The 63458-nt window shown below is 39.9% G+C and overlaps 2 protein-coding genes and 1 long non-coding RNA gene across 3 annotated transcripts; all 3 read right to left on the minus strand.

Moving 5' to 3' along the window:
* Positions 1–264: 264 nt before the first annotated feature.
* On the minus strand, positions 265–4033 carry LOC117431785 (nucleoside diphosphate kinase, mitochondrial-like). The gene is made up of 4 exons (XM_034053093.3): positions 4016–4033; positions 3549–3599; positions 2064–2192; positions 265–1528 (listed from the first exon to the last, which is right to left on the minus strand). The coding sequence occupies exons 1-4, from the start codon at positions 4031–4033 to the stop codon at positions 1310–1312; spliced, it is 417 nt and encodes a 138-aa protein (XP_033908984.3). The 3' UTR covers positions 265–1309.
* Positions 4034–7620: 3587 nt separating this feature from the next.
* On the minus strand, positions 7621–50659 carry LOC117431637 (exportin-6-like). The gene is made up of 24 exons (XM_034052815.3): positions 50152–50659; positions 38760–38850; positions 34133–34245; positions 31821–32018; positions 29901–30060; positions 29591–29668; positions 27538–27991; positions 25943–26069; positions 25702–25811; positions 23599–23707; positions 21687–21779; positions 20990–21059; positions 20489–20648; positions 19885–19977; positions 19392–19536; positions 18973–19119; positions 18525–18714; positions 14832–14987; positions 14410–14524; positions 13781–13952; positions 13227–13388; positions 12563–12661; positions 12100–12330; positions 7621–8452 (listed from the first exon to the last, which is right to left on the minus strand). Exons 1-24 carry the CDS (start codon positions 50152–50154, stop codon positions 8351–8353), a joined length of 3378 nt encoding a protein of 1125 aa, XP_033908706.1. The 5' UTR covers positions 50155–50659; the 3' UTR covers positions 7621–8350.
* Positions 39605–50104, minus strand: LOC117431638 (uncharacterized). The gene is made up of 3 exons (XR_004548708.2): positions 42518–50104; positions 41812–41915; positions 39605–41419 (listed from the first exon to the last, which is right to left on the minus strand). It is a non-coding gene; the product is annotated as an uncharacterized LOC117431638 (long non-coding RNA).
* Positions 50660–63458: the final 12799 nt, after the last annotated feature.

Raw genomic sequence — 63458 nt, forward strand, 5'->3', positions numbered from 1 at the left:
AAGAGCAAGACAAACTGGTGTGAACTGGGATTCTGTCTGCCCCAGTAAGACATTTGGCACAAACTACATTTGCACACACCTACTGGTGATTTCTAAAACCACCTTAGTGTCAGGAGTGTTTTCAGGAGATCCTCATAGTTAAAAAAGGACATCAGTTAGTAATGCTGGAAAATAGTGATCTACAATATTACCCAATGAAGGAATTTATAAATGGTTGCTGGACAAAGCATTATACACATTGGTTCCAAGCATCAACTGGAATGCTGGTCCAAACTATTTGCTGCAGATGGACAATGTTCAATCTGACCTACATTATTAAAATTACATTTCAAATCAATCAAAAAAAAAGTCAGCCTAGGTCTATCAAAACTGCAGATGTTCATTAGTCATTGTAAAGCTGTTTCTGCATCAATAAAGAGGAAATGACTAATCAAAGACTGGGTTTGAGATCATTTTTTCTTTGCTACAAATCAAGGAGATTTTAAATGATGGACATGCTATTAGTTTACATTTCGTACTGGGTATTGTATGCTGAAAAGGAAATCTGTCAGGACAACTCTGTTAAACGAGTGAAAATAATAAAAGCACAATGATAAACCAGGCGACTGCAAGCATGAAATGCAATTAGGATCAGCGATGAGCAATTAACGTAATTTGTCACGTCTGTTAGAAAAAAAATTATGCAATCATGCAAAACACTGGACTACTAGCCAGCACTCAAATTGTCTTAATGTTCACATGTAGGAAAAAATAAATAAACCACAGGTCTACTCCACCTGTCTGCACTTAAGAGTGTCTGCACTTTTGTGTTGAGAATTTCCCTCCTGAAAGAACACAAACTGGTACACAAAAGCCTGTGTGAATGAACTGTAATGTGCCTCTAACGATGTGGTGGCACAGCAGGTAAAATTACTGTAAACTTTCCCACTTTCAAAATGTGATTATAAATCGGAAAGTCGTGTGGGGCTTTTTTGTTGTTAACAAAGAAAAAAAAAGATTGCAGTCATAATGTTGTGCGCTTCTCAATATATAGGTCTGAAATGAGCAGTGTTAAAAAGGAACAGCAGTAAAGCGGGGTTTTCATTTGAAAACATGGTATCGAGTACTTGAGTTAAAGAAATCTCTGTTTGCAATCTTTCACTTCATTTCACCTGGAGAGTGACATTTTCCTCACCCTTCCAGGTCTTCTTTTCTTGTCATTAACTGACCAGCTGCTACAGTGACAGACCTTGTAAGTAGGCAAACAAACTGAGAACTATCTTTAGCCTGTTAGAATCGAGATACATGTGTGCTATAACGTGTGCTTCTTTCAAAACTGCACCTTTGAGACGTATATAGTGAATGGACAGGAACAACAAGCAGCTACAGTCACTTGAAGTCCCAACATTGAAGCTGTGGCCCCGAGTCGTGACAGAGCAGTGCTCACCATGGCGATCGCGGGCCCCGAGCTCATACAGCGGAGCAGGTTGGGGTAGAAGGGTTTCTTGTGCAGGTTGTGGTAGTGCTGGGACAATATGTCCTTCCGAGCCTGGGAAGAGAGGCAGACAGTCAGCACGACAGGGCCATTATTATTATTATTATTATTATTATTATTTATTTCTTAGCAGACGCCCTTATCCAGGGCGACTTACAATTGACCATGTACCCAGTCACACCCCGGAGAGCTCTGAGAACAAAGGAAGCTATGCCAGCCTCCTCTTCAGTAGACCTGGCTCAAAAGAGCCAAATTCACAATGTTTCGGTATGTTTAAACAGTGAAGATATGTAAAGGCTTTTGATGCCATGGTAACTACACTCGCTTATTTCTATTATGTACATACATTTTTTGTTTAAGTTTTGGGGTGCATGTGGGGGACAGCTAGGATCTAACATTTAACAATTAACAGTGAATGTAATGCGTCCTTTTTGTTATATGGGCTATAAATACCCATCCAGCCATAATCTTGTGCCGTACAATTATTATTATTAATGCAGCACCCACTACCAGCCACAGGAGGGAGACAGCACACTCTCAGACAACCGTATTTCAGTGTCAGCCGGATTTCGAATGTCTCCTTCATCACCTGCAGTAGCTTCATGCCGACCAACTTGAAGCCTCTCTGGTCAAAGCGCTGGTCGATCTGACCGACGAGTCTCCACTGGACACCGTCCAGCTTGACCGCAATCAGGGTGCGTTCGGACACCTGAAATCGCTGTGAAGAGAAGCAGAATAGGGGTCACAACACACAGCTAGGGCTTTCAAAGTGTATTATACATTACAGAGGCGTTTGTTTGTGCAAATAGCCCTTTTGAAAAATTGGACAACCGAAAGTTTCTTAAATTCTTCAGACTGAGTGTAGCAATTGGTGGAGCGATTCCTTCATCAGCCCTGCTGAGACGGGAATACTTAGCTAAAGTTGCCAAGTATCACAAGCAGGACATTATGGAATTGGTAAAAGAGTCTGGTTGCTTGTCAGTGGTCACTTATGCATTGTATTTGTTTTGCAAGTTCTAAATGGTGAACATGCATCTAACGTAGAACTGAAAGCTGTCCTTGCAGATACACTACCAAGAGGCTGTTAATTACAACACTGTTTCACAAGAAACAATAGGCACTTTATGCTTTAATTAGGCATCTTAAACAACTTCTAAAAAGTCTAATGCATTTGTAGCTATGTGTTCCTTTTCTCTTGCAATCACTAATTTGCCTATTCTGACAATTTTCCTGAATGGTCAGTTCTAGTGGTTTGATTTCATATGCACGACAAATCAAAACAGAAGCAATGGGGCGTTCTAAAACTTGCGCATGGCAAGTGGAACAGATTAGAATTGCAAAAGCACTGTCACAGATTTATGTTTTCATTCTATTAGAAATACTTTTACAATAAAACATACGAACAATAAACCCTGTAATGAGGGAGAGAGAAGTGTCTAGAATCTCCTGGCTAGCCCATCTTTGAGGATCATTGCAGGAATGGATCTGGAATTGGTTACCCCCTTAATTGACTCTCGTTACAGCTTTAACCCGCTTCGGCTAAATTTTGTTTTCCTAAAAAAAAAAACCTGCATGCGTGCACTAGAGGTTTTATTAGTTTTTGTTTATTTATTGCCAACATACGATTTTCTATTGTTTCTGCACAGCTGATTACAAACCACAATCTCTGGTGTTTAGTTGTTAATGTACAAGTGTATTATACTTGTCAAACCAGCTGATCACTGGTGTTTTGTTCCTTTGCAAAGATGGTCTTTAATGAAAAAGTAAAACTTTCTACTGGGTCCATCGAAATAGGCGAGGTGTGCATGTTCACAGGAAAGCGAGGCGTGCATGTTTCACAGGAAATGATGTATAGGATATTGTGTGTGCATGCTAGCGCTTAACTAAATAAGTTCACTTGTGCAAATTTTGCTGGCAAATGTACAGTGTATTTATCGGTTACAGTACACTTAACTCACACTGAAAAATCGATAATTCTGCCAATTTTTTGTCGTTAAGCTTTAACAGATCATTTTAAGAAAAGAAAATACAGAAATTATGAATTTATGAAATAGGTGAAAATATTACTGCGTACCATATTTTGGTTCAGGCGGTGAACGTTGGGTGTAGTAGTCACTAGGGGCCGCTAGAGGGCACGAAACAAACGGTGTTGAATAGTAACAGTTTAATAGTGACTCACCACAACAGTACACAAACCTGTTCATGTAATGCTGTTACGCGCAGTTACCATTAAAAGGACCCTAGCGGTACCCCATTTAGCAGGACCCAATTAAGTGCTACCCGCATAGGAACTGGCCGTAAAGAGGGTTATAAAAGGAACATGTTAATCCACTTGACTTCAGTAGAATCCATTTCTAAATGTGAGCTTCATCTTTAAACAATATCATCTTGTATTGTTATCTCATAAAAAAAACAAAACACAAGTAAATATTTCATTGTGTCTGTCATTTGTGGCACAATTCTCAGCTTATAGGCTCTTGTCCTTTACACAGAAAGTTATGCTGTCCCGTGCAGCTTTGTTTTATATACAGTAAAGGTTACTTTCTTGCCACTTGACATTTAGTTATATATCCTTGCATTGTTTTTCTTAAAATTTTTATTTGGGTGCTCATCTGGCATGCAGTTATATGACAAATACAAATTAACCTTAAAAAGATGCTTAAAAATACATGAATGTTCACTCACAGGCTTGCTAGAGAGTAGACTGTAGCATTGTAGCCATTCAGTTCCCCAACACACTCCACCAAAACCAGAACAATCAGGCCTGCAGGGCTTTGAAAGGGGAATTTGTGATGTGGCAACAAGTTAATACCCGACACTGACACTCTCCAGTTTCTGTGTTGAGGTGCTTTGACTGAGTTCAAAAGCTGTTCTGCACTTCTACTTGCTAGCCATAGACATGCAGGTATGTAATGTAGGCTAGAGCAGTGTCTTAAGAACCTGCACTGGAGTGCACAGCACTGTACTGCCTGCAAAGAGAAGGAAAACACATTTCCAAAAGGGCAGTGAACTTAATGACGCTTGCTTTTAAAGACTATAGCTGCCTTATTGGAAATATACCTAGAAGACAGAATCATCTACATTAAGGCACAGGTACGGAGATGTGGGTGGAATACAGAGTGATAATCACAACTTCAAATAAAGGTATATAGAGTAAATGTCTTAATCGCCATGCAGAGGATTCAACATCCACCGTGTAATATATAAAACAATGGATACTGAAACTTAACCGAGTCATTTTTAGAGCACTTTAGAATCTAAGTGGGGGAGCCTGGAGGTAGGGGTGCAGCATTACTGTAGCCTGTGATTGGCTGCTGCAGAAAGTATGCGTCTTGCTGTGTATAGCTAATTCCTGTGCAGACAGGAAAATGTTTATTTAGATAAAATGGCCAGCCCATTCCAAAGTTAACAAACTGATAGGTAGGAGTATCAATTTTGTTGTTTAATATTCTTTCTGTTAAAACCCAAAACTTGTTTAAAACTAACAAATAACAAGCAGTAAAGTAAATGAAGGTGCAGGACTCTCAATGTCTGTATTAACAGTAAACAAGACAATGAGGTTACAGTCCTTATTCCTGAATCTTTCTGTAACACACACTCAAAATACTTTACACACATGCTGTGTGGATATACCGCAAGCCAAATTACTTTGTTTTAGTTGGTTCTCATGTCTGTAAAAATACATTGCCACAACTGAGCTGTTTGGCCGAGACCCCTGATCCAAACGTGAGACAGCTGCTTTGTGATGGAAACTTGAAACTCAGGGTTAGTTTTGTGACCCTAAAGTCCATGCAAGTTGTTTTGCAGTATTAGTGGTCTTCCCTTTTAATTTAAATGATGTTATTGCACCCGAGTAACAGATGAAGGACCACTATCAATTGCACGTAGCAAAGCATTCATTTTCAAAGATACTAAATGTATTTGATGGGCATTAATCTTCACTCCCGCTTCACTTTTTGTGTTGCAGGTAATATGACCCTTTCTGCTTACCCCACATAAATTCATATGGACATCACCGAACGAGTGTATTTATCACATGGAGTCCCATTATCTGTAACACAGAAAGGAAGCGAGTCTGTAGTGTTCAAACTGAAACAATTGGTTTTACTTAAGTAAAAAAAAAAAACACACACACAATTTTTACACCACCTGCCAGCTTAATCAGATGTGTGTGAATTCCATATGGAGGAGCTGAAGACAGAAATGGCTGACACAGACCTTGGAGCTACATTTAAGGGGGTTGTGCTTGGCTCCTCAGTGTTGTAATCTTCCACAGAATTCAATACCATGGGCTTGTAGAAGGGTTATTTTTGGGCAAAGTTTTCCCTGCATGATTGACTGACTGAGGTAGGAGGCATATGAGGACGGCCATACTAGACTAATGGATTTCAAATTAGAACACATTATTAATGACTATGAAACTGGTGCTGCCCACTGCTGGCTCTTCTGCCGTCTACAGTGCAATTTTTAACCCTTTACCTGCCATGTTCATCCTGCTTTACTGCTGCAAACACATACCAAATAAAAGCAACACGCAAACAAGAATTGAGAAAAACAAACAAGCAAACAAAAAATCTTTCAACAGTAGCCTGCGGCTGTTTTTTTTTTTTTTTTTTAAAATCAGTGTACAATCTCTCGGGTTCCTGACCTCTCCACCACCTCACAATGCAATCCCAAGCATCATAATACACTCAGAAAAGTGCAGTGTTCTCACAAATGTCACTTTGGTTTTCCAAAGCATAGCCCATTTATGCAGAAACAATCCTACCAGTCAGATGAGTCTCCTCGTCATTAACGTCCTGTGTTAAAGGCAATGGGACCCCAGTGTTTTCAAAGTCATTTCAGCATATAGTGTAATGCATCTGCAACTGGGATTCATTTGAAATCACTTTGAATTCAATACAATATGTTTCTACTGCCACCAGAGCAGCATCAACAGGTAACTCTGGCAGTAAGAGTTCAAGATTTGTACTGTGAGAACGTGCTCCAGTTGCTTGAACAGAGGATGTTACCTACTAGTGGATTGCAGAAAAGAAAGTATTTAAGCAAAACCAGGGGCTGTGAATAAAATCATACCATCAGGAAAATATTGGGAGGTACTGTAGGTCATCTGTAAATGGCAGTTATATGAAACTTGATACAGAAGTTAGCTTTGACCATTGTGTAGCTTATGGTTGCAGACTGTATTGAAGAACGCAGATGTAACCAGCACGAGCTGTAGTTCTCACAGGCATGCCACAGCAAAGAGTGTGCAAGAACATACCCTCAACTTGATTAGAGGTAGTCAACGAACACTTAAACATTATATCCAAAGAAAAATAAGAAAAAACCATGAAAGATATTAACACATTTCTTCTGTCTACATAGATTCTGTTGTGGCTTAAATGTTTAAAATTTTTTGTCATTAACATCAAGTGCGAGACCTACACTCTCTGCAAAATGTGTATAGTGTAGTTGCTCCTAACAGCTTTTAAATGGGGACGTGGCTTATAATGTTAAGGAGAGGCATGAAAAGTATTGTTATTTACATCTTTAAGCAGGCTAAACCTAAATACTTCCTGAATGTCGTTTTCCCAACAAACAGCCCAATGCCACCAGTAATTTAAATCTGCTGATCAGTAGCAGTTGATTTCACATCACTGAAACTACTGCTACTCTTTAAAAGAAGATGTTCTTAATCTGTATGCTACTTTGTCTTCCTCCCCCATTTATGCTTGTCAATACCAGTCAGGGACATTGCTAAGGACTGCAGGTGATCAAAACAATTCACATGTGCAGGGCACAATTAAAAACAGTTTTCTGACCAAGTTTTGCAAACTGCAAGGAAATCAAGGTTACGCATGCTTTTGTGGGTGAAGCTGGTTTGAGGTTTGTCGTGAATATCTTTTGAATATTATTCCTACAAGATAACACCTGGAGGGGTGCTGCTGTACACCATTCATATTTCTAAATAATCTAAAGTACCAAGTTAACCATTTAGATGGAGTGGTTTTGTGATGCAGACCAGAACCCACGGGAGGCTATGGTACAGACCACCAAACTCTTCACTAAAGCTGAATTCAAACCCAGGCTAAAAAAAAACAATCCAAAATGTTCCAAGCACCTTAGATATTTCCTTGCTTTCATGAGAAGCATTTCCTAATCAGTTTTTTTTTCACATTTACACAAAGTCATTTTAATAGATGAACTGTACAAAACATACCAGGTTAAAAGAGAAACATTCAAATTAAAATGGCCAAAACAAATAGAAAATACACAATAATACAAGCCTTGGTATTAAAAAAACAAAACAAAACAAAAAAAACACATGAACTACTGACTATACAAAACAAGTTTGTAGAACGTAAGCACTTTATTCAGTAAGCATGGTTCTTCACTATCAGCATGGAATGGTAGGAGCTCAAATTCAGTTTTGAGACTCTTGGGGGTTCATTCTCCCCTTCAGAGATTAAGAACTGAAGGCAATGTCTAAAACAAAACAAGGAAAGTGCTGAAACAAAAGGCTGCCTCCCTTGGCACAGTGGAATGATACTTAAGGGACCCGTCTCTGAAATACTACAGCCTTCTTTTTTTTTGGCCTCATTGTGATTGTTGGCATCGACATTCGTAAATGAGAATTAAAACAAAACTAAAAGATAAATCCACTGAAATCTGCAGATGTAAAAAAGGTGCAAAAGGCCCATGTCCTCCTTCCCCACAGCTCCCTTCTTGCAACACAAGGCTCAGCTCCAGTGGTCTGGCAGCCTGACACTAGAAGTCAGGGTCCAGGAGACGAGAAATGGGGGTAGAGTTGCATTTGGGAGCCTGTGGGAGCCCTGGGTGAGCAACAAAGGAATATTCAGCTGGCAATATCGATGGTGAAATCCACTGTGACAGCTATAGCTTCACGGTCCCAGCAGGCAAACTCCCATTACACAGTCTGTAGTACCGTAGGTCGTTGACCAGTCGGTGCACACACTGTGTGAAGGAGGGCAGGTCCTGAGAACAACAGGGAGGAGGAGAAAGTTTAGTCAGGGGTCAGGGACAGCAACATAAGGGAGCAAAAGAAACTGCAAAAACAATTGACATTTAATAGAACAATGCAAGTGTTCCATTACAATGTAAATGTTACATTAATTGTGTAAAACTACTTCTGGAAACCTAGTCAAGCCTTCTGTAAACTAGGTTGGGTTTGTTGCAGGATTCACAGCCTTTGGAGGTATAAAGTAAATGTTCATTAAATCGTGTCCATAAATCAGGTCAGAGAGAGTCAGGAAAAAACAAAGCTAAACCAGGATTCGGTCTGGGACTAATTTCTAAGCATGTCCCCCTCGACTGTTAGCTTGACATTTGCTATTTGTCACTTCCAAGTCAGATCATTTCTTCCTATTCACTTCTGAGAAAGACAATCTCTTCTTGTTCTTGTGTTGCCTTGCTGGCTGCATCATGACACTCTACTGTCCATGAATTCTGGTCTTCTGGATCAGATGCCACCACCAGCGTGCCACAGCTCAACCCATCTTGTGCCTCCTATTCGAGTGGTTTCATGCCAAGCACTCGGAAGCTGTTCATCAAGTTTGCCTGTTCAGGGGCTGTTTTTATGTCATCTGCAATGGCTAGTTCAAATTGGTGGGCCATGCAGTGGATCCCTAGGATGTCGGCTTTGTCCCCATGGAGCCTGGTAACAAACGCCACTCTTTCCACCCGTCATCACAGCTGCACCATCAGTACCACAAGCAACAAGCTTTTCCTTCCATGCATCCTGTGAGGCACAAATGCCAGCAGTCTTAACAGGGTCTGTAACAATCTGCCTCAAGTGAAGACACAGCTTCCGAGACGTGTTTGGAGGAGGCAGACGCCAAACACATCTCACAAACTGCCCAGCCCTTTGACAGAATCTTACATATCTCAATTACAGCACTATCTATAGAACCACCTGACATCACCAACAGGAACTTTGCACCTTTAATCTGATCTTGCAGCTGCCTTCTTTCTACCTCTGCAATACAGTGCATAAATACTCTTGCTTGTCATTCCTGTAAGTACTTCCTAGATTTAGCCCATCAACCCCATAGAGAATCAAATTCATTCCAAAATAATTAACCACTTCAAAAAGACACGACATTTTATATTGTCACACTGACTGAAGATCTGCTAGCCATTAACTGTTTTTTTCAAGCTTTAAAACAAGTGTCAGTTCAAGATAAATTTGATTCCAGTCATAGTAAATTCCAACTTTCACCAAAAACTCATCATAAACACCAAATAAGAGTTTACTTTATCCAATGTGGTTGCATTATGGTTTACTAGCAATAATTTGAATCCCCTTTTCAGACTTTGTATCACAAAATAACAGAACGCGTTGGACTGGGGCACTTTGTAATAAAATGTGTTTAAAATAGCAGTTGCTGTGTTAAAATTAAAACTTCACCAGTTAGAATAAAATGACAATAGGATGTAAATACCGAATCACTCTTTCCAACACACAATACAATTCCATATTTCTTTTTTGTAGAAGGGACACTATTTTATTACATATTTTTCAGTGGGGCAAACTCAATGTTGATAGGCATAGTATAAGTGTGTTTAATGTATGAAATTATGAAATAAACTCTTTACACAACAGCATTGTTCATAACACAAATGCTAGAAATTCAATTGTTACTCACACATCCAGACAAAATCTGAGAAAGGCCTCCCATTCTTTCCAATTTCATGGACAGTCCTAAATATTATTTGCAGCTTTTTAAAATGTTCCACTTTGAATGAAGCTAAAGCCTTCTCTGCTTGTATAGAGGCTATGTGCTGCACTCGCTGCAGAAATCCTCATGCAATGTTGATGCACTTTGATGCTCCATCTTCCAGTTACTTGTTACTACACCAAATTGATTTTTTTTGTTTGTTTCTCTTGTGCATACAACCAGCATTCTGAGCAGTACATGTTGTGGTTGGTATGGCTCGTTTTCGACAATTCCCGAGTTTGCCGCCATTATCAATTCTCCACTTTTTGCTGAACCCTTTCATTTTTTTCTTCCGTTTTTTGAAAATCTGTCTTCATCCATCTGTTTTCTAAGGGGGCTTTTTGGTACCTTCGAAATGCCTTCACATGATGTGTACAGACAGTATTTACCACAGATCGCTTGATTGCAAAGTGCACAGTATTTGTATAGAAGGTTAATGCTAAAGCGCGCAAAACCATTTAACCCAAGCAAAAAAAAAACAAAACAAAAAAAAAAAAAACCTGGATCCGCCACTGTGGCATTTAAGTATGTGAAACGAAACCGTCACAGACCAAATTAACCTGTATTTGGCGGGTGCTAATTTCAAACCCTGCATCAAGACATCTGTGACTTACAACAAGAAAGCATAATGCCTCAAGGTTGACATTTGTATTTCCAGTTTGCCAATTACAGTTCCTGTTCATAAAATAAAATATTGGGGCTGATATTAGCTAGACAATAGCTCTACAAGTCACAAATCAGACAGCTTGGGTTATTCCATTTTATTTAGAAATAATAAAAGCAACCTAATAAACGTCTTAAAATCGGAAATACTAAAGGAAACGAGCATTTTGACTTTGTTAAACAGTCTTGGATGAATGTGTTCAACCACACATTGAAAAATACTTCTACCTCAGACTATTAGTCACTGAATTCACTTTTTCTATATTTCTAAATACAGTAAAACCTGTACAATCCGGTGTTGCTTGGGACAAATATTTGAACGCTTTAAAAAGTTACTGTACATACAGTACAAAAAACACTACAATGCCTCAACAAAATCTTTACTTGCAGAATCCCATGCAGGATTCAGACGCTTTCTGAGGGCATTCAGGTTTTCTCTGTTGCTTTTAAATTGGCACCTTTTCGTAATGTCTGAAGCCGTTTGCCTTGCGTTTTGAATTTTTCACTTGGCTCTGTGTTGGTTTTGGTAAACATTTAGCTTTTTTTGATAACTGCAAATAGTCTTTCAAGAGATAGCTTGGTGTGTGGACATTTATCAGCTTTTATTAGACACTTATTTTCACAATTCAGATTGGTGCCAGCGGGACATGAATATATATGCAACATCTTGCTTTTGATATATATTAGGGCTGTCAATGGCAGTTAACTTCTGCGAGTCAATCACATTGCTGTGTCTTGAGCCTGTCGGCACACTGTACTTCAACCCCGGCTGCAGCAACATTAGATTGAGTGTCTGACTGCAGTTATTGTTTAAATAGAAAGTTAGTCAATGAACCGTGTAATGGAGCAAAGCACTAAAAATGAATGGCAGGTTAATTAGATGAGGTAATTGTATCAATTTAAATATGCAATTAAAACCGAGATTAACCAAGATTTATTTATTAAATTAAGGAGATTAACTGCGATCATGCCAGATTCCAGAAGACAGGTTCTGGATTGTAGAGGTTATCACACCATTCATGCCAAACTATAAAGAATGCTGGTTTGTTGAGGGGCTGGATTACTGTATACTGAATAGCCCAAGCTGTTGTATTTGTAACTTTTGGTTTTAAAATTTGTGGATTTACTGTAAGGCTAACAGAATACATTTTGTAGTATTTTTAAATGCATTCTACACGGTTTGGCAGGCACAATGAAGACCTTTGCCCAGGAGCCTAGCTCCAGGCCGCAGTGGACTCATACCCGGTCCATCTTGAAGTTTCGTCCCAGCACGGTGCGCTGGTTGGAGTCCACCCCCTGGCAGCTGTTGAGGAACTCTGGCAGGAAGGCAGAGTAGAAGCCATCAAAGTCCACAGAGGCCATGTTGTAGACAGCCAGGGCGATGTCGTCCTGCAGAAGGTCGTGGCTCTTGTGCACCAGCACCTGCAGCAGCACGTTAAGGAAGTGGAACAGCATGGTGGTGCGGAACAGCTTCTACAAAAGAGAGACAGGCAGACAGAGAGAAAGAAAGAGACAGAGACAGAGAGACCAGGTTCACAAGTAATAGATAATAAAGTTTAAAGAACTTGTGTAAATTGTCTATTTAAACAATCATTCATTTTCAATTAAAAAAAAAAGAAAGAATCAAAGTTAGTGGTGTATAATGTATAAATATACTAGAAACAAATGTACAATTCAATACCTAAACACCTAGTAAAGCACTCACCTTGTGATAGAGCTTCTGTTTACTATTGAGAGACTCCAGGTAGGCGAGATTCTGTTTGAATATGTGAATGTCTGGCTGCAGGAAAGACTGTCCGAAAGCCTGGGGGAGGGAATACAGGACATGGGTTACAATAGGAAAAAGCAGAACTCAATACTTTATGGCATAAGGTTAATCTAGATATAACACTTACATATTAGATGTCACAAATTATTAGCAGGGATTCTGGTTTTGAGCCGAGAATCGAATCTAATATTCGTACAATTGGCTGCCACTGATAGAGGGGTTCAGTAGCGAATGCCACAAAAATGGTTTTCATAAAATTGTGCAAATCAAACAATATTACTATAGAACTCCTGTAATGCAGTCCCTGCAGCAGATGACTCTTCAGCTATATGCACACTCCATATACATGAGATGCTCCAAGGACCATTAAAAAAATAGAGGAATAATATTTATTAAGATACCTTAATACGTATAATCCGTTTTACCAGACGGTCCTTGAAAAAGGACTAAAACAAAACCTATGAAAAAACAGTAAGTCCGAAAGCAAATTTTCCTGTCATTAATATGAGATGGCACTCCAGAGAAATTAAATGGTCCTCAATAGGAGATGGCCATCTACCTCGGGTCTGTTTCTATGTAGAGTAGATCCCATGCTGCTCACCTGCATGATGGCAATGAACTGGGCTTCATTCTCCATAGGCTCCTCTGAGACACCCCGCTGTACACTGGCCAGCACAGATGACTTGAAGAAGTACCTCCAGTTGTGATGAAGGACCTGGTTCAGCAGCTCAAACAGCTCAGCCTTCACATCTGGAGAGGGACGCTGCAGACACACACACAGCCACCTTCACACCAAGTCTGAACCCAAGCCCATGGTGACCCAGGAGAACTGCTTCAGCCTGTAGCTTCTTAAATGTCTAACAATGCTACACTGTCCCTTAACTCCAACCACTAGGCAACACTGCCAGCCTCCCAGTGCTTAAGCCCCATCCACTAGGCAACACTGCCACTCTCTCAATCCCTCAGCTATAATGACTAGATCACACATTTCCATGCCAGTCCAAGTCCTAACAAGTAGGCCACAATGCTTACCTCCCAGCCACTGTGATCACTCCGCTTTTTCTAGTATGCCACACCGCCTGCCTCCCAATCCCTCACCTCTAACCACTATGCAAAACAGCTCCAACTCAGTCCTTGTGATTGAGCCTGCCTTACCTCAGCCACGATGGGGTAGACCTGCTCCATGCACAGTGAGATGATGCTGGGGAGGAAGGGTTTGAAGGCCTGGCCAGGTTCCTGCACCACCACCTGCAGGATCTTCAGGAACTTCTCCACAACACGGCACCCAGCACTGCCCTCGTGAAGGATACTCTCCGCCAGCTGTTCTCTGCAGGCAAGAGGGTGTCAGACAATCTGCCCGACACACATACAGATAGACAAAACAGGAGCCACTCTGCCTGACTCACACAGACAGGAGCCACACTGCCTGACTCACACAAACAGACAGGAGCAACTGTGCCTGACTCACACATACAGATAGACGGGTGCCACTCTGCTCAGGGAACCTACAGTCTTAGAGGACACTGAACCACAATGGCAGATCAGTAACTCAGCCCTCAAAGCATTGGGTTAGGCAAACAATTGTGTGTTTGTATCAGACAGCCTCACCATTTCATCCTCAAATTCTCACTACCCATCTTCATAATTAGAATGTGTGATTATACTACAGTACTCGCAAATAGGTACTTTTTAAAAATCTTCAGGTCAGGTGTTTACATCACAGATACAAACACATCTTACTCAGCACAGCTCCAGATTGAGTGTTTAGCTTTATAGAAAGGTACCTGGTAAACATGTTTAAGAAGGTCTGGATGATCTGTTCTGTGAATGGAACTCCCATTTGAACCCTCAAGCCTTGGAGCAGAGTAAGAAAGAAACTCAGCATCTCATCTGTCACATCTGGAAGAGACAGCAAGACAGAATATACATCAAAAACCTACAAAAAGGCCCAGTTTGATAATTATTATTTTATTAGATTTCAGATATGGTATTTCAAAAGAATATACGTCACTAGGAATTAATTGTCCTAACAAACTGAGCATGCACGGTTTCTTGCTTAGAACCATTACATTTATGGGCTTTAAATAAAAGGAGCAGTCTCAAAACATTGAGACTGCACTACATTTCATTACAGAAAAAGCTCTGCATTTCCCACCTTCCCCAGACCGAAATCCTGCCTATGCCCCCAATTGCAGGTGTGCTGTACCTGGCTGGTGAATGAAGACTGGGAACAGTGCCAGAGAGACCTGCACGGACTCCTGCAGAGACTGGTAGCAGATCTGCCGTGACTTTGTCGACTCCCCAGAGATGCTGTCAACGACATCCTTCAGAACTCGCAGGGTCTGGTGGACAATGGCTTTCACTGCAAAATCCACAACAGACATTAGGGAAAAGCAATGGCAACCATCATACTTATTACTGTCTCTGTATTATCTTATCACCATCAGTTGATGCTCTACAAATTTTAAACTGAAGACAGGAAGCACTGTTGGAACAAAGATTGTTGCATACTTATCCTCCCAAAAAGGAGGCTGTGTGGTCCGGTGGTTAAAGAAAAGGGCTTGTAACCAGGACGTCCCCGGTTCAAATCCCGGCTCACTCACTGTGTGACCTTGAGCAAGTCACGTAACCTCCTTATGCTCTGTCTTTCGGGTGAGATGTTGTTGTAAGTGACTCTGCAGTTGATGCATAGTTCACACACCCTAGTCTCTAAGTCTCTAAAAGATGTCTGCTAAATAAACAAATAGCAAAAATGTGACTGCCACATTACAGGTAGGTGAAAACATTTATCACAACGATTAACATCTGCAGCTGGCAAAACAGAACCACACTGCAAATTTAGGTTACCACTCCAAGATACAGCCATCAGCATATCAATGCAACAGGTACCGGTAACGAGTAGGGAGGTCCAGTTTAGTTTACGGCTACTAAATGTTTGACGGCTGTATTCGTAGCACCCGATTAGCAGTAGTCTTGGACTAGGTTACCGAAGGTAACATTAGGTTGTCCAAGATTACTGCTAATCAGGGTCTGTATAACCAGCCGTAAATGTTTAAATTAAATTTGTCCCTAAAAGCATTGTGTTTTTGCTTCATTTTACTTGTGCAGTTTATTTTGGTACATCACTGCTGTATTAGTATTTCAAAGGGCGCTCTGGATGTAAATGATCTTTATCGCCTGTCGGATGTGTTGCACTTGTCCTTAATCTTTTGAATTGAGGTTCACTGTATGAAACCGATGTGTCCCAGCACTTTATAGAATATCAACGGTTTATTCTGAATCGGTAAAGTTAAACTGTGATTCAGCAGCGTACTGTTCAAACAGATTGTTTCTGTAATTGTCAAACCCCAGAGTGCTGTGTTCATGTCTATAAAACAGTCCCTGCATGGTTTGCTTTCTAGATGTCATTAGCATATAAAAAGGTGTAGGACAGGAAAAGCACTTATGAAAACGCTGCTTACTCCCACGCCATGAAAACTGAACATGAGAAGTGGCGTGTTTACAGCAAAACAAGCAACCAGGACATCAAGATATACACTATGAATTATTTACTTGTAATTTATTATAAAGGCTATTCTTTTGAAGATGCACGGTTCTTTAAAATGTCTGGTCTCTGTGTTTAGGTTGCAGATAGCAGTCCACATAGCAGGCATGATAGTTTCTAAACAGGTCAAGTGCAACAGTCAATAAAGTGCAACAGGGATGGAGTGTAAAGACCAGGGTATTTTCAGAGTAATTACCTTGAAGAAATTTGAAGTGGTTGTATATTAAAATTAGAAGGAATAAAACATGTCATTACTCAATACAAAACAATGTGGTCCCCAAGTTTCACTTGTTTACACAAAATAACAATGACTTAATATAGAACCTGTCATGATCAAACTAACCCAAACTAATTTATTCTTGCCTTTCTTTGATATGAAACAATGTTTTTTCAGTTTTCTTAGTTTCCTTAGAAATGTGTTCTCTGCAATGAACTGTGGGATTGTAGTAGTGGGCAAAGTGTTACCTCTGGTTAAACACGACAAAGAAATACATATCCCGAGTTAGGTTTAACGAAAGGTCTAGATTACGTGACTAATCAGTTGCATTTGTTAGTTTTACAACATTTTCATCGTCAATTTATGGCCCTGGTAAGGCAGTAGCTTCTTAAATATCTAACAATGCTTGAACAGGAAAGAGGTCTTTGCTGAAAACATTTTCAAATTAACATTAAAAAAGTAGGTTTTTAACCTTTACAAAAATGGACAGCAATTTGTTTTTTAAATACCGAATGCTTTTCACTTGTGTGGTTATACATCCATAGTAGTTCAATAAAATAAATTCAAGCAAAGTTTGATCAAATTGAGACCTACAGTTGTGAAGATCTAGGGGTTTTAAGTGGAAACTAATCCAAGTACAATGAATAGTATAAAAAACTAGCAATACATCAAAGCAATAACTTCACTTTTCCTGTCTGCAACACCTGTTTGTTGCTAGTATTATACCGATTTTAGAAAATTTGCCTATGCATTTGCACTTTATATAAAAAAAAAAGAAAAGAAAACTGGACTTTTAGCTTTCATTAGCATAACCAGTCACAAGACATAAATTCTGCATCCATTTTTTGGAAAAAACATGCATCCCAATTAGATAGGTGGTTTTGAAGATACGAAATTAGTCTTGGGACAAATATCCGAAATAAATTATTATTATTATTATATATATATTTTTTTTAAAACAAGTATTCGAAGGCAAAAATAAAATGGACGCCGGAATTTACATAACCGATAGGAAACGGAAATCCGCATTGCAGCGTTTTTGCGCCCATTCACCACGTTACCAGGAGTCTCGCGACAGCTTCTGTATTGTACTGTGTTATTATTTGTACTGTAACACTTGAAATGTATTTGCTTACGATTGTAAGTCGCCCTGGATAAGGGCGTCTGCCAAGAAATAAATAATAATAATAATAATTTCTATATAAAAAAAAAATAGATCAACAAAATGGTGTTGAATGTAAAAAAATGCAAAAAGCAACTCCGTTATTGCAGTGGTACTACCAGGTTTGCAGGAACATGTGAAACAGTTGCATGCTATACGTTACAAAAGTAACCAGATAAAGCCCAGAAGACCACCACTGACTTTGCAAAAAAACAAAACACTGCTAACACAATCCTGCAAGGACGAAACAAGCAAGGTAGTCCACTTCCTTGTCCAGGGAATGCATCCACTCAGTATTGTTGAAGACAAGCTTTTAAATCAAGCTGCTGCATTACTTTGAACCAGAGTACAAGATGCCATCGCAAAACAATTACTGAAAGGATAAAAGGCAGCACACCGCTAGAAAAAAAGAGTTTTATTATTATTTATTTGTTTAATTCTACTAAGGCACCTGTTCCACATTTTTTTGCAAACCAAGTAAATATTTATTGAAATAAAATTAGAGCCTTACTTGTTCAGTTAGCTTCAGCAGCTACAAAAAGCCTCAGTAATGTTCATAAATTAATCATATTTTAAAATGCGTTGTCTACTTTATGTACTATTTTTCTACTTTAAAAAATGTGTTGCATATAATGACTTTTATTACCTTTTGCAAATGAATATCCAAATTAATCTGAATCTTTAACAAATATCTGAACATGAAAATTCCATGTTCGTCCCAGCACAAAAAATGTTTACATTATTTTTTTATCAAGTGCGGTTATACAACATCTTGTAACAGTTGAACATCCAAAGTTTAAAATAATGGGCTTGACAACAATAACCCATAACTTGATAAGAGCACCATGACCAAGGTTATTGCCACGAACAAGCACGAAGTAATTGGATAATCAGCTCTCTAGAAAGAATACAAAATATGAAAAGCGTGACACAGGCATGGTTTGAGTGATGAATGCGATGGTAGGTGAAGACTTACTGTCCTCGAGGCCCACTCTGCGTGGCTGCAGGCTGGCGCTGCCCCGCAGCAGGCGGTAGTGGCGGGTCAGGGCAGACAGGAGGTTGGCATGGTTGGTGGATCGCGTGTGCCACTGCTGTTCATTCTCAGGGAGGTTGGGCCAGGGCAACAGCAGCATGTTGGAGAGAGCCCTGCACACCAACACCTGGGCCTGGCAATACACAAGACACCACACTTAACAGGCTTGAAACATTTAAAGCCATTTAAACTAAAATCAGGATTCCTGGTTTAGTCCCATTATTTCAAACGTAGTGTGCATTCTACTTCACTGGATACCAAACAAGTGGTTTGAATTTCAACAGTAAGTGTTGCCGTAGCTTAGGACGAGCCAGACGAGGACAAATTCAGAGGAGGGAAGTCCATGTCCTCTGTACAGACGTTACAAGATCTTCAGATGTAGGCTTCTTACCTCTGGGGGGAGCCGTCGAGCAGAGCTGTCTGTAATGAGGTTGAACAAGTTTTGCACTGCGGGCACCGTCACCAGGAACACTGGCCGAACCGTTGTGGAAATGGACACCAGCAAATGGCACGCTGACAGCAACAGCTTCTCCGGCACCTGAAAACAGCACGAGGCACAATCACTTGTGAGTGTTGCATCAAAATGATTAACAACAAAATAAGACGTCTGCAAGAATGAGTTTAACCACTAGTATAACAAGCTTCAGAAACAGAAATCAGAATTGTAACTGCAAGTTTATTTCTTAAATTTTGTATGTCAAAGTATTGTCATATAATGGACTAAAAACAGGAGATGGTGCCCTGTGCCAGGCCCAGTAAGCAACTTAGAATGTTTTAGGTTAAAATAAAGATTTACAAAAGTAGCTGCACCTTAGAACTGATAAGGGATGTGGTGGCGTCCATGGCAGAGGTGATGAGAGACACGAATCGCTCCTGGTTCTGTCGCTGCACCTCACTGTAGAACTGGGCCAGCCAGTGAGAGTAGGCTTGCAGGGCTGCCAGGGACTGGGCATGGCTGTAACAGAGGGGCAGTCACTCTTCACTTCCTTACAAACCAGTGCAGCATCCCAAACACATTTCCAAAAATGACAAGGTTATGTTAATCTGCATGGAGGGCTGAACAATAAGTATTTTTCTCCGGTTTAATAAAAAATAGCCTGTAGTTATTGACAAGTGACAAGACCAAAATACAGACAGCTGTATGATATTTAAAATAAGTTACAGCATGTTTTATTTTTACGGCTTAAAATCAATCTATTGGTTAGCCATTGCCAGACTGTGCTTTGTATATGCACCACAGCCAAATCAAGTTCTGCTCTTAACACAGAAGGTAGATATGACAGCAGCTCAGTTGGGTACTCACACATCAATGAGGTCTGGCTTGAGCACAGATGGCACAGCAGTTTCTAAATCGTAGAGACTGATCTGAGAGCCGTAGCACGTCACCTCCACCAGCCTAGTGGAGAAAAAAACAAGATATAAAATAAATGGTAAGGATTAACACAGTACACAAGCTTAATCATTGTAGTGCAAACAATGCATGTTACAGGTGACAAATTCAGACATCAAGAGAAAGAAAAACAGCATATACTGCATCACTCGCTCATTTACCAAACAAAGTTATCCGTTCTTTTAAAAGCCTCCCCTTCCAAATAATAATTGTGTATTACCGTTAACTTTAGAAAATGTTGACCTCTAGAAAGAACAACCTGCCTGAATGTGAAATACTTTCTATCTGGTGGTTACTAGTGAATTACATGCTCTGACTGACTGGCTGAGAGAGTAATACCAGGCGCAGAACTCATTAAGACTAGTCTTCTTTGTAAGGGAACTAGGTGGCTTAGAATCCAGGGGAAATAAAACAAAAACATGACATACAAGGCTATAATTCTCCAAGTTCCTGTATAGAAATTATAGAATTATTATGCACAGTTGGGTGTAGCTAATTAAAGAGAAATACAGATCACCTTTCCACCACAGTGAGTGCGTCGTTGAAGCGGGCAGCAAACACGTCTCCAAAGAAGTACTCCGCCAGCCTCCCCACAGCCTGCAGCAGGGAGCTCAGGTCCCGCAGAGAGCAGTGCAAACGGCGGCAGTCATTCTCTGCAGTGATGTTCAGCCTCCGTGCTGTAGGGAGAGACAAACAAATTTTACTGCTGGGCCCCGACACTATTTATATGGGGATTGGCAATCAATCACTATTGAGGTTGAACACGCTCTTTTTTGACAACAAAGTGCTATCCTACAGCACCTTTTACATATGGGTTAGGTCATAGCAACAAGGTGGTAAAATGATCAATACTGTATCAATTCCTAGTCATTGCAATACTATATGATACAGATCCATTAAGAATAATGGGATGTCCCCATATGTAGACCTGTATTTTTTTTAGATTAAATTCCCTTATACAGAATCATCATGTTGGCTGTTATTGGGGATTATAAATTCTCTGAGATTCGTGCCGCACCTGTGCTGGATGTGACAATGAACTGCTGCAGCCCCAGGTACACATCCAGGTTTTCTTGCAGCACAGGGAACTGAAAGAAAAAAATAGGACAGGGATGAGAACCAGGACACTCAATGTTCTGTAGATCTCCGACTTTAACAAAGAACTGACAGATAGATCAAACTTTTAAAAGTATCTCAACCCCAGGCTGGTTTGCATGTGAACATTCTGCGTCTTCTGTAGAAGTGACAAAACACTGAAGGCATTAGGCATAATGTTTGCCTACTCAATTTGCTGCTTCTTTATTACATGCAGACAAGACCAATAGTACAGTTAGGCAATAGGAGTCTTGTTTTCCAGCAAGGCATACTTCAGGAAAATCCACTATAAAAGACTGGCAATATCTCCAGAGGCAGGCTCTCCCCTTGTAGGCCTAGTATAATACATTATTTTTAGTAAGTTTATTTTGCTAGTAATCCACCCTTAGAAAGACTTACAGGAGAATTAGAAAAAAAAAAAGGACAGCAGTCACTTATTAAATTTTACACCCACAAACAATTTCCATGTGATGCACAAACACCTATCAAGTTCACTGATGTGTACATTTCTTTGCAAATTTTAGTCATTATTTACTTATTTACTTTTCCCTTAAATGATGGCAACACCATTTAAAAGGAATCACTACATCCTTGTTTGAATGAAGAAACACATAGTTTACCAGTGTGGAGAAGGCGTGCGAGGGAAGCAGCTCCATGATCTTGGCCACGACCTCTAGGCTCTGCCTCAGGTAGCGCTGCCACTCCGTCTGTTGCTGTGGAGATGAAGAGAAATGAAGAGGAGCCGCGAGAACAACCTGCACAGCCGTGCCGATTCATACTACAAATGCAAATCCTCATCTTCATTGTGTATGCTTGGATTACTCAAATTATTGGACTGGTACTGTACAAGCTGAATGAGTCATTTCAGAACTACTAACCAGACATATCAGCACTTGTTTTGAGTTTCTCTCCAATAGCTTCCTCATACTCAGAAGCTTGACAGCAGATGTTGGCAAGCTCACCATGCACTTATCAGGATGACGTCTTTACCAGGTAAGCCACTGAGAATGGTTTAGGGTTTCTCTTCAAGGCAACTCAAGTCTGTTTGAACAGCTACCAGGTTGCAAAAATCTGAAGTCAATCAAGTGCCTTGAAAGTCATGTACAGTGACCCTTAACCACTTCCCATGTATGCTGGGGGGGAAAACACACAGTGCAGAGGTATTTGGCAGGTAGCAGGAGGAAGATCACAGAGGATGCAGAACACTGCATTATACATCAAGCTTTTAAGTGAACAGTGTGGCCAAAAGCGACCCCTTCAGCTAATATTTAAATCAGCACTGCTATTCTGGTTGATCTGTTCTAGCAACTCAGCGTCTTGCTGCAAGACTACACAGGACCTGTATAAGGAAGTGGTTGGGCAACTGGCTTTTAAAAAACTGTTAAGTGATCAGCACAGTCACTTACACCACTGTGGGGTTTTCAAAAAAACAAACACACATCTTTACAATTTCCTGTCTATGGGAACTAAGCAGAAGGGTGAGCTGCAGTGTTCAAAGAGTATCTGCACCACGTTCTGCCCAGTGTCACTTCAGCATCGAGAATCCCGAAACATCCTTCCTTCTATACACTGATACTACCTACAGTGTGACTTTCACTTTCTTATCTCATTCTTACACAGCAGATGGAGGCTACGTGTCAGTGGTTAGTGTTTGTCAAAAGAAAAGCCCTGTTCACACTTGCATTTTTATACCGGTATTGTTGCGGAACAGTATTGAAAAGTCTGTTCACACTGCAGTTGGTACCAGCATCAAACCGGTATAACCGTATCGATACGAAACCCAGTGAAGAGCATGTTTCGTACCAGTACAGTTGCGATATGACTTGGAATAGATGAAGTGTGGACAGGTGGATTGGAATGAAAACAGAATGGATGAGTCTGAGGCATGCATAGCACACTTACACCAAAGATATCACCAAGATTCTGAACTCTGCCTTTACTTCCTTCATGCTTGTTTTATTAAATTATTGTTTTTGTATATTTACATGTAAGTTACACTAGTAAATGACTGAAGTGAAATTTGAATAAATGGTTAAACTAAAACACAAAAACGGATGGCTAATACCAATAAATCCAGTTTTAAAACTGCACCTGTCTGTATTGTGTGAAACTCTCATCTCTGTTTTTTGCTCACCATGCACATATCAGGATGCTGTCTTTACCAGGTAAGCCACTCTGAATGGTTTAGGGTTTCTCTTCATTCACTGCGGAAGGCAACTCAAGTCTGTTTGAACATCTACCAGGTTTCAAAAATCTAACGTCAATCAAGTGCCATGAAAGTCATGTACAGCGAACCTTAACCTCTTCCCATGTATGCTGGGGGGGAAAAACACACACTGCAGAAGTATTTGGCAGGTAGCAGGAGGAAGATCATAGGAGAAGAGAATAGTTTGACCACGCAATGCTGACCAACACATGAATGGCTTGTATCCTCAATACGACTTGCCAAATCTACATGAATATCCATCAAGATTCATTACTAAACTATGCATAGTGTCTCTGTACACATTGGATTGGGGATCTCTTGCTTACATCATCATCCAGTGTTTCGTCGTCTAGCTCCTCCAGCTGGGCCTGGTTGTAGCGGAACTGGATCCGGTTCAGCACCTCTCTGAGCAAGAGCACTAGTGCGTCCTTGTACCTGGGGGACAGACACGGCACAATAAAGGCTCTCCCTCTAGAATGGCTGGCAGACCAGGCTCTCCAATATCGCTTCACAAGTATCCTCAACAGCAAGAATGCTCACAAAGGGATGGCTACAGTGAACACAAATGGTTACCTAGATAAGAGAAACTATTCATGTTACAAACATTGTCCACTGTGGCAGCGTTACTGTAAGGTACCCCTGGGTGGGTTTTTTTTTTTTTTTTTTTAATTTTTTTAAATTTATTTATTTATTTTTTTAAATAGGTAGTAGTTGGGGCAAATACGTTATTTGCAATCAGTTCCTCGTTATTTAAGGACAATGTACAGAACGAATAAAATATCCTGTTAAAACAAATTACTAGGAATGTTTGACCCAGATAAGAGGATGCAGAACACTGCATTATACATTAAGCTTTTAAATGAACAGTGTGGCCAAAAGCAACCCCTTCAGCTAATATTTAAATCAGCACTGCTATTCTGGTTGATCCTGTTCTAGCAACTCAGCGTCTTGCTGCAAGACTACAGGGGACCTGTATAAGGAAGTGGTTGGGCAATTGGCTTTTAAAAAACTGTTAAGTGATCAGCACAGTCACTTACACCACTGTGGGGTTTTCAAAAAAACAAACACACATCTTTACAATTTCCTGTGTCTATGGGAACCAAGCAGAAGGGTGAGCTGCAGTGTTCAAAGAGTATCTGCACCACGTTCTGCCCAGTGTCACTTCAGCATCGAGAATCCCGAAACATCCTTCTATACACTGATGCTACCTACAGTGCAACTTTCACTTTCTTATCTCATTCTTAAACAGCAGATGGAGGCTACGTGTCAGTGGTTAGCGTTTTGTCAAAAGAAAAGCCCTGTTCACACTTGCATTTTTATACCGGTATTGTTGCAGAACAGTATTGAAAAGTCTGTTCACACTGGAGTTGGTACCGGCATCAAACCAGTATAACCGCATCGATACGAAACCCAGTGAAGAGCACGTTTCGTACCAGTACAGTTGCGATATGACTTGGAACAGATGAAGTGTGGACAGGTGGATTGGAATGAAAACAGAATGGATGAGTCTGAGGCATGCATAGCACACTTACACCAAAGATAATCACCAAGATTCTGAACTCCGCCTTTACATCCGTCATGCTTGTTTTATTAAATTATTGTTTTTGTATATTTACAGACAAGTTACACTAGTAAATGATAGAAGTGAAATTTGAATAAATAGTTAAACTAAAACATATAAAAAATGATGGCTAATACCAATAAATCCAATTTATTGAAAATAAATTTTATAATTGCACCTGCCTGTACAGTGTGAAACACTCATCTTTTATGCATGCACCATCTCTGGTACTGTGTTCAGAAAAGTGCATTTTTTGTATAGATTACGGTACATCATCATTACCACAGGGTATGTTTTTCGTCAAGACATTCTGGGCAAGAGTAAAATAGGCTTCACAAGTGTTTTAATTTTTAAACATCGATAAAATAGCTCAAAGCAGCTCAATCTGACAGCGCTCCATTGACTCAATAGAAAAGCTTCTCCCAACCCTTTGCTTGCAGCGCGACAGAGGCCCCCATAGAGTGGAGTTAAGTATATTGGTGTATACAGAATACCTTTCATGCAAGCGTATCGATATCAACCAGCTTAAACGTGGACAGGTATATCGCAACAGTATCGGTCTTGTACTGGTGTTGAAAAATGACTTGGGACAGAAAGTGGGATCGGAATGTTCGAAATCGAAAATAAATTGCCAATATCTTTCCGATACAAGTGTGAACAGGGTAAAAAAAACTCAAAATGCAAGACAAATCAAAAGAACAAACATTACTTTCAAATGGAACAATACATTTTTATGGTCTTTTTTGTATTGGAAAAACTGGAATTCTGGGAAGCACCAGGCGCAAAAACTATGCAAGAACATGATATGCATGTTAAAACAGGTTTAGTATTTCTTCCCCCCCCCCCCCCCTCATTTTGAGAACCTTACCTATTTAAGACTGTGTCTCTGTCTGCCAACCGGCTCTTGATTTTAGTGGTCAGGTAGTCCAGAAAAATGGTCCAGATATCCAAGCAGGAGAAATAGCCTTCGTGCGTGGGCTGCAAATACACAACACAACTGTATAGAAAAGGGGCACTAAAATATCTACCAGTTTGTGATGCCAAACTCAATTCAATACTACAGAATTTCAAAAGCTGATGTTGGTGACCCAGTTTAACAGTAGCCATACCTGGTGGAAAGTGTATTTGAAAAGAAGTGCCAAAAACTCCACGACTGGAAACTGTGAGTTAGACTCAATCCGTCTCAAATGGACACTTACAAAGAGGCGCAGGAAGTCTGTGAACTTCTCCACGTAGCTGCAGAGCAAAACATATATGAAGATAAAAAAAAGGAACAGATCAGAAACATATAAAAAACCACAAGCGATTTAGAATATTAATAAAAAAAACACATGTAAAATGAGGGACACACTCATTTAGAATCTTATTCATCAAAAGCAGCCAGTTACCAAAAAAATAAAGAATGTTTTACATCAAATAAACCCCTTCAAAATGACCTACGAGACAGGCAACCCTTCACTCCAAACACTCCTGAAATACAACAGAAAAGAAATTCTAGTCAAGAGCGACTTAACCAACGAACCCAAAAAGATTAACATAGGGTCCAGAAGGGCTCTAGCCTGCTTGCCTGAGACGTTTTGTTGGAAACTGGGCATGTGCCCCATTTTCCATGCATGCAAACTTTCTTCAAATCTCATCGAAAGGGATCCATTCCATTTCATTTAACATGTACTGGAATTAATTTCATGCAAAAAAATCCCCAAAAACCCAAAGAAAATACTGTATTCCCCTACTTTGGTCGGCTAAGCTAATTAATCAGCTAATTAAAATTAAAACTATTGAATAGGTTTGTCAGCACTGACTGGAACGGCCTATTTCATGAATAAAAAGGCTGCTGTATGCGCACTTCTGGAGTAGTGAAGTGAAGTTAACACAGGATACTGGTTGCTAAAAAGCCCGGACTCCTATGCTGGTGCGAAGAGATTTGTGCAGCATAACCTTTTGAGCGAGCATGCATATATGAACATCCAAGTCAGAGAATTGAATCAGGGTACTGCTATTTGTGCTATTCAGTCTCAATTGTAATTTACACTTGGGAGGTCTGTATAAAAAGGTACAAGCTGTAGTCAGCATTAGCTATTTAGTTTGAGACTGATTTGCAAGGTGTGTAACTATTCATTTACAATTCTGTACACATGGGACTAGAATTTCCATTAAATCCCTGTTGCATTAAACTGGCAGCTATAAACTGCTTTAACAGTGGATTCATTCACTCTCAAAGTACTTGATTCTGGGCTGTTGATCTTTTTTAATTCCAGACTATTTTCAATCTCATTTTACCGCTCACACTAAGAGTTGTACCCGGCTCCCTTATCACTTTCCTGCAATCGCAGGTAAAGGGAAATATTTGGGCTGGATGGAATTCCACATGACTCCTAGAACCTGCTTCATCTCACTCAAAATAAACGACACAAACCTGACATTTCACACTGCTACACAAAGCTGCCGTCACACCGACGTACACTCTCTCTCTCTCTCTCTGGCCCTCCCTGCGGCTCAGCATACTTAAGGGTGAGCTAAGAACAGCACCAAAAAGCAGACCTTGACAAGACGACCCCCAAATGGAGACACAGAACTGAGGAGCGCCCGGGAATTAAATACTCCAACATTGCCATTATATTTAAAAGAAACATCCTGAGAGAATTTAGAATGAGAGACCCTGATTACGGAGAGCAATGTGGTGGGGGTATTTCCCTGCCCTTACCTCTCGTCAAGCTCCTCTAGCCGGCTCTTGACTGTGTGGGTGTTGTTCTGCCGAGTGAGCTTCTGCAGCAGGAAGAAGGTCTGCTGGAACATGCGCAGGAGGTACTCCTCGAAATCCAGGGGCACGCAGTTCTTGGACATGAGTTCATTGACGCAGGTCATGGCGAGTACTCCCAGCCTCGGCCCGCCTGGTAATTGGGTGCTGCCATTCACAGAGGTGCTGCTCAGCTTGCCCTTACCCCCTCGCACATCGCAACCGAAGCGGGCAAAGTGGAAGATGGTGTCCAGCAAAGCGGGGGTGATGCTAGTGGACAGGGGGATCCAGCTGAAGAGGTGTGCCAGGCTCTCCAGGGCCAGGGAGCAGAGGTGCTCACTCTCAGAGTTAAGCATGGGGATGGGCTGAGACAGCAGCTTGGAGTAGTACGGGCCTTGCAGTAGGTTGCTTAACAGGTCTCCTACAGCGGGAAAGAGGGAAATGCCTTATATGTGGAACAAGCATTTATCATTTGATCAACATTCTTACATATTTTGCTATAGATCATGTCAGATTTACTCTGAATTTCATACTGCCCCTTCAAACACAATATTGAATGCAAGGCTTACATGGAGTCCCTAATCCCGCTATACAAAAGATATTAAGTTAAAAGATCAATGGATGTAAGACATTAGCATTATATTTTTTAATGAAATTGATAAACTGTAGCAACAATATCCTAAATTACTGGGGAACTAATATCTATAGCCAAGAATCTGTAATGCATATGTTCTATTCGAAGAATAGCATAGTGCAGTGACCCCACTGCGTTAATGTATGACACAGACTAGGAACAAAGAATCACAGGACTGCTGGTGGGATTATCCAGTTCAGACAAACAGAACTGAAACTAAAAACAAAACATGGAGAGGTCCTAGTATGTTCCACTGTGTTGTAATAATAGTATTTCATTGAGTAGTCAAAGAATTATGCTATTAGTTTATCTAATTATGCATGCTGCCGCCGCCCCCCCGCCCCCATCATTTTCTTTTACCATATTAAATGACATTTATTTTTATGCACATACAGATTCAGCTTCAAATTCATAACTAAAACCTCAAAGGCATGGGATTACTTTACAAACCCTTTGCAAGACCCCCTTTCATGCTAAATATGCAAGAAAGAACTATCCACAACAGCACAGGCTCGTTGTTGGAACACCTTAAGAGAAAACATCCCCATGTGTTTGCCTGCAGTGCAGAAGGCAAGTCAGACAAGAAAGACCTTGCTAGTGTGAGTTTTACTTTTCTTCGGCTCTGTTAATTGAAATCTCTCTTTTGCCTGACACTTACCAATTAACTTAAACTTAAACTGTCTAACTTTGTTTGCATGTTCCCTCTGCTTGGTTTACTATTTTCAAATAAACTACGCATCTCTGCATAATCTTAGTTTAAAACGGAAAAGCTTCGTGAAGTGCAGTAAAATAAAGTGAAAACACGGTACGCACGGGCAAGCATGGAAAAGCACGGAGTAGTACGGCAAATCATTGTAAAATAAAATTATAATCAATAAACTATGGTGTAAACTAAGGGAAAGCATGGTAAAACAGCAAAATGTACCATCGTAACCTAACTTTTAAATTGGATATGGGAGGGTATACATCTCAACTCTGAATTCAGTTTGAATAGTGACGGCATAAAATATGACGGTTCTGTGATGGTACAGGCAATTCACAGACCAAAATGCCGCATCAGTACCGGTTCTGAGCCGTCATAACCCGTCTGCGTGAAAGGGGTACTAGATTACAATATTACTGATGCTAGGAGTAGTGTGACTTTAAAATAAGCAATATTTTCTGTAATGGAGTACCTATTTTGATTATATCGAATAATCAAGTATTAAAATCGATAGATTATTTTAATATTCGAAAATTGCACCACTATTCTTGATCATGGTTTGACAGCTGGAATATATGGATAACAATGCTTACAGTCTTTACTCGGTACACTATAGGGAAGAATGCAACAGTGACATTAGAGCTGTAAAACTGGGAGAGAATCTTTACACTAGAGGACCATACCACTTTCTCCAGAGGTGGGGGAGGGAGGGGGCGTGGCTGCCGTCACACTGTGTTTATCCCAGATTGACTCCAGAATCCCTGCAGAAGCACACAATTTTGTAAAAAAAAAAAAAAAGGATTCAATTTAAAATACTTGACAGCCTTAAGTTGTATAGTTCTAAATTTATTTAATCCCAAACTAACACACTCCATCATAAACTTTGGGTAATAAAAAAAAAAAGTCTAACAGACAAGTGTGACCAGAGCCTGAAAGGGAATTTGCCACTCTGGATTGCTGGCAGATGGCAGGAGGCCTGGCGGTTTAACTCACCTGTGAGCAGGCCCAGGACAGTGGGCACCTGCTCCAGCAGCAGTTTGCGCAGCTCCTCCTTGCGTGCCACACTCAGGTCCTCCCGCGGGCAAGCCAGCTCCTCCGACGTGGTCTTGAGCAGGATCAGACCCAGCGGGGCCAAGGCAGGCGACTGGATCAGCTGGGGAGAACAAACAAGCAGACGTCACAAAGCTAGCTTTCCCATGGCAAGTCGGGACAGGGAAGGGTCATGTCAGCTTGGCACTTCTTACCTGCAGTTGATTTTTATTGTAAAAGCCACAGCTTAAAATTGGACTAGCGGTTTAGAAATCATTAAAAGGTCCCAGTTTATGGTTCAACCAGATCCTGACATTTAAACTTCTATCTCTGGATCCATTTGAAGCCAAAACTTTGTTTAGAAACATAGATCAAATGGCAGTTTCTCAGATCCGAGCTTAAACAATGCAGTAACAGCAGTGAGTTCTGGGTTTAAAAACCACAGACCCAGGCAAACTTAACATGCACTGATTCTTTAGATTAAGTATATTCATGTAAGTGGTGGTCCTCTAGGTAGCTCAAAGTCTGTGTATGGCTTCAGAGCTGCTCCATCTACAAGGCGTGCTAAAGTACAGATTTGAAGCGCAATGCATTTAACTGTTGCCCTCTCCAATTTCCCTAGATTTCTACTGTTCAAAAGCACAGCAATGACAACAGTTTTCTCAAGAATCCTTAGAACAGGTAGAAGCATTCAGGGACAAACTTTTAAGGCCCTTTCAAGTCTTGTGGTGTTTTATGACGACAGGCTTCTCTGACTTTAGTGCCCTAAAAACGACATACGTGCTTAACAGCAATGGCTTAAACTCAAAACAGGTTTTAACTGTACAGTTGACGTGGGAGTGCAGCAAAACAGACCTTGTGAACTCCCTTGCCTCCATCTGCAGACTCTGCTTCCTATTTTTACAGTGGATAAAACTACCTGACCCAAGACAGCTCTGCAAGCCTAAAATGCTATACTTCACTGCTTGAATTTTACTATGTATTGTTAAGTTTCACAACTTTCAGTGCTGTGTCAGTGAGCTGTTACCCAATGCATGACCTTCAGTGCCAATTTATTCTTTACTATCCTTTTTACCAATTTGAGAGAAGCAGGAAAATGGGTTAGTGATCAAACAGATGTGTGGCCAAGCAGAGAATAGTCCCCAGTCTTCAGTATAGCATTCTATTTCCTTTCAAAACACCAAAAAACTCTAAACACTAAGGCAGTGTCTATATAACAAGCGTGTACAAAAGTCAGCCCAACACTAAAATGAGAAGTTTTCTACTCTTGTTTACAACCGATTCAATATTACTTTACACTTCCCTTTTAACAAGAAGGAGTTACTGTCGAGCTTTTGGTTTCTGCAGTAACAAGACAGACCCCTTAAACCATGGCAAAAGAATTGACTGCAAATCCTGTTGTAACCCGAGATTTGATCAGGGGTGGCCACTTCGCGACTTTGTCCCAACATTTTTCTAAATTGATTCACTGAAAAAATTATAACCTCCATCCAGACCCTGAAGTAGTTAATTATATAATTTTACCTGTTCAACCTGGAGTGGAACAGCCCTCCAGGACTGTGATTGGACACCCCTGGACTGATGCTATGTATTTCATTACTCACCAGTTAAGATTACATATTTAACCCCTTCCTTACTTATTTTTTAGCACCATCAGCATTATCACTTTCTGCTCATCAGGTTTACTCCAAAAGGTCCAACTGCAATCAGAGCAGGGGCCTACAGTACAGGCAATAATTAGGAAGCAGCCAATTAACTTGATCTACAGCAAATAACCAAAAGGTTTTCATCACAATAGTGTTGCAAGCTTGTAGTACTGATTTCAAAACTTTGGATAATAAGGTTGATCCTGGTTTGAAACTGAGAACACTGTGCAGCGAGTACCTGCAGAGTGTTTGTGAAGAAGTCGTGGTAGAACATAGGCCAGTCCTGCCTGCCGATGTCAACGATCACCTTGCACAGTTTGTTGCGGATGAAGTATGGCAGTGATTTATGCTCAGACAGCAGCAGCTTGGGCAGGCAGCTACGGATCTCCATTTTATCCTGAGATGCCAAGCCCAGCCACATCTTATTGATTAGGTTCTGTGGATAAAGCACAGGGAGGAACAGTCAGTCAAAGCACAGCTGGGTTTGTTTTGTAATGCTTATTAAAAGCCCCGGTTACAGATTTGAAAGCCCCTACTTTTACATTTATGTAACATCAATGCAGTGTCTTAACAAAACTTCTCACTTCTCCTTTTAATCTCACATTGCTCAGTTCACCTCTTCCCCCATCTAATCTCCAGGCTGCAGTAAAATACATCAAGCCCAACCCACTTTGCTCTGTATAGGTCAACGAATTGTGAAATGCAAAAAATAAAAACTTGTTTAACATTCTGCAAAGTACTGCCACAAACTTTAGGGCATACAAAAGTTTGCACATGGCTCAAAGACAGTAACTACAGTAAAAGTACCAGGCTTTAAAAACATGTCCAACGTACATATCCCCCTGCCGCAGCTGTAATTACAAAACCAATCAGTATCTTGAAAAATACTTTAATCCAGAGTATGTAGGTGTAAAAAAAGAAATGTAGGCCTAAGTGTGACATACAGACACACTGATGAACTTGACAGCTCTAGAGTATGCCATCAACAAGCTACTTTTTGAAGGCTTTAAATACAATATACTTAATATGGACACTGTTGAACAGAGTAGTTCCTACTGTTCCATCTATAGTTTTTCTTCAAAACAGTTTGGCTCTGATGACTTGAGGCTTGCAGTCCTCAGCACCTCTGTCACTGCACACCACAGTCCTGGGACACCCCTCCCTTCCAGCAATACAAATTTTAAGTGCAACAGTTCTGGAGAACAAATATGTTGTCATGGTTTACCATGACTATGCAGAAACCTTAGGGCTATTCTGGCTGTATGAACAGAGCCTGCTACCAGGGGCACTTGCATCTTCCTCTTAAAACTAGGGATACAAATGTTTATTTCTCATCTGCCCTGGGGACTCATGTCCTTGTGTATGGATATAGTGGACACACTTCACACAGAGTTTTGCATTCATTTTGGAGAACCAGTTTGATTGTGACGAAACTGTGTAGAGAGCTTCTTGGTCACACATTGAGTATCATAACATCAGGGTATATAAAAAGGGGGTCTAGTTTTTTAGCTATTGGAACAAATCTTGGAACATTTTTTAGATTGTCACACTAATCTAGAACACTTCCATGAATAGCAAACTTTATTTAAACCATCAAACCAGAGTTTAAAAAGATTAAACAAACACAAAACACTATTTAAAACAAGTTTAAGCTTTGTGAATAGAACCCAGAGTTACCAACGCTGTTGCTTGGTTAGCACTCGTTTTAAAAACAGTCATGTCTCAGAGTCCTGCGCAGGAGAATTTTTTAAATCCCGCTCTTGTCCTGCCCCAAAAACCAACTCACACGTTTTCTTGGATTTTTATCCCACTCCCACCCGCAAAAACCCGCGACACAGATTTAAAACATGCCGATTGAGCCCAAATGCAATGCAAATCTTTCCCATGCTACAAAAAACTACACAATTGTCAGTTATTTATTCATATATTTTCAACAGTTTAACAAACGGGATCCAGACAGAATTTAAGTTTTATCAAGCAGGCACTAAGAGTAAAACAAATCTTGCTTAAACCATGTAGAAAAAATACTTCAACTCCATTTACTACTGTAATAGACATCACTGTTACATTAGGAGTGTAAATGGTTTACTCAAAACTCCACAAAATAAAGAAACAATTCTTAGGACAGCCAGTGAACATAGCCTACTCAAATCAGCTAGCAACTGATTGCGCAATATTTATTAATTTGAAAACAAATTTAATCGCAAGTGTCTGACTTGCTATGTTTCATCTTCGACTCCATACAGAACGAGACATTGGATTCTCTTCGAGACTGCTCCCGCAAATTACCTCAATCTGAAATTTTTGCCCACCCAGTCCCGCCCGCAACAAAGTACATTTTTGCGCTCCTGCTGTCATGTCCCGCTATAGGGCTTAATTGTGTCTATATAACAGGTCTATCAGCAACTTCGCTGGTATGTAACAGACCAGTTCAATTCACTCAAGACCAACCCAGTGGTGGTGTTGGCTTTTGAGGAATTTCATGAAAGTACCCCCTACCCCACTCGTAACCTCCCTCTAGGAACAAGGCAGTGAAGATGGAGTTCCTACCTCAAATACTGTCAGGCTGTACATCATGACATACTCATTCCGAGTGTTGGACAGGAAGTACAGGCAGTATCTCCATGCACCCGTCTGCTGAGCAAAGTTATTCAACAGCTCCTCTGCCATGGAGGAAAGAAAAAAAAGGAGTCAGATTTCGTTATAGACTTCGTTATCCATCTACCAGCACATCACATTTTCTAATTTGTACGAAGGAGAAATAAGTCGCACGCACACGTTTTACAAGATGTCAATAAAAGAACCAACACAAGCAGTAGTAAAGTAGCAATTAATTTGAACAGGTTCAGGACCTTCCTTTTCTCCCCACCCTTCCAGGCACTTCTCTTCTTTAATCACTTCAACACCAGGACGTACGCACGCACATCAAATGAAAACCCACTCACAGTACCATGCCGTACCTGCGTACGTCAAGTTTCCCATTCTATGATCGGTTTCTCAGTCTAGCGTTTCAGGTTTCATTCTCTAAAGCAGTGCTAGTACTGTGGAATGTGCAATGAATGTTGGGGGAGGGTCAGGTGACATTCTTCTCCAATTGCGTGTCATGTAGCGATTCCAATCTAACTGTGGGCGTTTAGAAGGTTGAGATATATTGCAGGAAACCATTTCAGCTTTTACATACACATACATACACATATATATATATATATATATATATCGGTCAAAAGTTTTAGAAAACCCCCATTTTCCAGTTTTTATTGAAATTTAAGCAGTTCAAGTCCAGTGAATAACCTGAAATGGTACAAAGGTAAGCGGTAAACTGCCAGAGGTTAAAAACAAAAAGTTTAGGTTACCAAAAACTGAAAAATAATGTACATTTCAGAGTTATACAAAAAGGCCTTTTTCAGGGAACAAGTAATGGGTTAACAACTTACAACTGTTCTGCAGCAATGGAAGTAAATTAAGCCTTGAAAGTTGATGCTAACAATTCCTACAGGTGTCCCAACTTTTGTTGATTACTTACAAACCCTCAGTCTGTATAAAAGCAGTGTTGGAACAGACTGTGTTACTACACCCTCTCAAGCATTATTTGGACAGTATTGTACTGCAGGAAGTAGTATATTGCTCTCATAATGGCGAGAAAAAGGCAATTAAAGGAAGACAGACAGACCATTATAACCCTTAAAAGTGTAGGTCTTTCCTTTAGAGAAATTGCAAAGAAAGCCAAGGTGTCAGTGAGTACAGTTTCCTACACCATCAAAAGGCACTTGGAAAGTGGAGGAAACTCTGACAGGATGAGGTCTGGCAGACCCAAAGCCACAACAGAATCAGAAGACAAGTTTCTGAGAGTCAACAGCTTGCGTGATAGGCGGCTCACAGGACAACAGCTTCAAGCACAGATTAACACTGGTCGAAGTAAGCAAGTCTCAGTTTCAACTGTGAAGAGAAGACTTCGAGCTGCTGGTTTGACAGGTCGAGTGGCAGAAAGAAAGCCATTGCTAAGAAGGCAAAATAATAAAAAAAGAGGCTTGCCTGGGCCATGAAGCACCGCCAGTGGACTACTGAAGACTGGAAGAAGGTCTTATGGACCGATGAATCAAAATTTGAAATCTTCGGTTCATCACGCAGGGTTTTGGTACGCCGTCGAGTAGGCGAAAGGATGGTTCCTCGGTGTGTGACACCAACTGTCAAACATGGAGGAGGAAGCGTGATGGTCTGGGGCTCTTTTGCTGGATCCAGAGTCGGCGACTTGCACAGAGTGAGTGGCACCCTGAACCAAAACTGCTACCACAGCATTTTACAGCGCCATGCAATACCCTCTGGTATACGCCTAGTTGGTCAGGGGTTCATCCTACAGCAAGATAATGACCCAAAACATACCTCCAGGCTATGTCAGAACTACCTTAGAAGAAAAGAACAACTTTTATTTGTTCTATGCTTTAATTTCATAGTACATTGAGACATTAAACTGCAAAAAATGTCAATAAAAACTGGAAAAATTGAGATGTTCTAAAACTTTTGACCGGTTGTGTGTGTGTGTGTATGTATGTATGTATGTATGTATGTATGTATGTATGTACACACACACAATATTATATATATATATATATATATATATATATATATATATATATATATAGATAGCTCTGGAAAAAATTAAGAGACCACTGCAAAATTAACACTTTCTCTGGTTTTACTATTTATAGATATGTGTTTGGGTAAAATGAACATTTTTGTTTTATTCTATAAAGTACTGACAACATTTCTCCCAAATTCTCCCAAATTCCAAATAAAAATATTGGCAAATAGCAGCAAGTTTTCTTCCAGGACAACCTTGTACTTGGCTTGATTCACCCCCAGATGAGTCCAATTTTCAGCTTTGCCTAACACCTGGTCGTCTAATGGTTAGACAGAGACCTGGAGAGGCCTACAAGCCACAGTGTCTCGCACCCACTGTGAAATGTGGTGGAGGATCGGTGATGATCTGGGGGTGCTTCAGCAAGGCTGGAATCAGGCAGCTTTGGCATGAATCAAGCCAAGTACAAGGTTGTCCTGGAAGAAAACTTGCTTCCTTCTGCTCTGACAATGTTCCCCAACTCTGAGGATTGGTTTTTCCAGCAGGACAATGCTCCATGCCACACAGCCAGGTCAATCAAGGTGTGGATGGAGGACCACCAGATCAAGACCCTGTCATGGCCAGCCCAATCTCCAGACCTGAACCCCATTGAAAACCTCTGGAATGTGATCAAGAGGAAGATGGATGGTCACAAGCCATCAAACAAAGCCGAGCTGCTTGAATTTTTGCGCCAGGAGTGGCATAAAGTCACCCAACATCAATGTGAAAGACTGGTGGAGAGCATGCCAAGACGCATGAAAGCTGTGCTTGAAAATCAGGGTTATTCCACCAAATATTGCTTTCTGAACTCTTCCTAAGTTAAAACATTAGTATTGTGTTGTTTAAAAATGAATATGAACTTATTTTCTTTGCATTATTCGAGGTCTGACAACACTGCATCTTTTTTGTTATTTTGACCAGTTGTCATTTTCTGCAAATAAATGCTCTAAATGACAATATTTTTATTTGGAATTTGGGAGAAATGTTGTCAGTAGTTTATACCTATAAATAGTAAAACCAGAGAAACTGATAATTTTGCAGTGGTCTCTTAATTTTTTCCAGAGCTGTGTGTGTATATATATATTATATATATATAGTGTTTTAAATAATATTTTTTTGATTTATTATTCATTTTACTTGTTTAGTTATAGTTTATATAGTTTTTAGCGAAAGCTAAACATGGCAACATACATTGTCTTTCTATAATGAGCAACGGGAGTGAAGTTGGTTCGGAGGATTTCGATACCAGCGACAGTGATGTTGACTTATCACTCAGTGATTATGGTGAAGAGGTTGTGAAGCCAAGAACAATACAAACTGTACGAACAGAAGAGCATGCAGCTACTTTACAGGTAAGCCAGCTGCAAACGGGAAGCCGTTTGGTTTGAAATGACAGTGCTGCGACGAAATACTATCAAAACGCAGCACTGGGTACAGGCAATGCGGCAGCCAGATCCATCACAATGCCTGTGCAAAGTAGCTGTGTACACGCATTTGTGACTATCCCTCCAACACTGCGAAGCAGACACCGTATAAAAGGTACAGGGTCTGCTATGTAAATGAAAACAAAAGACGACAAAAGAAAAATGTGCAGTGGTTGCGAAGGCAATCCCGGGTTCTGTTGTATTGAACATTTCAATAAATGGCACAGAGCAAGTCGATACTGGCACACGTTTTGATGTTTGATTTTTATTTGATCATTATTGTTTACTGATTATTATTATCGTTATTAGCAGCGTTTTTGTTTTCATTGTTAAAAAAAAAGTTCTCTATATTGAATATTATTATTATTATTATTTATTTCTTAGCAGACACCCTTATCCAGGGCGACACACAATCGTAAGCAAATACATTTCATATGGGTATATAGTACTCCGCAGCATAAAGGTTTAATGAAATACACAGTTTAAGTCATTTATTTGTGTTTTATTCATCATATGTTAACATTTTATAGCAATTACAGGTTTGAAAACTATTATTATTTCTAAAATCTGGTACCTGGGAAGGAGTTTCATTTTTACATCTGGAGTTGAAGTGGTTAAGCAGCATTCTTACAGTCTAAGCTAACAGTGGAAGAATATTTAGTTTCATATTCCCATCTTCATAACATTCAGCAAATACCTATTCAATATGGAGCTGCTCTGGACAAAATCAGCCACGTGCATTGAGCAGTCAGCCTATAATAGATATTTTGCTGGACCTCTGGGGCACCCTTACTCAAAAGAATGTTTCATGTGGTCCCTGGACAGAGTTCTGTTACACAGTGTTATAGATCGCATGTATTCCTGCTCGTCTGGTTTACCCTGGTATCTTTTATGCTCATTAGACCTCATGTCCTTTACAGCCTCAGTCACCAATTCACATGAGGAGTGGGCAAATCTCTATGGCAATTTAGCATGGAGTAACATTTACCATTTGTATTTATCATATCTAATTAAACACTTCTTAAAGTGCAGCGGTATGTCAAGACACTAGACATGGCGTCATGTAGATTAAAATCTACTCAAGCTGTACATTGTGTTGCAATGTGTTTAGAAAGAGTGAGACTCTGAGGATACTCACCAATCTCCCTCTTGCGTTCATTGGAGGTGCAGCTGTGAAAGAATTCGGTCATTAGGCTCTCCAGAGCACGCAGCGAGGCCTCCTCCGACGCCTGTGGAGACCAGACAGTTATTGGATGCGTTCCAATATACCCACTACAGAGCTAGATTACCTGACCAATACACAGGGAAAGAAACTGGATAAGCCATTCTAGGAGGACCCTTGGAGGATCAGCATACATATAAAAACATTTAGTGGATGGGTACATACATTTTTAATCAGCTACTAGACATGTTAATAGTTAAAATGTAATACATTTTCCAAGTGTGAAATGTTAAGAATTTCACATCAAAATGAGATGCCAGCTGTAGTGTTTATACAGTGGGATGCATAGAGTGCAAGGTTTAAACTTGTTTAATCTTTTGGCAATTAAAAGGATTCTAACACGCTTATACTGTACACATTACAAGCTATGCCAGCAATGTAAATATGAATTTTTAGTACTAGGCTAATTTAAATTTTCGTTCATTTTCTGTTCGGCACTTCTGTTGAAGCTTTAGTCAGAAGTTCCATTTGCGATTTCTTACTCATTTATTTCCTGAAAAAAAATATACCACTAAGAGTTGTAAACAAACTGAGCATAGAGTGTTGACAAACACTTCCTGTCCAGTTTCAGAACAGGCTGCAAATGTATGCAACATCCCAGTCTTGCAGAGAGGAACAGGAGCAACACAGGCAGGTCCTGACACACAAGCCCCTCTCTTACAGGTGCTGGGGATATATATGCTTTTTTTAAAAAAAAAGAAATAAATAAAAACACACAACACATAGTACAGCAAATGTTTTTACTTGACAGTCCTGCATGAAGCACATAGCATTAGTCTGGGGTTCTTATGGGACCCCTACACAGTAATCCGCCCATCACATATCCGCCCTAACCGTTAATCTGCGATGATCAAGCTCTTCAGCAACGTCACCCACGTGTGCAGTGCTAATGCAAAAAGGCTAAGGAACGTTGTTCGTAAACCTATGCATTTTGCAACTGTATAAACATTACAGAGCGAATGAATCCTAGCCCAGAGATGCCAAGTTCTGAAAGTGGAAAATAGTAGCACCTGACCAGTAAAAAAATTACCTGGTGAGCGTAGCGAGGCGCTATTTTTTTTTTCCCCCCATGATCAGGTGCTGCTAGCACCTTCAAATTAAAATGAAATCCAGAGGAAGAATCAAATCTGGACTGAAATATTCAACCTCCAAACTTAATCAAAAATAACAGCTCGAGAAAGATTTAACAATTTGTATTTATTTTGAATTATTTGCATTTCACATGATTTGTATTCTGAACTACAAGTACTTTGGATTTCAATTTAATTAATGTCTGTTGTATGGAAAAGTATTGAAACGCAATTGAGTATACCAAATGCATTTCAAATACTTTTCCATAAAACAGACATTAATTTTTTGCATTGGTCTACACAAACATTGGTACAATTTGTATCATTACCACTTATTTTTTTTTATTGGTAGCTTGTTTGCATTTTTTAAGCAGAACACAGCCAAACACCACCTTGTAGCACACACTGTCAGGTGCGAGGATGTGGAGCTTCTGGACAAGCAGCGCCTCCAGGGTCCTATCAGATCAATTTGTCCGAAAGCATGACCTTCACCAGCACACTGAAACTGGATTTCTGTGTTGTACAATTTTTTACAATGAATTGCCCAATCATATTCCATGCTACATCAGCCCTGTCTTCTGACAAAATGTCCTCTGAAAAAACTGAAAATTTGTTATCTTTCAAACTGGGACTCCAGTTCATCCATTTCATCTTCTTTGACCAGCCCAGATCTGTCCACAAAATAACTGACAGTCAAATGACACCTTCTCCCGCTGACTGATGTCTGCCATTTGGGCATTCCTATGCAGTTCATCCTGAAGAGGAAATTTCTTCTGCATGTATGTGCATGCCTCTGAAAAGTATGCCTTTACAGAAGAGTAGAAGAGCTTCACACCTTCATGTTGCAGTGATTTATCAGCAATGCAGGCACACAGATATTGTCTGGTCTTTGTACCAATCACCAGGTCATTATCAGATTTCTGGTTGTTGAGACTTCTAAAATCTAATGTGTACACACTGGAGGCTGCTACCAATATAGCTGGCGTAAAAATACTTGCAGAGAAGATCTGTATAAAAGGGCTTGTAATTCCCTGCCAAGGACATGGATATTAGGCTTGTCACTTTGCAACAGGAGATTGAGTTTATCAAATGCTGGAACACTTGTTTGCAGAAATAAGCAATACAACTTTGTGATGCCCTCTCAAAGCAAGACTTGATCCTATCCTGTTTAGTTGATAATGGCATGCTCTCTCTTGGTTTGGTTTTTCCAGATGTGGAGAGGGATTTCTTCTGTGACTCTGAACTAGGCCTCTTCAGCTTCTGACAGTGTCCTTCTTGGGCTTTGGCTGAAGACTCTTTCCTACAAACTTTTTGCTTTGTAGGTATTGAAGTGTGAACCAACTTCCCACTTATAGAAGGCATCTGCTTGGGACCAGGTTTCTTATGAACCTGACTGTTTAAGCTGTGCTGTTACAGTAGGCTGTTGTGCACTGCTAGACTGTGCTCTTCCATGTGGTCTGTCACAATGAGGCTATGCTGGTCCGCCAGGGTGTGCCCCACTGGAGCCTAAAAATAGAAAACATAGTTGTAAACCTCAGTGAATATAGCTATAATATACTAATATGAAGTGTAGCTAGATTGATAAATAGATATTAATTAACAGATTCATTTCAGATCTTATACAATTATATAAGCTGTTGAAAAAAAGAGCAAGCTGGAGCAAAAGCTTCCCACATGCCACATAAACAAGATCACCAGAGTTAAAATTAAGGTACTGCACCACTATTACAAGCAATAAGATGAATGAAAAGATTACACAGAATAAGTACCTTGCTAGTAATTACTAAACAAATCATACTTCTACAAATTCTAAATATAACACATTTAATACCAAAATTGTTTGTTTAGTTATACCTATACATACCTACATAAAGGATATGTTTATGTGTATTGTATACCTTTAGTGACAGAAGATGAAGGACTCTCTTTGCTTGTGAAGAACTTTAGTAGAGCAGGCCACTGTTCCAATAGCCTATCAAGACATTTGCCAACACTCAACCACCTTCAAAGTAAAGAGAGGAAGTTTAATTTCTCAAACATTGTGGAAAAACATTACTATTACAATATTGATAATTGAACATTTACCAAAAAAAAAAGGCTAATTTAATCAGGGATCAAATTACAGGTGTCATATGTGAACCTGAATGGGAGCTGCATTTTACACTTTCTTTGCTGATGGCGGACAGAAGGTTTTGTCCTTGATCAGGTACTTTTCTACAATTTAGCCAACAGTCCTTAAAATAAGCATATTTATTACAGCATGTAAAATGCAATTCTTCATATTGTCAGAACTGACTGGACTGTTATACGAATAAATAACAATAACTACATAGAACATAGAATTTTTAAAAAAGGCAGGACACTGACAATCATTCAAATAATACATATTTATTAATTTGGTTAAGGCTTACATTTAAAAAATACACAATGTACTAATAAATTATATAAGCAACACAAATTCAGCCACACAGTTAGTCAACAAGCATCAATGTTAATTTTTTGTTGAATCATTAATAATGAAAATTATTGTTTAAAAAATGGATTTGTTGCTATGGTAGTATTATCAAGAATGACTGATTCTAATTAATAAAAAGGGTAGCCTACCTTGTATTTATATGCTTGATGATTCCTCTGGTTTCGATGTCAGAGCTGCTGTAACTGTTTTAGTTTTTATTTCTCTTGCTGCTTTTGTCAAAATAATAACACAAGTCAAATCAACAGATCTTCCACTGATAGTGATAGTTTTGCAGCTGCATACTGGTCTGCAAGGTGCACCAAGTGGCATGGACATCCCTGTACATATACATTTTCATTTTCCTTATGCACAAATGCTGCAACACCCCCGTGAACTCCAACCATAAGAGGCATTATCACAACAGAAGCTCAAACATCGTTGCCATGGGATGTTAAAATTTCTTCAAATTTCTGTTGAGTAAATTAAATATGTTCTCTCCAGTACTCAAAACTTCTTGCATTGCTGGTAGCGAAAGTAATTTCGTGACAATTTTTACAAGCGACCCGTTATAATATCTCATTACAACTGGGTACAGTTGACTGGTTGTTGTGTCACTGCTGCCGTCCGTGCTCAATCAAAAATAACCCAGCGATAATTCCGAGGCTAATGGGTTTCAATTATGGCAGTGGTTTTTGAGCGGCCTGATCCGTACTTGCTGGCGATGTTTGAGTCTGGAAATGCAGCTTTGCAAAGTGGACCGATATGATCCGAAACAGCAATTGGAAGATTGTGCTCAACAATAAAGTTTGCAAAAAGTGTTTCTGCCTTTATCACTGCATTACCTTCGCCTGTACTCACTACAAATTCACGCATAGATTTATGATTTCCAATAGATTTTGCAAATTGGTGATGTTTTTGTACCTACATGAACGATGCAATCGTGGTGTCCACCGTGTTTCACCGAGAAGTCAGTCCGGCAATATTCACAGTAGGCATGCGAGTCAGAGATTTTACTTGTTTTAATAAAAGGCCATTCTTTAGTGTATTCATGTCTATTTCTGGCAGGATAGTCGACTTCTTTTAGACAGAGGAGAGTAGGACACTGGCTGGTGATGAAACCTGAACGATTGTATAATGCAACATTTGCGCGGCAGTTTCTCTAGGACCCCCTATACCGGTTGCTAAGCAACCCGGCTCACCGCTTTTAGTACGTTAGGTAAAATGCCAGTGAAATATATTAAGAATAATATGTATATATAAATAGACAGGAAAACACACACATGGTAGCCTGTTGAAACAATGGTTTGTATGTATATTTATAGGCTATATGTATATATTTTTTTTTATATACAACGTTATATATATTTTTTTTCAAAAAATCGTAGCACATGGCATCTCTGCTAGCCAACAATCTCCCTCCCGACCTGTGAGGGCGCAGTATAACAGGAACAGCGTGCCTTGTACTGAATGGTTCGGCAGTTCATTCTAGGGTCAGTCAGAAGCCGGCCATCCAGGAAGGGGGCAGTCACAATACCAGAAGTCATCGCCCTAGTACGGTAAGCGATGTCAGTCATGGATTGGAGGAGACGTGATTGAACTAGCTATCGGAGGGTGGCGTGACTAAAGGTATTTGAGGGGATGTGACGATGCAATCTGTTCCTTTGTTATGGTTACGAAAGGACCTGTAAAGGAGTGAAGAGAAAAAGAACAGCAAGTGTTTTGTGTTGTTTTGTTGTATTAACAAATTAACTTTGTTTGTCATTATAGATGGCTAATCTATCTGGGAGCTGCCGCTACAAAGCCAGTATTAAACCGAGACTGCACTGCACCATTGTTCACTATAAACTTGTATTGCACCACCTGCACAAAGAGCACTCACTACTGGATTAAGTGATCGTGTCTGTATTTGTGTGTGTCTTGTTTAGTGTCTTATTTCGGGACTGAACCCCTTGGTTTAACTGAGCGATACACATTGGTGTGTAGAGCCATTTATTATTGATTAGCCAATAAAGAGCTGTTTAACCATGAACTCTGTTGTTTCAAATCATTCCTGCGCACTGCAAACCACTTTGTCACAGTAAAATTACCAACACTAATGTAAGTGTATACAGCAGTGTAGTAGGGCAGGAGCCTTGCGCATGAAGAGGGTTTTTTGTGTAAATGTATATTGTAAATCGTGATTCTTTATTGCAGGGTTAGAAACTCCCACATGCCTGAGGCGAATTAAATCTGATGAGGACTAGTTGATGTCTGTGTCTCATTAGTCCTCTGGGCGAGTACTTAAACAAATGTACACATATACGCTCACGTTTAGTCTTGTGTTAAAAAAATGCAGAGAAGTTAATTTTCTAACAGGGCGTAGCAGTGGTGAATAAGCAATCACAAATAATGCTTAGAAAACAGTCACTCTGAACTGAAACCTCCCTTCATCTCCCCTGCAATGCCAACCCCACTTAATGACGTTTTACGTTGGTGTTCTCCCTCTGCGCGGGATGCGAAGTTATCGTTTGAATTTACTGGAACACGTTGCACCTTTTGAAGTAAGTGTAAAGTCATTTTACGAGATTTATATCGGGTTACGACCCTGACTGAAGAGGTAATTAGCAAAAGGGGCCAGTTGTACGAACAAGGTCAAACAATAGGTCACGTTTTACTAAACATTTTAAAACTAATAAACAAACAAACAATTACCATAGTGAACATTATCGTAGTACGTTGCTTAAAACATAACAATATATTCAAAATAAAGATAAGTTCTTACTTATAAACAGTAACACGTTTAAAGCTTGGGACTTATGAAGCTTGGTGTTGTATTCATTATTGTCAGCATAAAAACCAGGCTTTAAATCACTAATAAGTGCACAGGCGGTGATTCTGGGCCTCAAGCACCTGTTCTGTCAAATTATAGTGTGGATGCTTCACAAGCAGAACTGTTATTGCAGAGTTTAAAAATATAAAATACATTTATACAAAATCTCCCAGCTTTCTTGAAAAGATCTGCATTTCCCTTGTTTCTTTGGTATTTGTTATGCTCTCATTAGTATCTAAATCTAGCAGATACAGACCCGTCAGTTCTGGCAGATTCTACTGTACCTGATGAAGCGGTTTTCTCCCACTGTTAATTAAACAAACACACCAAAAAAAAGGCCACCTAGGTAATAACTTCATCCCGAGGGCTACAGTGAAATGTACGGTCTTTAAATTGGGACTTTAGTGATGACCCATGTGTACATGAGTACATTCATTATTGTAGCTAGTAATTCATAGCCAGCTAGCATTTTTTTAAATAGCTGGAGAGCTGTTTATTTTTTAGCCTAAGCCTATTTTTAGGCGTAGGCTAAAAAATAGGCTTGTTTTTAGGCTTGTTGACGATTCCAACTTAGGCACTTCACATAAGGGACTAGCAAGTTTCAAAAGGTACTAGTCCTTTGGACTAGTAGCACAATATTGCTAGTTTCTAACCGTGTATTGTAATTAATGAATTACCATTTATACACTTCAGGGCTGCTGCAAAACCAAAGCCAACTGGGCTGTTTATACGTAAATAAATCCTGTTCGTCTGCGTGGCATATCAATTTCAACCTGTCTCGATCTCCTGCCTGTTACTCAGCAGTGAATGCGGGCACCCACACGGCTACACTGTCATCAGCATTAATACCCTGTATCTTGCAAAACAAGGGATTTAGAGGAGCTCCCAAATAATTGTGTGAAATATAATAATTGTTACAGCTGTGTATAATGGTACTTAACAGGATTCACTTATCGGAGTTTTTGCATATCCACCCTTACTCTGGTCCCACCACAGTCGGATACACTGTACTGTACAAGGGAGCAGGAATCTCTTTGAGAGTAAACTATAATGCAGTCTCCGATGGAAAGAAGGAGGGACTGTGTGCTAACTGTGCCTCAGAAAGTAACTGCACAGTTGCAAACAATTCTATAAAATCGTACCCTTTTGCATTTCCATTAACTACGCAAATGTATAGTAAATATGTACTGTATTTAAATGGTACCGGTTAGTACTTTGGGTTAAAGAAAGTTGTCAGTTTCTATGCCTTATTCTCAGGAAATCTGTTACACTTGCACTTCTAGGTCAAAGCACGTAATGTCTCTTCTACTGTATCAACGGTACACCTGTAAATCGCTATATTTTGTAATCGCTGCCCGTCATGTTTGACTTTCTGGCGTGTACTGACTGATGCAACATAATGACAAAAATCCTTAAACCCCCGCAAGGCTCCAAGCCAGATTCAGATGTCTTATGAGGCCGGAGTTTCACAGTTTGGTTCTCGCTCGGCTCAACAAATAGCCAGTGGAGAACCACTCGTACCCGTAACATATCGAACCCTCACGTGTCGGATGTGCCAGTGGAGAAGGGGTATAACTGGCTGAAAGCAGGTCAGTCAATAAGCAAAGCAACTGGTTGGTTAACAACAGGAAAGAAGCCAATGCATAACAAGTAAGACTCATGCAGTTATTTTGTTAACTACAATCATTTTAGCATGCAGTATTTACTGTATTTACCCATTATTTATATTCACTGTAGCACTGTTGGATGTAAGATTAGATTAATTATTCCGGGGATGGTGGTTTTCCGAGGGAGATTTAAAGAGCAATATTTATAAGTGCTGGAGATTTGCATGCGGTTTAAATGGGTAAAATATCTTCAAAGACTGGTGGGGGGATCTTCATCAAATGCCACAAATCTGCAACTCAGTCCTCAGTTTTATAACTGAGCACAGCCACAATGAAATATATATTACAGAAGTGTTTTGTATATAACCAGTTCATTGGAAATGAACAATCTCTTGAGGCAATAGGACGGTACAGGTTCCAGAAGGACCCCGGGATGCCAGTCAGTGAACAGGTCTGCCGTATGCTTCGTAATCAGCAGATAAAAAGGCTTTCATTGAGCCTTCCCCTTCCTCCTCATCAACCTTCCAGAAAAAAAAATAAAAAAAAAACACTTCCCTTTCAGGAGGGCTTGCAGATTTGAAAAAAGTGCTCTCCACAGCAACAATTCGGCCCATTTCTTACGCAGTGCTCACCTCAAGAGTTTTAGATGTCTCTGCAGCTCAGAGCGCCACGTCATAACTCACCAGCATGACTCAAACCACCAGCCTCCCATTCAATACTGACTGCATCTCACCGCTGGCTCTGACTTCTATTTAAGGTATCAGCAAATAAGCGACAGATATTTAAGACAAGGTCAACGATTAATATACATATCACAAGTAGCCTGTTATAGAAGCCAAATAGCTGAAGATACTAGTTGGCAGCTAATTTAATTTCACGTTTCCTTGAAACTTCAGTAAATCTATAGTAATTTTATAAATATAAAAAAGCTCTTTATTAAATGTTGTGCATCAATAGTGTTTCAGTATCATACCATAGTGAATGATCACACTTCCATTTTCTTACTTTAGCTACACTGTTTACAGCTGTTAGACAACAGGCTCATTCTGCTTCCCTGACATGAAATCTTGAGAGAACACAGAGATGCATGTATGAAATAAATATACAGTTTTCCATGTATTTGGAGGCCAAAAAAATACCTGTGTTAATTCCAGTACAAAGTGCTGAGGGTAGTGATCTCAGTTCTGAGGTATTTCTTCACAGGGGTGTTTTTTTTTTTTTTTTTTTTTTTTTTTTTTTTAACAGACTACAATCCATACAAACATGGAGAAGGATGTGGTATGACATCTAAGAACTGCTGAAGATGGTGGCTTGCTATGATCACATTTATGAGAACTTAAGATCTTATACAATACAATTAACGCTTTTATTTCAAGTTCAAGGAACAGAATTATTTTGTTATTGGGTGTTTTAAAAAGTGTGACTTTATTCAACAAACATGTAGGCCTAAATAGAGAGTGGAAAATAATACTTTAACTGAGTGGGGGGTCTAAATGGAAAGTTGAAATTATATCATTAATGTGTGCTACCATACAGTTACTAGCCCCTTTCAAACTGGCACTCCTACCCGGGTCCTGGCTACCCGGGTCACAATCCCGCATAGTGTGAAACCACGTACCTGGGTCATACCCGGGTCTCAGCGACCCACCTCAGGATGTTGGTCAACACGCTTTGACCAGGGTTGAGCAAGATGGCGGATGAAATAACAAAGAGCCATGCCTATGTGAAGGTTTAACTTCCACAGGGAACGTTTTTGTTTATTCTGTTTAGCCATATTTTTGCTGATTGAGACACAGCATGAGCCAGAATGCAGCAGGGATGTAGAAACATTTGCTCCAATCAAGCTTTCAATGGAAGCGTCTGTAACAAGCTGCTTCCAGGGCATCGATACACGCATTGTTTACTTGTGTCTGTCACCCAGGTCAACCCTACTTTATCAAAAGCAGTGTGAAATTGCGTAGTCGACCCGCATGACACCAGGCCCTGACCCAGGTAGGTTCCGACCCGGGTAGCGCATGCCAGTGTGAAAGGGGCTACTCATGTTTATAACATACATTTTGCATTTTTATACATTAGAAATCCATTCACTATAAAATGTGGGCTGTATCTCCCATTACACTGATCCACAGAGGAATTAAAATTCCTCCTGCATAGCAGTTAGTTCAATTTCAGGTTTTACTGTATCAGGCCGACCTTTGAGCTGTTCGTCTATGGTGTATCTTAGCTACTAATACAGCCCACAGTAGCCTTTACAAAAGTACTGCTACACAATGGCATGATCTGTGTGTATTAGCATTTTATTTCCTGGGCCTGTGCTTGTGTTGTCTGCTACCAATACCTGAACGGCAGCAGAATCGCAATATTCCTAGATGAATAGTGCCAATAAACTAGCTTTAATTGCATGGACTTCTCGTTGCTGTCAAATCCCAACAGTCTTACATCTCATAGTAATGAGCTATCGCTTTTTTACATTCTTGACATTCCCCAATACGTAATTGGAACACCACTGGTTTAGTGATGCACATATAAACTTGTGTTTACAACAGAGACTTCCAGAACATGCTACAGTAGAGCTTGTAAAACAGTATTGCAATAAAATGTAATGTAACTAATGGATGTATCTTGCCTAAATTAACAATTGATAGGTTTACACCCCAAACTCATGATGCAGACCTGAACGCTGGCTATTTTGCCACGTATCTTACTAAGTTAATAAATAGGAATACTCGTGTAATTTGTATTGGGTTTGAAATTGAAAATAACTCTATACAATATGGCAGGCTAACAGCTTTGTGGTAGCAACTAAAATACAACTGCAGTGAAGCAAGTGGCGCCCAAGGTAAAAGAAATAATTTAAAAAACCAACTAAAAAAATCTAAATCTGAACATTTAGCAGATGCGTCTGGTGTGCACCCCGTTTCCTGAACATGAATCATTTGAGTAAAACTCAGAGAACACGAAGCCACTTTGTGACTTGGAACTTGGTCTCGGGAGCCTGGGTTTCAGGCCACTGCATGGTACCAAGGTAGACTTGGGGTTTCATACAGCAAGGTTGCCTCAAACTAGGTCTCCTGGAACCAGGTTTCAACCCGCTGTTCCTAAAAACGTGCCTCCGCGTCCCCTCAGTTTAAGGAATGTAATTTTAGCATACGTTTGCCTAACGTAATAAAAGTCGATTATAACTGCGACAGACTAGGGAGTCAGGGTCAGAAACATCACAAGAAAGGAACGAGTAAAGAGGAACCCTGGCGTGCAGCGCCGTCCGCTTCATTTCAAATAAAAAGCCAGACAGATCTGCAAATGTTAAGCAGCAGCTGCGTTATAATATATACACATTATTAATATTATTATAACGTGTTACACTCACCATGCCTCTTGCGGTTGTGCTAAATGCAGTAGCTGTTACTGAACTTGACGTGTTGCTGGCTGCTCCCGGTTGCAGCTCATACTCCACTCACAGGACCGTTATTAATACATTTATCAATATTATATAAAACTATTTAAAAACTCATGGCACTCCTTTACTATCAAAACCACCATATAACAGTATTATTGGTATAACTATTACTAATGACAGTATTAGCACTAGGACCGGGGGCAACGCTGCTTCTTGCGTTTTTTGCAAAGCCGCGCACCCGAAGTCTTAAATCTCTGTCCTATTAAAATAAACTCTGCGACTTGGCTCTGCCGCTATAAAATAATGCTGACAGTGGCCCAATTTGCTATTTTAAATTATTTTCCACAGTACATCAGTCGCCCAACTCGTCTGGTCTACACTCTCCACTGATCAGGCCTCGCATCTTCCTCTCCTCACAGCCCCTCCCCACCGGAAGTGAAATCTTAATCTCGGGCCGGATGGAACCGGCTGCAGCCAGCGAGACATACAAATCCCACATTTTAAAGGCACAGTGTATATACATATTGTTTTTCATTAAAGCGGTAAGTATAATAAGTATATAATAACACAATCATAATTTAAAAATTAAACATTGTGTGTGAATATATATATATATATATATATATATATATATATATATATATATATATATATATATATATATATATATATATATATATATATATATTAGGTCAAAGAGCCAGCTGCCCAACGTTTCGATATATATATGTATTAAATCAGTCAGTAAAAATGCTGTGTTAATTGAAACACAATAGGCACTAATTTAAAAGGCTAACTTGGCTGGTGGCATTTTCAAGATATACATTTAAAAAAACAGCCATGTTTCAGAATATGAATGATTAAACTCATAATCAGAATTATTAAACAGGTAATCCATACATTTCTTTATTTTATTTTTGTATAATAAATTGCTCTGCTGTCAACTTGCAGAGCACACTGCTAGAGTTTTATATTTATAAAAAATGTGAAAACAAAATAGCAAAAATGGGACGATTTAATAATTTTACTGTTTCTGACTGGGACAAAAAATGAAGGCTGAAAACTGTGACACTGGACTTCTGGTAACCCATTTCTTATAGAAACAATGCATACTAATAGAGAACAAACATGACTTTCCACACTGCAGCCCAGCACTAACCACTGAGCTACTCAAACCCAGGGCTTTCCACGCTGCAGAGCAGCACTCTAACCACTGAGCTACTCAAACCCACTACCTTCTACACTACAGCCTTGCACTCTAACCACTAAGCTACTCAAAGCCACTGCCATCCACACTGCAGTCCAGCGCTTTTTGCTCAATCCAATACCATCACCACTGGATTTATTCAGACAAGAAAAATCTCTCGCGCGAATTGGTTGATGTCTGGACTTCTCTTTCTGTGTTCATCATTATTCATTCATTCATGTATTTTGACCCTGAGGACAGGACAGTGGTGTCCACACTTCAACACAAAAGGAAAACTAGATTAAATTTGATATCTTTTGCCAATTAGGGCTTTCTTCAGGAACTCATTCAAGGAGAAAGCTGAAAGGTTAATTGTGATCGACATGATTGTGTTTTGTCATCGGATATTTCCATTAGCAGCTGTTTGTCATCTAAAAAGCAGATTTTCTTTTTTAAATGTCTGTAACACCTGAAACATTTGATTTTTGTTGTAGTTCACTAAGAATAGAAAATGTGTGGCGTGGGGCTGTGGTTTGAGAGAGTGTTGCTTACAGAGACAGCGAGGTAGGAAAACCTGACAAACTTACTTTAAGAAGACACAGCGAGGTTCCGAAAAATATAGTGTTCCCACGTGTTGCTACAACTGTTTAAATAACGTACCTGTCATTTTCCTTTTCATTGTTAACATCCTGACAGCTTTTTACACTACAAAGTCTGTTATTTTTAAAATGGCAGCTCTAGTACACTGGGGTTTAAGTTCTGTCCTCTAAATCACTGTGCTCTTGCTTTTCGTCCTCCTCACACAGACTCATATTAATATGTGCAGTGTGGTCTCAGAGCTTGTTCACATGAGCTATTCTCTATCTGTTGGCTGCCTCTGCGCCAGTGCTGCTGTGCTGAGTTCATTACCATGTCGAACAGAGGCCCTGGAGAGAAATTTGACTGCTTCCCCATGCATCAACATAGCAGCCCATAGCTCTGAGGGAGGCAGGCCGGCAACAAAGCACTGCTTTTTGTGACTTTGAGTAAAACTCTTTTAGTATTTAAAACAGATTTGAGTTCCAATTTATTAAATGGTATTATATTTTACCACAGCAAAACTCATCCCAATACAGACTAATGGAATGGTCACAGTGGCCTAACACAAATGATCAAGTTACAGGCTGTATTTTCAAAAACCTAAATGTGATTAAATATACTTACAATTGACAGCGACAGGGTTCAGAGATGTGTTTTGAACCGGTATAAAAATGACTAGATATCTTATCCACAGATTTATTTTTAAATGAACCTTACATTTACAATCTTTCAGAATGCTTCTTATTACAATTACTCAAATGATGAGTTCTTTTAAACATTTTTGATAAGTCTGTGTCAAGGTGCTGTCACCTGAGTCCAGGTGCTGTTCTTTGGTTTGAGTTGCCTGACATAGAGAAATGTGTAAGATAGTCTAGTGCCTTTATAGAAGTAACAGCCATGCCATCTTTGGATCCTGTTTCCTTTTGTTTTTAGACAATACACTGCTGTGCACTGGATGGTACTGTCTTGCACTTCCTAATATAGTTACCAAGCTCTCTTACAGATTGCATTGTGAACGCATATGAGCTGAAGAAACAAACTCCGTTTCAAGGACACACCCAAAGAAACTCATTACATTTGCATCCAGGTAAGGGTAAACAGCAAGCAAATAGATTCATTGTTTTAAAGCAAAGGAACTGAAGTATGTTTGTAACAAACCCAATGTGAACAAGCGTTCTGAGTGGGTCAAACACTCAACATATATCCCATCATCGCCAAGAGCCACAGTCCTGGTACTGTAACTGTGGAACTAAATGATCTTTGTTAAATTAAATATGTTCTATAACTTCCCACACTCTTACTTCAACATGTGTAGGAAAGTTTTGTGAGTGTCATCTAATCTATATGCAATCAAAATCCTTGGATTACAGCAAGATTCTTAAAAAATAAAATATAAAAAATTTGAACAAACTGTCTTTCCTCTTCTTCTTTTAACTAAAGATGACTAAGTTAATCTGTCCAGTTGAGCCAAACACCAGTATGGTTTATACCATAGGATAGGACAACTGGGCATATGTGATCGAGTGGTTTGCAGTGCGCAGGTGTACAGGTGATGCAGGTGCTCCAGCAACGACAGACACAAAGTTCACGGTTCAAAACACTTCTTTATTTTTTTCTGTTTTCCCGGTTTGCAACCGGTTAAATAATAATGCTGTCTCTACACAATGATGTGTATTGCCAGCATATAAACCACGGGGTTCAGTCCCGAAATAATAATACAAAGAACAACACACAACACAGACACGGTCACTTCTCCTGATAGTGAGTGATCTTAGTGCAGGTGCGGTGCAAGGCAAGTATAGTGACAGTAGTGAATTGTAGTCTGAGCCTGATGCTGGCCTGTAGCGACAGCTCCCGGTTCATGTTAGCCGTGTGACAAACACATACAGTTAGTTTCGACAAACAAAACAAAACACTCACGATAAGCTTTTCACAGTCCATTTCCTTTAGCATAACCACAGCAAAGGAAAAGATTACATCGTCATATCCCCAATTATACCCTTAGTCACGCCCCCTGCGATAGCTAGTTCAGTCACGTCTCCTCCAGTCCATGACTGACACATTGCGTACCGCATTAGGCGATGACTTTGGGCATCGTGACTCCTCCCCCTTCCTGGATGGCTGGCTTCCAACTGACCCTAGAATGATCTCCCAGACCATCCAGTACGAGGCACACTGTTCCTGTTATATTATGGCTGCAATGTATAACTATGGGAAAAGCATTGTAAAACTGCAAAAATACCATGCAAAAATACAGTGGTTAATGTTTATAAGGAATGTATCACAATACATGTGATGTTCCTGATGTGCTAGCTGTATTATGCATAATTAAATCAAATGGTCATTTAATGATGGCCCATTTTGTTAAAAGACAAAAAACTCAATGAGGTAAGGAGAGTATGTACTCATACCAACTATAAGACACTTATTTACACTTGGTGAACTACAAAGAGGTATGTTGTGCTTTGGGTCTTGTATCATAATACAAACGTTAGATACCTCTATTACGATACAGTATATCATGCAAAGAAAGTATCAGGATTCATCGATACTCAATGAATCGTCACACCCCTAGTCACGCTAGCCCCTGTAATCCAGGAACTAGTTTCTGACCTGGCTGTGGAGGAATCCCTGGCCTGCTGAGCTGGATGAATAATCGTGGGTTTCACTCAGATGTCACTACACGGGTAGGACCACAGGTGAGTGGGGCGAGACGCAGGCCAAGCAGGAGTCAGGAGAACTGTTATGATGGACTGAGTTATCTTTGTTCTGGAGCTCCGTTATTACACAACCTGCTTGGAAAACAATAAACAAGTTTTTCAGTATATTCAATGGTATTGTTTTTAATGAACCTGCAAGATCTGTTATAATTTATTTGTACAATAAGATCACTCTATGAGAGAATACTGCCACCTTGAGGACATTGGAGGTACTATGCATGTCATGAGGTGATTCCCCACAGGTGTGATTCATTGATGATCCCCCCTTATTAACAGTGCTGTCAATGCTGTGTGCAATACAGATCCAATAGAAAGAGGTCTTCGTTAAATCTGCTGTTGTTTAAATAATTCAGCTCTACCCACAGGCTTTTTCTGTGTAAGTCATTTTCTGTTTTGTATTAAATAAAATAAAATACAGCAAACATAAACTGCACTTTTATTTTGCCACCAAAACCGTCCTTATTTGAAATTATAGCTCAATTATTTGGTATTTTTAAATGTATTTGAGTTTATTTCAGTCCTGAAGCCTTCCAACAGGTTCTGTTTCCTGCTTGCTGCCAATTTTACTATGTCAACCACTGCAACATGACAAGCACGCCTGACTGCAACATGACAAGCACGCCTCACTGCAACTTGAGAAGCACGTCTCCACTGCAACCTGACAAGCACGCCTCACTGCAACATTACAATCACACTTCCACAGCAACATGACAAGCACACCTCGACTGCAAACATGACAAGCACACCTCCACTGCAACATGAGGAGCATGCCTGACTGCAACATGACAAACACGCCTCACTGCAACTTGAGAAGCATGTCTCCCCTGCAAGCCTACAATCACACCTCCCTGCAACATTACAATCACACCTCCACAGCAACATGACAAGCACACCTCCACTGCAAACATGACAAGCACACCTCCACTGCAAACATGACAAGCACACCTCCACTGCAACATGACAATCACACCTCCACTGCAACATGACAAGCACACCTCCACTGCAACCCTACAATCACACCTCCACTGCAACCAGACAATCACACCTTCACTGCAACCCTACAATCACACCTCCACTGCAACCCTACAATCACACCTCCACTGCAACATGACAATCACGCCTCCACTGCAACCCTACAGTCACACCTCCACTGCAACCAGACAATCACACCTTCACTGCAACCCTACAATCACACCTCCACTGCAACCCTACAATCACACCTCCACTGCAACCCTACAATCACATCTCCACAGCAACCGTACAATCATGCCCAGAAACACCGGAGACAGGACCTTCATAACACCAGCCAATCAAAGGCTCATTCAGCAGTTCCCGAGCATCCGGATCCGGAGACTGTTTCACAGTCAGGAGTGGCTGCTCCTGTGATCCATCCCGGGGTTTCAGCACCCGCCACCGTCATTCAACAAGCCCCGCCCCCCCTGTACCTCCAAGTATAACCTTTCCGGTTCTCCCCCGCCTCACTGCAGGTGTCCAGCAGGCCCCTGCAGTGACCTTTCTGGCCACTATGGGAGTCCAGCAGGCCCCCATAGTGGTCCCTTCTCCTACCCTTCTTTCTCAGCCGGCGCCCACCAATTCATCCCACCGCTCCAGTTTTTTCATAACCACCCTGCACTTTCTCCCTCCACAGTGTCCGGTTATTCTTTAAAAAATGCCCTGCCTCTTCCTGGAAATGCCCTGATCTTGAACCCCAAACCCGTATCCCTTTGCCTACATAACCAGATTTAAGCAGGTGTGGATATTTCCTAGTTTCCTCAAAAGACAACCATGGCCGCAATATTAAATTCTCCGGAGGCTGCCAGATTTGTAAAAATTTCAATGAAGCAATCTGATCCTACTCTGCCTGTAACTTCCTTCACATACAGTATGTAGCCACTGCGAGGAAGCCCATTCACGTTTAATTTGTCCACGCAAGCCCCAAAAACCAGATCTAATACTGCCAATGCAACTAAATCACCCTTGTAAATATTTTACTAAAGAAAGAATTAGACAACCAGTTTATGACAGGTCCCTTTTGAATCCCCTCCTTTTCTCACCTTTCGCATTAACCCCATCAGGGTTGCAATAAGGAAATACTCGGGCAAAAAGAGACTGATAATTGACCTTTCTGATTCCCATAACTCCACCACCCCCAGCTTTCCCCCACGCTCCCCCTGCCCAGAACAAAAATCATTATTTTCAAATCTCGGCATCCCCCTAGCACCAGAAAAGACCCTGGGTCCTCTCACTTCCATTGAGTTTCTAGGCATCACCCTGGATTCTCAGTCTTTTTCAGCTTTGCTCCCCCGGGGAAAAAAAAAAAAATAGATTATATCTATTATTTCCACTTTTCTGTCCGGTGCTCCTCCTACCAAACGTAATCTTCTGTGCCTCCTAGGCGATTTAAACTACGCCTGCTCCATGGCCTGAAGAATTCAGCACCTTTCCTATAAACAATCACTCCTCGTCATTGTACAAGATGTACCCGGTCTCTGTAGCTGCATTCCTTTGGGGGTCCTCCTGGGCCCAAAATTCCATTCTTATCCACTCAGATAATTCAGCTACAGTCCAAATCATTAACAAATGTCATTCATTTAAGGCCTATAAGGCCCGTATATAAGGCCCAAGAAATATATATATATATATATATATATATATATATATATATATATATATATATATATATATATATACAGTGCCTTGCGAAAGTATTCGGCCCCCTTGAACTTTGCGACCTTTTGCCACATTTCAGGCTTCAAACATAAAGATATGAAACTGTAATTTTTTGTGAAGAATGGAGAAGACTGATCAGAGATGCAGCCAAGAGGCCCATGATCACTCTGGATGAACTGCAGAGATCTACAGCTGAGGTGGGAGACTCTGTCCATAGGACAACAATCAGTCGTATACTGCACAAATCTGGCCTTTATGGAAGAGTGGCAAGAAGAAAGCCATTTCTTAAAGATATCCATAAAAAGTGTCGTTTACAGTTTGCCACAGCCACCTGGGAGACACACCAAACATGTGGAAGAAGGTGCTCTGGTCAGATGAAACCAAAATCGAACTTTTTGGCAACAATGCAAAACGTTATGTTTGGCGTAAAAGCAACACAGCTCATCACCCTGAACACACCATCCCCACTGTCAAACATGGTGGTGGCAGCATCATGGTTTGGGCCTGCTTTTCTTCAGCAGGGACAGGGAAGATGGTTAAAATTGATGGGAAGATGGATGGAGCCAAATACAGGACCATTCTGGAAGAAAACCTGATGGAGTCTGCAAAAGACCTGAGACTGGGACGGAGATTTGTCTTCCAACAAGACAATGATCCAAAACATAAAGCAAAATCTACAATGGAATGGTTCACAAATAAACATATCCAGGTGTTAGAATGGCCAAGTCAAAGTCCAGACCTGAATCCAATCGAGAATCTGTGGAAAGAACTGAAAACTGCTGTTCACAAATGCTCTCCATCCAACCTCACTGAGCTCGAGCTGTTTTGCAAGGAGGAATGGGCAAAGATTTCAGTCTCTCGATGTGCAAAACTGATAGAGACATACCCCAAGCGACTTACAGCTGTAATCGCAGCAAAAGGTGGCGCTACAAAGTATTAACTTAAGGGGGCTGAATAATTTTGCACGCCCAATTTTTCAGTTTTTTATTTGTTAAAAAAGTTTGAAATATCCAATAAATTTCGTTCCACTTCATGATTGTGTCCCACTTGTTGTTGATTCTTCACAAAAAATTACAGTTTCATATCTTTATGTTTGAAGCCTGAAATGTGGCAAAAGGTCGCAAGGGGGCCGAATACTTTCGCAAGGCACTGTATATATATATATATATATATATATATATATATATATATATATATACAGACGTGCTCAAATTTGTTGGTACCCCTCCACAAAGAACGAAGAGTGCACAATTTTCTCTGAAATAACTTGAAACTGACAAAAGTAATTGGCATCCACCATTGTTTATTCCATATTTAATAGAAATCAGACTTTGCTTTTGATTTTTTATTCAACATAATATTGTAAATAAGAAAACAAATGAAAATGGCATGGACAAAAATGATGGGACCGCTAACCTAATATTTTGTTGCACAACCTTTAGAGGCAATCACTGCAATCAAACGTTTTCTGTAGCTCTCAATGAGACTTCTGCACCTGTTAACAGGTAGTTTGGCCCACTCTTCCTGAGCAAACTGCTCCAGCTGTCTCAGGTTTGATGGGTGCCTTCTCCAGACTGCAAGTTTCAGCTCTTTCCATAGATGTTCGATAGGATTCAGATAAGGACTCATAGAAGGCCACTTCAGAATAGTCCAATGTTTTGTTCTTATCCATTCTTGGGTGCTTTTAGCTGTGTGTTTTGGGTCATTATCCTGTTGGAGGACCCATGACCTGCGACTGAGACAGAGCTTTCTGACACTGGGCAGTACGTTTCGCTCCAGAATGCCTTGATAGTCTTGAGATTTCATTGTGCCCTGCACAGATTCAAGGCACCCTGTGCCAGGCGCAGCAAAGCAGCATCAAAACATAACCGAGCCTCCTCCATGTTTCACTGTAGGTATGGTGTTGTTTTCTTTGAAAGCTTAATTTTTTCGTCTGTGAACATAGAGCTGATGTGACTTGCCAAAAAGCTCCAGTTTTGACTCATCTGTCCAAAGGACATTCTCCCAGAAGGATTGTGGCTTATCAATATGCATTTTAGCAAATTCCAGTCTGGCTTTTTTATGTTTTTCTTTCAAAAGTGGAGTCCTCCTGGGTCTTCTTCCATGGAGCCCACTTTCGCTCAAAAAGCGACGGATGGTGCGATCAGAAACTGACGTACCTTCACCTTGGAGTTCAGCTTGTATCTCTTTGGCAGTTATCCTTGGTTCTTTTTCTACCATTCACACTATCCTTCTGTTCAATCTGGGGTCGATTTTCCTCTTGCGGCCGCGCCCAGGGAGGTTGGCTACAGTTCCATGGACCTTAAACTTCTTAATAATATTTGCAACTGTTGTCACAGGAACATCAAGCTGCTTGGAGATGGTCTTGTAGCCTTTACCTTTACCATGCTTGTCTATTATTTTCTTTCTGATCTCCTCAGACAACTCTCTCCTTTGCTTTCTCTGGTCCATGTTCAGTGTGGTGCACACAATGATACCAAACAGCACAGTGACTACTTTTCTCCATTTAAATAGGCTGATTGACTGATTACAAGATTGGAGACATGTGTGATACTAATTAAATAAACTAATTAGTTTGAAATATCACAAAAATCCAATTATTTATGATCTTTTCTAAGGGGTACCAACAAATGTGTCCAGGCCATTTTAGAATATCTTTGTAGAATAAGCAATAATTCATCTCTTTTCACAGCTTCTTTGCTTTATTCTATGACATACCAAAGGCATGCAAGTATACATGATAAAATAGCTTTTAATTTCATCACTTTTCAGGAGGAATGAAGCATTATTTCAATGAGCTGTAAGGGTACCGACAAATTTGAGCACGTCTGTATATACTTCTGTGCAATTTTGCATACTCCGCATTGTTCCCAATAAATATTTGTACTAAAACATGTTGTGATTTGGTACTTGTCCCGAACTACTGAATAGTTTTAAGGGATTTGGATATAGGGATTTGCGTCTTATTTAAATCCAATGCCATAGTTGAAAAACAAGCTACTAATTCAGTGTTGCATTTGAAATATCTGTACATATCGCATTGAAGTAATCGTAGATTAAAAAAAGTCTCACCTGTTTTGCACTTCCATTAGTTACAATGGACTCAAATATATCATTTTGAAAGAAACAAATGTTGCACATGTATTTTCATTTTAAAGAATGATAACTGGTACTACTTACATTAAAGGAAGTGCTCAGTTTCTATGAATTATTCTTGGGTGACCTGTTTGCACTTCCTGGCTCGCTTCACCTCAGCAGTGTCTTCTGGATCAAAGCATGTTACTGGTTGAAAGGATGTCAGTCACTTGGTGAAGTAGATTATTGACAGGAAGGAAGTGGTTGACCGGGTGGTAAAAATGTTACACTCCAGGTGAAATGACCAAGCAAGTGCAACACTAACTGAAAGCATCTAAATTAGTCCCAGATATCACATTCTAAAATAAAAACAGAACCCCTGCCTCCAATTTCAAGATTATTTGTATACTGTAATATAATTAGTTAATGTATTTTGTGTCTAATAAAAACAGGAGCTAATTAAAATGTCAATACAGCAAACAAATAATACAAATAATTAAAGAATCTGCAGTATTGTTTTGAACCACAAGAGAGAGCTCTTGCACAGCAATTCCTTGTGAGGAAAAAACCAGGTAGTGTTGATGTACACTTCTCGGAGTGAAAGGATATTCTATAAAGATAAGAGACTATTCCACTCTTGGTCTCTGTTCTAACCCTGTTCTAAATGGTTTAATTCAACCAATTAAACTTCCACCCAGCCCTGAAGAAGTTAATGATCTCATTTTACCTCTTAAACTTGGAGTGGAATGGCCCTTAATATAGAAATGACAAATCGTGAGGTGTTCTAATATATTTGTTCACCACTGTATATGTACTGTAGATCATTAATATGACACAGTCTCAAAATGACGATACTTGTTTCCACTCATGAGTTCAAATGGGGATCTGACTTAATTCCAGGAATAGCTGTTCCAGGTTGCAGAGTCTTTTTATAGCAATGAGAAAGTGCAGAGTGTCACTGCAGATTAATGTGAAGATAGCGAAGAGAAAACATGTGCTGTGACACCTTCTTAATATACACCAACAATTGAGAGCGAGCAATAGATAACATCAGGGTGCTAGCTTCAATTGGACCTCATCTTGTACTATATTAAAATAATACCTCATTTATTAACAAATACCTTTAAATATAATGTATTAATGCTTTTTAACATTTCCATTACTATGGTGTTTGCAATCGTTGTGAGTGCTTCTGGGTTCTGTTACCTAGAGTTCTTGTCATTATTCTTTGAGCTGCTTTGAGCTTGTTTGGTGAATCCAAAGTGCAAATATGTTTTCCACAACCTCAAAAATATCGAGAGCAACGGCTCTTTGATTCACATTTGCTTTCTGTTAAACATAAGAACATAAGAAAGATTACAAACGAGAGGAGGCCATTTGGCCCATCTTGCTCGTTTGGTTGTTTGTAGCTTATTGATCCCAGAATCTCATCAAGCTGCTTCTTGAAGGATCCCAGGGTGTCAGCTTCAACAACATTATTGGGGAGTTGGTTCCAGACCCTCACAATTCTCTGTGTAAAAAAGTGCCTCCTATTTTCTGTTCTGAATGCCCCTTTATCTAATCTCCATTTGTGACCCCTAGTCCTTGTTTCTTTTTTCAGGTCTAAAAAGTCCCTTGAGTCGACATTGTCAATACCTTTTAGAATTTTGAATGCTTGAATCAGATCACCGCATAGTCTTCTTTGTTCAAGACTGAATAGATTCAATTCTTTTAGCCTGTCTATATGAAATGGCTTTTAAACCTGTGATAATTCTGGTCACTCTTCTTTGCACTCTTTCTAGAGCAGCAATATCATTTTTGTAACAAGGTGACCAGAACTGAACACAATATTCTAAATGAGGTCTTACTAATGCATTGTAAAGTTTTAACATTACTTCCCTTGATTTAAATTCAACAGTTTTCACAATATATCCGAGCATCTTTTTGGCCTTTTTTATAGCTTCCCCACATTGTCTAGATCAGGGGTGCCCAATCCTGGTCCTGGAGGGCCGATGCCCTCCTGGTTTTTGTTCAAACTGTACACTAAATTGATTAATTGGACCAATTAAGCTTCTACTAAGGGCTTGATTGGTCCAATTAAGTAATTTAGGGCACAGTTGCAACAAAAGCCAGGAGGGACATCGGCCCTCCAGGACCAGGATTGGGCACCCCTGGTCTAGATGAAGACATTTCTGAGTCAAAATAAACTCCTAGGTCTTTTTCATGGATTCCTTCTTCAATTTCAGTGTCTCCCATATGATATTTATAATGCACATTTGTATTGCCTGCGTGCAGCACCTTACACTTTTCTCTATTAAATGTCATTTGCCATGTGTCTACCCAGTTCTGAATGCTGTATAGATCATTTTGAATGACCTAAACAACAGAACAATAATTACATTATTTGTTGGAAGTAAGCAAACACTATCAATTTAAATAGCACACTGAAGCAGGCACCAGCTGAAACGTTTGTCTACTTGCCATGGTTTCTTGCAGTTCTATCTTCGAATTCGGATTAAACATTTTGGTGTGAGGGTTGATTTAATCGATCTTACCTGCTCTTAGTTTTCAGTTTTTCAGATTCTGTGCATTAGTTCAACAAAATATATGGGATTTCTAAAATTATTTGGTTGAAATGACACTATCAAGAAAATGTGTTCAAAATATTAGTCTAAGTCAATTAATTTATTACTACAAAATGTTCCCTTATAATGTTTCCCCATAGTAAAAGCGTAACAAAGTGTAACAAAATATAATGAAATCATGGTAAAGCATTGTGGAACCCAGATAGATATAGTAAAAGCACATTAAAATGTTAAGTGCATATAACTATGGTTAACTTTTGTAAACTGCCAAATTAACTTACTGTTTAAAATAGTTGGAAACTGACAGCTGCAGAATATGTAATAACCCTCTGGGTGAGATTGTACTTTGAGTCAAACCACACTAACATGGAACAAAACAATGTTACCTCAAGCTTGGAATATAAGTGTAAAAACCTGTTACAGAAAGTTGAACACATGTGTTTACAGTATATTGCATAACAGATTGTATTCATTGTGCTGTGT

The sequence above is a fragment of the Acipenser ruthenus genome, chromosome 22 (assembly GCF_902713425.1).
Source record: "Acipenser ruthenus chromosome 22, fAciRut3.2 maternal haplotype, whole genome shotgun sequence".
NCBI lineage: Eukaryota > Metazoa > Chordata > Actinopteri > Acipenseriformes > Acipenseridae > Acipenser > Acipenser ruthenus.

Coding starts and splice junctions, on each gene's coding strand:
- LOC117431785 (XM_034053093.3), bottom strand. Junction 2,193..3,548: donor ACCGCCTGAACCAAAATATG/GTACGCAGTAAT, acceptor TTCTCTTCACAG/CGATTTCAGGTGTCCGAACG. Junction 1,529..2,063: donor TCGGCATGAAGCTACTGCAG/GTGATGAAGGAG, acceptor CTCTCTTCCCAG/GCTCGGAAGGACATATTGTC.
- LOC117431637 (XM_034052815.3), bottom strand. Junction 20,649..20,989: donor CATTGTCACATCCAGCACAG/GTGCGGCACGAA, acceptor CTCTCCCTACAG/CACGGAGGCTGAACATCACT. Junction 14,988..18,524: donor CAGAGTGGGCCTCGAGGACA/GTAAGTCTTCAC, acceptor TGGATTTTGCAG/TGAAAGCCATTGTCCACCAG.